The 72,089-nt window shown below is 34.2% G+C and overlaps 2 protein-coding genes and 1 long non-coding RNA gene across 3 annotated transcripts; 1 reads left to right on the top strand and 2 right to left on the bottom strand.

Annotated features, from left to right (window-relative positions):
- Positions 1–28,027: 28,027 nt before the first annotated feature.
- Positions 28,028–30,927, top strand: LOC130053294 (uncharacterized). Its single transcript, XR_008801828.1, has 2 exons — positions 28,028–28,090; positions 30,164–30,927. It is a non-coding gene; the product is annotated as an uncharacterized LOC130053294 (long non-coding RNA).
- Positions 30,928–54,920: 23,993 nt separating this feature from the next.
- Positions 54,921–64,291, bottom strand: LOC125674670 (uncharacterized). The gene is made up of 7 exons (XM_056160787.1): positions 64,236–64,291; positions 63,385–63,485; positions 60,415–60,531; positions 60,095–60,226; positions 59,831–59,956; positions 59,524–59,688; positions 54,921–55,540 (listed from the first exon to the last, which is right to left on the bottom strand). The coding sequence occupies exons 1-7, from the start codon at positions 64,289–64,291 to the stop codon at positions 55,239–55,241; spliced, it is 999 nt and encodes a 332-aa protein (XP_056016762.1). The 3' UTR covers positions 54,921–55,238.
- A 1,815-nt stretch (positions 64,292–66,106) lies between these two features.
- On the bottom strand, positions 66,107–71,422 carry LOC130053476 (multiple epidermal growth factor-like domains protein 10). The gene is made up of 6 exons (XM_056160786.1): positions 71,250–71,422; positions 70,980–71,035; positions 70,669–70,797; positions 70,436–70,567; positions 70,138–70,290; positions 66,107–66,234 (listed from the first exon to the last, which is right to left on the bottom strand). Exons 1-6 carry the CDS (start codon positions 71,342–71,344, stop codon positions 66,107–66,109), a joined length of 693 nt encoding a protein of 230 aa, XP_056016761.1. The 5' UTR covers positions 71,345–71,422.
- Between the last annotated feature and the right edge of the window lie 667 nt (positions 71,423–72,089).

Genomic DNA, 72,089 nt, shown 5'->3' with positions numbered 1-72,089 from the left:
TCCAAAAGCTCAGCGGGATATTTTCCCTATCCCGCCTAATCGTACAAATGCTCAGCGGGATATTTTTCCCTATCCCGACTCAACGTACAATTTCCAAAATACAATGTAGCATCCTTAACATTGTGTTTCATTTTAGTTTTGCATGATGTTACGTAGCTTTCATGCGAAAATTAGCACATATACTGAGTATTGTTAAACGTAAATTTGCATCTTATAATCTTCAAACTCCGACAATTCTAACATCGGGATTCACAATACATCCGTAGGCAAAGCACAAATAATATACTTTACCCATTTGAAATCTTCTACAATTTATTTCCTTTCCAATTGCAGTGTATATTATAAATTGTGAACCACAGAAACGCAAACAAAAATGTGTCAAATATTCTAGTTCTTATAATTTGACAAAGAGGTACCAATACCTTGCCCACGGTTAAATATCATCACAGTGGTATGAATAATTTACCTGCTAATTAATCCTAGATATTAAAGGGATGTACTGACCAACCTTCAATCTGCTCCTTCTAATTTAGAGCTACATATTTAAGTCAGATTGTTGAGATTATACACATCAATCAAAATTCATATTACGCGACTGAAGATACTCTTCCTCGAACATAATGTCCTTTTGTATCGCAACTGGCAAAATAATTTAATCTGGATCATTCTAGTATATAGCTTTCTTGCCGTGTGAGCGCGGAGAAAATTTACTTTATAGTAATTCATTTAGAATACTTAGCTGACTCAAGGTAAATGTCTATGGTCGTTTTGGTAAACGAGGCGTTCTATATTTACTTTATTTACCTGTAATTTTGTATCTCTAAACAGTGATTTATTCAAACTTCATTTGTTTAATGGTAAATATAATTCAACGTACGACTTAATTTATCATGCTAACGGTGAGTGTGACCGGTCGAAAGGGGATGCCTACTCACCTAGGTACCAGATCCCACCTCTGGTATGTCATGGGGTCCGTGTTTGCCCAACAGTCTATTTTTGTATTCCTTATAGGAGTTATGGCAGTGGTCACTGCTCGTTATTTTCAATTTTCCATCATATCTATTTATAAAATCACAATTTCTTACCACTTTTTGGCACTCTTTTGCATGATTACACTGATCTTTACAATAGTTGCAGGATAGCTGACAATCCTTTCAAAAAGAAATATATCAGGATATGGGGCTCACGGCGGGTGTGACCGGTCAACAGGGGATGCTTACTCCTCCTGGGCACCTGATCCCACCTCTGGTGTGTCCAGGGGTCCGTGTTTGCCCAACTATCTATTTTGTATTGCTTGTAGGAGTTATGAGATTGATCACTGTTCATTATATTCACCTTGCATAGACACATTGCTCTACATAATGTATCCCATAATAACCGGACTCACAAACTAGGATTTCAATAGGATTACTTCAAACAATTTCAACAAAAATAAGTGAATACATTGATATTGACCTTGATACGATATATCCCTGTGAGTTCGAAATAAAAGACATCACAGAGTCGTCCACTTCTGCTATATCTTAGATATTTTATTGAAAGTAGACATTAACGGCAAAGTGACAACTCAACTGTATAACAAACCGGATGATTCCAGCTTCTCCATCGTCAACTTCCCATATTTATTTAGTAATATTCAATTATCACCTGCATATGGTGTTTATATCTCTCAATTGAGTCGATACGCAAGAGCGTCTTCTGTGAACAGTCAGTTACTAAATCGAGGCAAGCTACTGACAAACAAGTTGATGGTACAGGGGTTTCAACAGTCTCGATTGAAGTCAGAGTTTCGCAAATTTTATGGTCGTTATAACGACGTAGTACGTTCATACAATCTATCATTGGATCACATGCTGTCTGACGTGTTTCATACCGATTGTTCGGCCGTTCTTGGCACACTGATTCTGATTGCGGATAACTCCGTTTACCTGATCAATGTATAGGGCTCACGGTGGGTGTGACCGGTCGACAGAGGATGCTTACTCCTAGACACCTGATCCCACCTCTGGTGTGTCCAGGGGTCCATGTTTGCCCAACTATTTATTTTGTATTGCTTGTAGAAGTTATGAGATTGATCACTGTTCGTTATCTTCACCGTTCATCAGTGTAGTCTGTATTGCCCTTACCGTATGAGCATGGTGTCAATGTATTTGCTTTACCTTTCTGCATGTCTGAATTCGTAGAGAGAACAGGTGACATTTCTCTTGAAGTCTGATTGACATGGAATTGTTGTGGATCACCCTGTGGATTGTGGAGCAGGTGTTGTTACCCCTTCCATGACAATATCTTCCAGAAATGCCTTAACACAGCATTGTATACTTTATTTATATTTACTTTTAAATGAATGTGTTTAATGTGAGTTGTAAAGTATATTCATTTGCTTGTTACATAGAAGTAGGTACAAATTAGCACAGGTAGGATAACGAAAAAATTGTATTAACTTCACAAAAGTCAAATACATATCCTGACGTACAATCTGAAACGTAAACAAGCAACCGTTTTCAAGATAATCATTGACCATCAATCCAGGTTGTCTCCAAATTCGATATATTCATATAATTACACTTTCTTACAACTGTTGGGGCCTCATTTTGCATGATTACTCTAACCTTTAAAGCAGTTGCAGGATAACAGGCACCCATTCCCATATGTAGTTCTAAGAAAAAATAGTAGTTTAACGCGCATGATATGGCATCCACGTTTAAAGTTCAAGTACCATGATTTTCATACAACTTGAGTCTTATACCCAAAATTGTATGTCATTAATGTATGGATTGATTTCCATGGCAATTTTTACGAAAATCACTCGGCATGATTTACTTGGCGTTATCAAACTTGGGCGATCGAAAATTATGTAGTAACATGATGATGATGGTGTAGATTTATAGTGCAGATTGCCCACTAGGGGCCCTGCTACACTAGATTTGTTGCGGCAAGGTGACGATGGTGGTCGACCCTCTGATCCCCTGGAAACGGGGTGTAGTAACATGAGTTATTGCCCGTAATTCATAACGTCATCTGAGACAACTTACGATTGCATGACAGACCAAATTTACGGTGTTTACATAGAAAAACCCTACATTCATGGTACAATACACTGCTTTGAACTGCAATGTGAAATCGGAACGGATTATGTTTCTCATATCATCTAAGAAGGATCAGTTTCCCATCGGTCCTGTTGTAACATCCGCCATTTTGTCCCAGGTAAAGTGTAAAGTGCTGGTTAATGGGGCAATTCATACACTACAAAGAGAACGGGTGCATTTTGATTTAAAAAACTAATGAAAAGGGATTTGCAAATACCATACCCTCCAGATCCATAACTGAATTTGCTTTCATGGGACATTGTATTCAATGGGTCTAACATTAGATATAGACTTCCATTTTCACATTAAAAAAATCAACCGTTACCTAATTGGAATTGACTTTATTTCTTCTACTAAATAAAAGGCGAAGATAACGAACATTTATCAATCTCATTACCCCCACATGTATAAGGAAAACAAAATATAGAGTTAGACAAACACAGACCCCTCGATATACCAGACGTGGAATCAGGTGCCTAAGAGGAGTAAGAATCCCTTCTCAACCGGCCACATCTTGATCATGTAAATGGAGTCATCTGCAGTTAAAATCAGTGTGTAAAGAATGGCGTGGCAATTGCTATGATAAACGTCAGATATTCGATATATTCATGTGAACTCGAAATGAAAGAAACCAGATAGTGTTCTACTTCTACTTCCTACTTCGATATTGCATTGAAAATAAATATCAATGGTAAATTAACAAGTCAACTTTATCAAACATGGGATGATTTCAACTTTTTCTACGTCAACTTCCCATATCTATGTAGCAATATTCCATTATCACCTGCATACATGTATGGTGTTTATATATCTCAACTCAATTATATCTTGTTCGATTGGTAAAACCTTGTTCTGTGTATGGTCAGTTTCTAAATCGACGGAGGCTACTGACAAACAAGCTGATGGCGCAGGTGTTTCAACAGTCCCATTTAAAGTCAGCATTTCGCAGTTTCTTCTTATAGGAGTTATGAGATTGATTACTGTTCATTACCTTTATTTTCATATTAGGTTGCAGTGGCAGACCAACTTTAAGTGTTTACATCGAAAGGTCATGCAATTACTGTTCAATGCGCGTCTTTCAACTGTAATGTAAAACCAGGACAGAGATTAAGTTTGTTTCCTTTACCAAGAAGCCATACATTTCGGAGAATTTGACCACTGAAACTGAAAGGAGACATATTTTTGACAAGCGACGAAGATCATTGAGCGACATTTAAAGAAGATCAAGTCAATCCTGTTCTACCATCCAGAGTGTAAAGTGATGACTAACAGGACATAATATTATGATACAAAGGGCGAAGTGTATTTCACTTTGAAAAGGATCAATCCAAAAATAGGTCAATACCCTTCCTTAGATCTACCATTCAATGATTTCATGCAACAATGAACTCAATGGGTTTATTATTGCATATTGTATAGCGTTTTTACATAAAAGGTCAACCATTGCCTAGTTCAAAATGTTGTATTTCTTTTATTAAACGAAACATATTTCAAATAATCCATAATCTCTGAGGTCAACTCAGAGAGTAAAACTACTTTCATGAGATTATGAAGGTAATTGGGTTGTAAAATTAGGTGATGTTTGCCTAGTGCTTTTAGAAACAAATTAATCATATAGTTCTATAAAGTGAGAATTACGGATGATAGGCCACATTTCTGTCGACGAGAAGGTACCAAAAAATCATGTTTACTCTCATCGTAAACCAATGGTGATTATAATAATTGATCCATGTAGTTACCAGAAAAGCTATAACTGGTCCTCCTAGATATCTTGTTCTCCTAAACCGACTTCGTGGTGATGTGTTGTTGGATTGCCAAACATTCTTGTGACGAGTAGTCATATGTGGTGGCACAATTTGTACCACATCTTTCCGCTAACGTTTTGTAAAAACGTACTGACTTATTGTTAATTTTTTTCTCAAACTACTTCTATCTTCTGGTTCATCATTCACTTTTGTTCTCCAACTCATCTTCTAGGATTTTAGTATCCATTACAAATTTATCGTGATTTCAGTTCTCAGATTGACTACCAACGATTGATTAAATAAACACTAATAGATAATTCTGAGAACTAATAACATTACGTGTTACCTCGAAAGATGAAAGTGAATATGAAAAGGACCTAAAATAAACTATTAAAACGGAACATAAAACACAAGGGGGAATTACTTTTCATAACTGACGAAAATTACGTCTGTTTTATAACCTATATTTTCCTCATTGAACTCAGTCTTGTTTTATTATAAATAACGGAGGGTAAAAAGAAATTTAAAAATAAGTACATGTATACATCTTTATTTCATGACTAATTCGGCCTGCGTCTATTAAAAATGGTCTGTAAAACGATGTGGCTGAATCACGACCAAATACTCGTGTATAATACACTGATGTCTACTTCAGAATGCTATATAGCATCGTATATAGCATCACAATATAGCATCATATTTGCAAAATCGGCGTTGTGGCTCTTGAACAGGGAACACAGTCTTGAATAGATAACACCATATGTTCATTGTTTTTATATTATCATAAAACAAACTAGTTCTAATTGTAACGGGGACCGTTACAGATGTTCCCCCAAACCTCCCCCAAATAAAATGTGATGTCCTTGTGAATCTATAGCAAAAAATCATTTTATTTTAGCCTTTAATTACATGTAGTACGTTCAATATGGTCATTTCAGTACCAAGAAATGAAAGAAAGCGTTGCACGTGCATTTACGCGCACACGTGTATGATTCCGAATTTTTGTTGATGTCGTTCAACAGGCATTTGTATCATATACCCACAGTATGAATTTCATAACGTTTCCACCAAATATAAGGAAGTTATAGCGATTTTAAAATCGTCCAATCAGAATTCAGCACACGTGCATGCACGTGCTGAGCAGTAATTCTAACCACAGCAATTTGTAAGGAGCACCAAGACACATCTAAAACCCTAATATCAATAGAATTTGATGAAAAACAAAACCGTTATCGTCCTTTAAAAATCGAACATTTGAAAAACGTCGCACGCTCATTCGCGTGCGCGCTGGCATTTTTTGTTACACCAATATATAGATACACATATTGTCTACGTATGCTGTGAATATCATCTCATTCGCTTCATAAATAAGATAGTTACAAACGTTTTAGTACTATCCAATCAAAATGAGGCGCACGTGCATGCGCGTGCAAATTGGTAATTTTGACCATGCAAATCAGTTAAGGGTCTCAATATTTACCTATGATATGAATATGAAGCCATTTCAATGAACAACAAAAAAGCTAGACTGATTCCAAAGTTAGTGTACAAATTTTGTAATGCATTTGCACGTGCATGCGTGCGCGTGCAGACAAAATTACTATCATTTTTCATATCTACAAATGATATACTACCATCGTATTTAGGTTTCATATCGATCCCCTTAATATTCTGATTTTCCAATTTTTGTACCAAAATTGCAGTGCACGTGCGCGCGCGTGCATGCATGTGCAGACAAAATGACTATCACCATGCACATCTACAAATGCTATACTATCATCCTGGAAAGTTTCATATCGATCCCTTTTGTAGTTTCTGAGAACACTACCGGAAAAAAAGTACCGGAGAAAAAGAATAATAACGAGCTATAACTGTGCTGGGATGCCAACACAAATGTCTCCGAACACCTCTCGATGTCAGAAATGGTTTTTGATGCCAGATGTGCACTCAGGATCCTCAAAAACCCTAGAAACTAAGTTTGATTGAAATCCGACGGACTTGATTTTTGGCCGCCATTTTCTTCAATGGCGGTCATTTTGAAACATTTGAAAATAGATTGGAAGGAAATACTGATGCTAGAAATGATCTGTGGACCCTCCAATTACCCTAGAAACCAAATGTTGTAGAGATTTTAACATTTTCAAATATTTTTGTATATGGAGGCCATTTTGAAAATGGCGGCTCAAAAAAAATTTTGATGGTGGGAATGAACTCGGGGTCACCAAATTACTCTAGAAATAAAATTTGGTTGAAATCCGACAACCTTGGTTTTTGGACGTTTTTGGCCGCCATTTTGAAACGGCGGCCATTTTGAAAATTTTGAATGTTGATTGCACCCCTCCTCATGACCCCCTATCAGCTCACAAAGTTTGAAGTGGATCTGTTGAAACACTTTCATAAAATCGAGCGGACAAATTTCTCTGGAAAGAAGAGGAATAAAAAGAAGAAGAAAATAAGAACTAGTTCTAATTGTAACGGGGACCGTTACATATGTTCCCCAAACCTCCCCCAATTAAAAAGTGATGTCCTTGTGAATCTATAGCAAAAAATCATTTTATTTTAGCCTTTAATTACATGTAGTACGTTCAATATGGTCATTTCAGTACCAAAAAATGAAAGAAAGCGTTGCACGCGCATACACGCGCACGCGTGTATGATTCCGAATTTTTGTTGATGTCCTTCAACAGGCATTTGTATCATATACCCACAGTGTGAATGTCCTAACGTTTCCATCAAATATAAGGAAGTTATAGTGATTTTAAAATTGTCCAATCAGAATTCAGCACACGTGCATGCACGTGCTGAGCAGTAATTCTAACCACAGCAATTTGTAAGGAGTACCAAGACACATCTAAACCATTAATATCAATAGAATTTGATGAAAAACAAAAACGTTGTCGTCCTTTAAAAATTGAACTTTTAAAAAACGTTGCACGCGCATGCGCGTGTGCGTTGGCATTTTTTCTTACACCGATATATAGATACACATATTGTCTACGTATGCTGTGAATATCATCTCATTCGCTTTATAAATAAGATAGTTACAAACGTTTTAGTATTATCCAATCAAATTGAAGCGCATTTGTATGCGCGTGTAAATTGGTAATTTTGACCATGCAAATCAGTTAAGGGTCTCAATATCTACCTATGATATGAATTTCAAGCCATTTCAATGAACAACAAAAAAGTTAGACTGATTCCAAAGTTAGTGTACAAATTTTGTAATGCGCGTGCACGCGCCTGCGTGCGCGTGCTGACAAAAAACTATTACTTTTCATATGTACAAATGATATACTATCATCCTATTTAGGTTTTATATCGCTTCCTTAAATATTCTGATTTTCGATTTTTTGTACCAAAATTGCAATGCACGTGCACGCGTGCACATGCACGTGCAGACAAAATGATTATCACCATGCACATCTACAAACGCTATACTATCATCCTGGAAAGTTCCACATCGATCGCTTTTGTAGTTTCTGAGAACACTACCGGACAAAAAAGTACCGGAGAAAAAGAATAATAACTAGATGCGATCTCGTTGTGAGCAACGAGTGGGTATTCCGCCCAATTTTAGATGTGATGAGATAAGAATTTGACTGAGATTTTCGTTCATAAATAATGATACAAATATATTATCTAGACGTACAATTTAGCTTCCGTAATGTTTTACAAATATTGATCATTTAAGTGTTATAATTTAAAGACTATCTGCCCCTCTCGGCCACTAATTAAAGGGGTCAGCCTTTTTCGAGAAAAAAGTTAATAATGTTATTTGCTGCGATACAAATTCGACTGATCAGGCGAGTCATGTCGCCCGGAGGCCTATTTTTTGATATCATTTTAAATATATCTCGCAAAACTGAACAAATTTTGATCTACATGTCTTATCAAAATTTTCTTGAGAAAAAAATTATTGATTGCGACATTTATCAGACTGTAAAGGCGAGTCATAAGGCCCGAGGGCCTTTTTCTTGATATCGTTTGAAAGATCTTGCAAAACTGAACAACTTTTGTTTTACATGTCTTATCAAAAGTTTCTCGAGAAAAAAGCTATTGATTGTGACACTAATCAAACTCTTCAGGCGAGCCATGAGGCCCTTTCGCCTTTTTCATGATGTTTTTCGAAAGATCTTGCAAAACTGAACAACTTTTTTTCTAGATGTCTTATTAAAAGTTTCTTGACAAAAATGTTGTAGATTGCAACAATAACCCAACTGTTCAGGTGAGCCATGAGATCCCCGCAGGCCTATTTCTTAACATCGCTAGTTAACGCTTGCGAAACTGAACAACTTTTGTTCTACATGTCTTATCAAAAGTTTCTCCAGAAAAAAGTTATTGATTGTGAAACTAATCAAACTCTCCAGGCGAGCCATGAAGCCCGTTCGGCTTTTTCATGATGTTGTTCGAAAAATCTTGCAAAACTGAACAACTTTTGTTCTAGATGTCTTATTAAATGTTTTTTGACAAAAATGTTATAGACTGCAACAATAACCCAACTGTTCAGGTGAGCCATGAGACCCGCAGGCCTATTTCTTCAGATCGTTAGTTAACGCTTGCGAAACTGAACAACTTTTGTTCTACATGTCTTGTCAAAAGTTTCTCGCGAAAAAAGTGATTAATGTTATTAATTGTGATACAAATTTGACTGTTCAGGCGAGCCATGATGCCTGGGGACCTATTTTTTGATATCCTTAGATAGATCTTGCAAAATTGAACAACTTTTATTCTACATGTTTTATCAAAAGTTTCGTGAGAAAAAAGTTAATCATTGTAACAGAAATTCAATGGTTCAGGCGAGCCATGAGGCCCATGGGCCCATTTCTTGATATGGCACGAAAGACCTCAATAAACTGTACAACTTTTGTTATATATATCTAAACAAAATATTTACGAGTAAAAAGTTATGATTTATAACGTGGAAAAAAATTGGCCACTTTTCTAAACTCCATTTTCGACCCCTACCGAGCTTCCATACTAGGCACTTCCGGAAATTTTTAAAACCCAGGTGCACAACTACAACATGTCGTCTAACATCACTGAAAATTTCAGCACTCTAGCTTTTATGGTTTTTGAGTTTTTGTCTGGACAAAATGGTCATCTGAAAATCGATAAAAGGGGGATAACTTCCAACCGGAAGTGATTTTTCAAAAATTGAAACGGCGGTACAAACTTCAAATGGCAACGCATCAATCCTGAAAATTTGAAGCAAATCGATCCAGCCATCTCCGAGAAATCTTCTGCACAAAAATCGGTAAGGAGAAAAAAAAAAGAATAATAATAATAACTAGACACGATCTCGTTGCGAGCAACGAGTAGGTCTTCCGTCCGATTTGTTGATGCACTTGGAGTTAAAAAAAAAAAAAAAAAAAAAGACAAATGAGTCCAAATTTAGTTTCCGACTTTAAGACACTTTAGATATAATCAATTTTTCATATCATAAGCTTCTGAAGCAAAGTTGCGGTGAAATTCGTTTGAAATTCGACTCTCCAGGCGAGCCATAAGGCCCACGGGCCTATTTCTTGATGTCATTTGTTAGCCCTCTATAGACTCAACAACTTTAGTTCTATATGTCTATACAAAATATTTACCTGTAAAAAGTTCGACCGATATCGACAAAAAATCGACTCTACAGGCGAGCCATTAGGACCATAGGCCTATTTCTTGATATCAATCGATAGATCTCGATAAACTGAACAACTTTTGTTCAATATTTCCTTACAAAATATTTACCAGTTACAAGTTTTTGAAATCGACTGATATCGACAAAAATCGACTCTACAGGCGAGCCATGAGGCCCACAGACCCATTTTTGGATATTGATCGATAGGTTATGACACATTGAACAACTTTTGTTCAATAATGCTTTTCAAAAAATATGTCGTTTTAAAGATATGAGGCGTCAAATATTGACGATTTTGGCCCTTAAAATCTCTAATTACGTAACATATGACCTACTTTTTGATTTGATAAGATCAAGCTCGTTGTGATGAACATTTCCGCTTCTACAACTTATTATAAAATATTAATAGTTTCTGAGATATTCTCAAAAACATTTGGACCCTTCTGAACCCCTAATTTAAAGGGCCAGCCCGTTTTGCTTGATATCGTAAGAAAGGCCTTGTCATTTTAAACATTTTTTGCTCAACAAGTATTTAGAAATTCTTTACCGTTCTCGAGTTATCTCTACAAGAAATATTTAGGGGCCAAACTGTAGCTCCCTAACGGGGCCACATAGGGAAAAAACGAAATGTACATATTGTTTAGATTATCATTCTGAACAACTTTTGTTCAATAATGCTTTTCAAAATATTTGTCGTTTTCAAGATATGAGGCGTCAATTATTTATGATTTTGGCCCTTAAAATCCCTTATTACGTAACATATGACCTACTTTTTGATTTGATAAGAACAAGCTCGTTTAGATGAACATTTCCGCTTCAATGACTTATTACAAAATATTAATAGTTTCTGAGATATTCTCATAAACCTTTGGACCCTTCTGGGCCCCTAATTTAAAGGGTCAGCCCCTTTTGCTTGATATCGTAAGAAAGGTCATGACATTTCAAACATTTTTTGTTCAACAAGTATTTAGAAATTCTTTACCGTTCTCGAGTTATTTCTAGAAGTAATTTTTAGGGGCCAAACTGTAGCTCCCTAACGGGGCCACATAGGGTAAAAACGAAATATGCATATTGTTCAGATCATCATTCTGAACAACTTTTGTTCTTTATTGCTTTTCAAAATATTTGTCGTTTTCGAGATACAAGGGGTCAAAAATTTATGGTTTTGGCCCTTAAAATCCCTTATTACGTAACATATGACCTAAATTTTTATATGAATAGATTTGGATTGTTGAGATGAACATTTTTTGTTCTTTGACTTATACCAAAATATTAACGATTTTTGAGATATTTGATCTAGACTTTGAGCCCTTCTAGATCCCTAATTTAAGGGGCTAGCCCCTAAATCTTGATATTTTCGAAAAGATCTCGTAAATGTGCACAACTTTTGTTCTACATGTCTTAACAAAATATTTGCAAGAAAAAAGATATTGGAGATCAAATGTCAAAAATCGCCGAAATCGGTGAAAAATTTTGGCATCCATTTTTTCAGGTTCAGGCAAGCCTTTAGGCAAATCGCCTCCGGTAAAATCGAATCCCCCACAAATCTTCTAAAATGTTTACTCTATCTTGTGTAGAAATTTCAAGACTCTAGCTTCAAAACTAACGGAGGAGATGTGTGGACAACAAGGCCCTTCAAAAAGTCACTAAAAGAGAGATAACTCCTGACCGGAAGTGACGTCAAGCACGAAATTTTGCAAGCAAAGTCTCGTCACCAAAAGACATCTTTCCTGAAAATTTCGTGAAAATCGATAGAGAAATGGCTGAGAAAAACGCGTGTACTACCAAGGAAAATAATAATAATAATAATGAAGAAGAAGAACGCGAACAATAATAGTAAGGTCTTCCGCAGGAGACGGAAGACCTTAACTAGATGCGATCTCGTTGCGAGCAACGAGTGGGTCTTCCATCCAATTTTAGATGTGATGAGATAAGAATTTGACTGGGATTTTCGTTCATAAATAATGATACAAATATATTGTCTAGACGTACAATTTAGCTTTGGTAATGTTTTACAAATATTGATCATTTAAATGTTATAAATTAAAGACTCTCTCTACCTCTCGGCAACTAATTAAAGGGGTCAGCTTTTTTTTCGAGAAAAAAGTTAATAATCTTATTTACTGCGATACAGATTCGACTGATCAGGCGAGTCATCCCGCCCGGAGGCCTATTTTTTTTTTTATATCATTCTAGATATATCTCGCAAAACTGAACAAATTTTGTTCTACATGTCCTATGGAAATTTTCTTAAGAAAAAAGTTATTGATTGCGACATTTATCAAACTGTTAAGGCGAGTCATAAGGCCCGTGGGCCTTTTTCTTGATATCGTTTGAAAGATCTTGCAAACCTGAACAACTTTTGGTCTACATGTTTTATCAAAAGTTTCTCCAGAAAAAAGCTATTGATTATGACACTAATCAAACTCTTCAGGCGAGCCATGAGGCCCGTTCGCCTTTTTCATGATGTTGTTTGAAACATCTTGCAAAACTGAACAACTTTTGCTCTAGATGTCTTATTAAAAGTTTCTTGACTAAAATGTTATAGATTACAACAATAACCCAACTTTTCAGGTGAGCCATGAGACCCGCAGGCCTATTTCTTCAGATCGTTAGTAACGCTTGCGAATCTGAACAACTTTTGTTCTACATGTCTTATCAAAAGTTTCTCGAAAAAAAAGTTATTAATGTTATTAATTGTGATACAAATTCGACTGTTCAGGCGAGCCATGACGCCCGCAGGACTATTTTTTGATATCATTAGATAGATCTTGCAAAACTGAACAACTTTTATTCTACATGTTTCATCAAAGTTTCGTGAGGAAAAAGTTAATCATTGTAACAGAAATTCAATGGTTCAGGCGAGCCATGAGGCCCATGGGCCCATTTCTTGATACGGCACGAAAGATCTCAATAAACTGTACAACTTTTGTTATATATGTCTAAAAAAAAGATTTACGAGTATAACGTTATGCGACATTTATCACTGTTAAGGCGAGTCATAAGGCCCGTGGACCTTTTTCTTGATATCGTTTGAAAGATCTTGCAAAACTGAAAAACTTTTGTTCTACATGTCTTATCAAAAGATTCTCGAGAAAAAGGTTAGTAATTGTGACACTGATCAAACTGTTCAGGCGAGCCATGAGACCCGTTGGCCTTTTTCATGATGTTGTTCGAAAGATCTTGCAAAACTGAACAACTTTTGTTCAAGATGTCTTATTAAAAGTTTCTTGACTAAAATGTTATAGATTACAACAATAACCCAACTGTTCAGGTGAGCCATGAGACCCGCAGGCCTATTTATTAACATCGTTAGTTAACCCTTGCGAAACTGAACAACTTTTGTTCTACATGTCTTGTCAAAAGTTTCTCGAGAAAAAAGTTATTAATGTTATTAATTGTGATACAAATTCGACTGTTCAGGCGAGCCATGACGCCCTGAGGCCTAGTTTTTGATATCATTAGATAGATCTTGCAAACCTGAACAACTTTTATCCTACATGTCTTATCAAAAGTTTCGTGAGAAAAAAGTTAATCATTGTAACAGAAATTCAATGGTTCAGGCGAGCCATGAGGCCTATGAGCCCATTTCTTGATATGACACGAAAGATCTCAATAAACTGTACAAGTTTTGTTATATATGTCTAAGCAAAATATTTACGAGTAAATAGTTATGATTTAAAACGTGGAGAAAAATGAGACACTTTTTAAAACTCCATTTTCGACCCCTACCGAGCTTCCATACTAGGCACTTCCGGAAAGTTTGAAAACCCAGGTGCACAACTACAACATGTCGTCTAACATCACTGAAAATTTCAGCACTCTAGCTTTTATGGTTTTTGAGTTTTTGTCTGGACAAAATGGTCATCTGAAAATCGATAAAAGGGGGATAACTTCCAACCGGAAGTGATTTTTCAAAAATTGAAACGGCGGTACAAACTTCAAATGGCAACGCATCAATCCTGAAAATTTGAAGCAAATTGATCCAGCCATCTCCGAGAAATCTTCTGCACAAAAATCGGTAAGGAGAAAAAAAAAGAATAATAATAATAAGAAGAAGAAAAGTGAAAAATCAACAATAGAATCATAGAAGGGTCTTCCGCTGAAGACGGAAGACCCTAATAATAATAAGAAAAGTGAAAAATCAACAATAGAATAATAGAAGGGTCTTCCGCTGAAGACGGAAGACCCTAATAATAACTAGATGCGATCTCGTTGCGAGCAACGAGTGGGTCTTCCGTCCAATTTTAGATGTGATGAGATAAGAATTTGACTGAGATTTTCGTTCATAAATAATGATACAAATATATTGTCTAAACGTACAATTTAGCTTCAGTAATGTATAACAAATATTTTAAATCATTTAAGTGTTATAAATTAAAGACTCTTTGCCCCTCTCGGCCACTAATTAAAGAGGTCAGCCTTTTTTCGAGAAAAAAGTTAATAATGTTACTTACTGCGATACAAATTCGACTGATCAGGCGAGTCATGTCGCCCGGAGTCCTATTTTTTTTATATATATCATTCTAGATATATCTCGCAAAACTGAACAAATTTTGCTCTACATGTCCTATCAAAATTTTCTTGAGAAAAAAGTTATTGATTGCGACATTTATCAGATTGTTAAGGTGAGTCATAAGGCCCTTGGGCCTTTTTCTTGATGACTCATTAAAAGTTTCTTGACTAAAATGTTATAGATTGCAACAATAACCCAACTGTTCAGGTGAGCCATGAGACCCGCAGGCCTATTTCTTAACATCGTTAGTTAATGCTTGCGAAACTGAACAACTTTTGTTCTAAATGTCTTGTCAAAAGTTTGTCGAGAAAAAAGTTATTAATGTTATTAATTGCGATACAAATTCCACTGTTCAGGCGAGCCATGACGCACGGAGGCTTTTTTTTTATATATCATTAGATAGAACTTGCAAAACTGAACAACTTTTATTCTACATGTTTTATCAAAGTTTCGTGAGGAAAAAGTTAATCATTGTAACAGAAATTCAATGGTTCAGGCGAGCCATGAGGCCCATTGGCCCATTTCTAGATACGGCACGAAAGATCTCAATAAACTGTACTACTTTTGTTATATATCTCTAAACAAAATATTTACGAGTATAAAGTTATGCGACATTTATCAGACTGTTAAGGCGAGTCATAAGGCCCGTGGACCTTTTTCTTGATATCGTTTGAAAGATCTTGCAAAACTGAACAACTTTTGTTCCACATGTCTTATCAAAAGATTCTCGAGAAAAAAGTTAGTAATTATGACGCTAACAAACTGTTCAGTCGAGCCATGAGGTCCATTGGCCTTTTCCATGATGTTGTTGGAAAGATCTTGCAAAACTGAACAACTTTTGTTCTAGATGTCTTATTAAAAGTTTCTTGACAAAAATGTTATAGATTGCAACAATAACCCAATTGTTCAGGTGAGCCATGATACCCGCAGGCCTATTTCTTAACATCGTTAGTTAACGCTTGCGAAACTGAACAACTTTTGTTCTACATGTCTTATCAAAAGTTTCTCCAGAAAAAGGTTATTGATTGTGACACTAATCAAACTCTTCAGGCGAGCTATGAGGCCCGTTGGCCTTTTTCATAATGTTGTTCGAAAGATCCTGCAGAACTGAACAACTTTTGTTCTAGATGTCTTATTAAAAGTTTCTTGACAAAAATGTTATAGATTGCAACAATAACCCAACTGTTCAGGTGAGCCATGAGACCCGCAGGCCTATTTCTTAACATCGCTAGTTAACGCTTGCGAAACTGAACAACTTTTGTTCTACATGTCTTGTCAAAAGTTTCTCGAGGAAAAAGTTATTAATGTTATTAATTGCGATACAAATTCCACTGTTCAGGCGAGCCATGACGCCCGGAGGCCTATTTTTAGATATCATTAAATAGAACTTGCAAAATTGAACAACTTTTATTCTACATGTCTTATCAAAAGTTTCGTGAGACAAAAGTTAATCATTGTAACAGAAATTCAATGGTTCAGGCGAGCCATGAGGCCCATGGGCCCATTTCTTGATATGTCACGAAAGATCTCAATAAACTGTGCAAGTTTTGTTATATATGTCTAAACAAAATATTTACGAGTAAAAAGTTATGATTTAAAACGTGGAAAAAAATTGCACACTTTTTAAAACTCCATTTTCGACCCCTACCGAGCTTCCATACTAGGCACTTCCGGAAATTTTTAAAACCCAGGTGCACAACTACAGCATGTCGTCTAACATCACTGAACATTTCAGCACTCTAGCTTTTATGGTTTTTGAGATTTTGTCTGGACAAAAGGGTCATCAGAAAATCGATAAAAGGGGGATAACTCCAACCGGAAGTGATTTTTCAAAAATTGAAACGGCGGTACAAACTTCAAATGGCAACGCATCAATCCTAAAATTTTGAAGCAAATCGATCCAGCCATCTCCGAGAAATCTTCTGCACAAAAATCGGTAAGGAGAAAAAAAAAAGAATAATAATAACTAGATGCGATCTCGTTGCGAGCAACGAGTGGGTCTTCCGTCCAATTTTAGATGTGATGAGATAAGAATTTGACTGAGATTTTCGTTCATAAATAATGATACAAATATATTGTCTAAACGTACAATTTAGCTTCAGTAATGTTTTACAAATATTTTAAATCATTTAAGTGTTATAAATTAAAGACTCTCTGCCCCTCTCGGCCACTAATTAAAGAGGTCAGCCTTTTTTCGAGAAAAAAGTTAATAATGTTACTTACTGCGATACAAATTCGACTGATCAGGCGAGTCATGTCGCCCGGAGTCCTATTTTTTTTTATATATCATTCTAGATATATCTCGCAAAACTGAACAAATTTTGCTCTACATGTCCTATCAAAATTTTCTTGAGAAAAAAGTTATTGATTGCGACATTTATCAGATTGTTAAGGTGAGTAATAAGGCCCGTGGGCCTTTTTCTTGATGACTCATTAAAAGTTTCTTGACTAAAATGTTATAGATTGCAACAATAACCCAACTGTTCAGGTGAGCCATGAGACCCGCAGGCCTATTTCTTAACATCGTTAGTTAATGCTTGCGAAACTGAACAACTTTTGTTCTACATGTCTTGTCAAAAGTTTGTCGAGAAAAAAGTTATTAATGTTATTAATTGCGATACAAATTCCACTGTTCAGGCGAGCCATGACGCACGGAGGCTTTTCTTTTTATATCATTAGATAGAACTTGCAAAACTGAACAACTTTTATTCTACATGTTTTATCAAAGTTTCGTGAGGAAAAAGTTAATCATTGTAACAGAAATTCAATGGTTCAGGCGAGCCATGAGGCCCATTGGCCCATTTCTAGATACAGCACGAAAGACCTCAATAAACTGTACAACTTTTGTTATATATCTCTAAACAAAATATTTACGAGTATAAAGTTATGCGACATTTATCAGACTGTTAAGGCGAGTCATAAGGCCCGTGGACCTTTTTCTTGATATCGTTTGAAAGATCTTGCAAAACTGAACAACTTTTGTTCCACATGTCTTATCAAAAGATTCTCGAGAAAAAAGTTAGTAATTGTGACGCTAACAAACTGTTCAGTCGAGCCATGAGGTCCATTGGCCTTTTCCATGATGTTGTTGGAAAGATCTTGCAAAACTGAACAACTTTTGTTCTAGATGTCTTATTAAAAGTTTCTTGACAAAAATGTTATAGATTGCAACAATAACCCAACTGTTCAGGTGAGCCATGAGACCCGCAGGCCTATTTCTTAACATCGTTAGTTAACGCTTGCGAAACTGAACAACTTTTGTTCTACATGTCTTATCAAAAGTTTCTCCAGAAAAAAGTTATTGATTGTGACACTAATCAAACTCTTCAGGCGAGCTATGAGGCCCGTTGGCCTTTTTCATATTGTTGTTGGAAAGATCTAGCAAAACTGAACAACTTTTGTTCTAGATGTCTTATTAAAAGTTTCTTGACAAAAATATTATAGATTGCAACAATAACCCAACTGTTCATGTGAGCTATGAGACCCGCAGGCCTATTTCTTAACATCGTTAGTTAACGCTTGCGAAACTGAACAACTTTTGTTCTACATGTCTTATCAAAAGTTTCTCCAGAAAAAAGTTATTGATTGTGACACTAATCAAACTCTTCAGGCGAGCTATGAGGCCCGTTGGCCTTTTTCATAATGTTGTTCGAAAGATCTTGCAAATCTGAACAACTTTTGTTCTAGATGTCTTATTAAAAGTTTCTTGACAAAAATGTTATAGATTGCAACAATAACCCAACTGTTCAGGTGAGCCATGAGACCCGGAGGCCTATTTCTTAAAATCGCTAGTTAACGCTTGCGAAACTGAACAACTTTTGTTCTACATGTCTTGTCAAAAGTTTCTCGAGGAAAAAGTTATTAATGTTATTAATTGCGATACAAATTCCACTATTCAGGCGAGCCATGACGCCAGGAGGCCTATTTTTAGATATCATTAAATAGAACTTGCAAAACTGAACAACTTTTATTCTACATGTCTTATCAAAAGTTTCTTGAGAAAAAAGTTAATCATTGTAACAGAAATTCAATGGTTCAGGCGAGCCATGAGGCCCATGGGCCCATTTCTTGATATGGCACGAAAGATCTCAATAAACTGTGCAAGGTTTGTTATATATGTCTAAACAAAATATTTACGAGTAAAAAGTTATGATTTAAAACGTGGAAAAAAATTGCACACTTTTTAAAACTCCATTTTCGACCCCTACCGAGCTTCCATACTAGGCACTTCCGGAAATTTTTAAAACCCAGGTGCACAACTACAGCATGTCGTCTAACATCACTGAAATTTTCAGCACTCTAGCTTTTATCGTTTTTGAGTTTTTGTCTGGACAAAAGGGTCATCAGAAAATCGATAAAAGGGGGATAACTTCCAACCGGAAGTGATTTTTCAAAAATTGAAACGGCGGTACAAACTTCAAATGGCAACGCATCAATCCTGAAAATTTGAAGCAAATCGATCCAGCCATCTCCGAGAAATCTTCTGCACAAAAATCGGTAAGGAGAAAAAAAAAGAATAATAATAATAAGAAGAAGAAAAGTGAAAAATCAACAATAGAATAATAGAAGGGTCTTCCGCTGAAGACGGAAGACCCTAATAATAAGAAGAAGAAAAGTGAAAAATCAACAATAGAATAATAGAAGGGTCTTCCACTGAAGACGGAAGACCCTAATAATAACGAGCTATAACTGTGTTGGGATGCCAACACAAATGTCTCCGAACACCTCCCCATGTCAGAAATGGTTTTTGATGCCAGATATGCACTTAGGATCCTCAAAGAACTCTAGAAACTAAATTTGGTTGAAATCCGACGGATTTGATTTTTGGCCGCCATTTTCTTCAATGGCGGCCATTTTGAAACATTTGGAAAATGATTGGAAGGAAATACTGATGCTAGAAATGAATTGTGGACCCTCAATTTACCCCAGAACCCAAACGTTGTACAGATTTTAACACTTTCAAATATTTCGGTATATGGCGGCCATTTTGAAAATGGCGGCTCAAAAAATTTTTTAATGGTGGAAATGGACTTGCGGTTACTAAATTACCCTAGAAATAGAATTTGGTTGAAATCCGACAACCTTGAGTTTTTGACGTTTTTTGGCCGCCATCTTGAAACGGCGGCCATTTTGAAAATTTGAAAAGTTGATTGCACCTCTCCTAATGACCCTCTATCAGCTCACAAAGTTTGAAGTCGATCAGTCGAAGCATGTTCATAAAATCGGTCGGACAAATTTCTCACTAAAGAAGAGGAAAAATAAGAAGAAAAGAATAAGAATAATAAGAAACGGAGCAAAAACAATATGTCTCCGACACTTTGTGTTCGGAGACATAATAATAATAACTAGTTCTAATTGTAACGGAGACCGTTACAGATGTTCCCCAAACCTTCACCAATTAAAAAGTGATGTCCTTGTGAATCTATAGAAAAAAATCATTTTATTTTAGCCTTTAATTACATGTAGTACGTTCAATATGGTCATTTCAGTACTAAGATATGAAAGAAAGCGTTGTACGTGCATACACGCGCACGCGTGTATGATTCCGAATTTTTGTTGATGTCGTTCAACAGGCATTTGTATCATATAACCACAGTATGAATTTCATAACGTTTCCACCAAATATAAGGAAGTTATAGCGATTTTAAAATCGTCCAATCAGAAATCAGCACATGTGCATGCACGTGATGAGCAGTAATTCTAACCACAGCAATTTGTAAGGAGTACCAAGACACATCAAAACCCCTATTATCAATAGAATTTGATGAAAACCAAAAACGTTATCGTCCTTTAAAAATTGAACATTTAAAAAACGTTGCACGCGCATGCGGGTGTGCGTTGGCATTTTTTTGTTACAGCAATATGTCGATGCACATATTGTCTACGTATGCTGTGAATATCATCTCATTCGATTCATAAATAAGATAGTTGCAGACGTTTGAGTATTATCCAATCAAAATGAATCGCACGTGCATGCGCGTGCAAATTGGTAATTTTGACCATGCAAATCAGTTAAAGGACACATCGCATGTTTTTAAACTTTTTAATTTTTTCAGCAAAATTAATTCATTTCATGCCTAAAACTACTTTACATGTGTTTTAAATGAAACACTTTGCGTAGTTTTCGAGTTTGAAAGCGATGAAATTCAAATCTTGCGATATGCATATTTTCTTCGATATTTTACGCGCCATTATCTGTGACGTCATATGCGACCTCGAGCGAGAAGATTTGAAAACAGTTGATAGTCATTTCATAAACAGATTAGATTTAATTGACAAACAATTATCACATTAACAGTTTGTAAATAACACTGCATTAGGGTGTTTTGTGCCGTTTAAGGGTGTACTTGCTGTCAGTAGAGAAGATTTGGACTGTGTTTTTTTTTCAATTTTCGAAGGAAGGTATGAGGGACAAGACGTGAGTATTTTTTGTCGGCACAACGACTTTGCCATAAAAATCCCCAGTAGAATTTGTCCCTGTACGTTTTCAAACAAGCACTTGGACAAATACGTAGATAAACTGCGAGAAAATGGTTCTATCGAAGCTACGCACTGTTACATATAGGCCTACGGCATATGCTTTCCGTTCTGCTCTCGAATTCAATACACACTCGCTCCATCTGACCTTCACCTTGTAACAACATAAAGGCAGAACTTTGCTAGCAATGTCTACCAACTGGTAGTTTTAAAAAAGAAATTTAAAGATAAAAGATAATTGAACTTTCAATTATAAATAATAAAATATAATATTTCCCGACTTTGAATTGAATTATAATGCTTACATTTTTTTTAAGGAACGCGTATGTGTTTACAACAACAGCACGCCGCGCTCCCACTTCCTAAGTAACAACGTATTGATAACCAAAAATAATGATTAGGCCTAATAAAATTGCTTTAATAAAATAATTTAAAAGTATTGTGATTTTCACAATAAGTTTGATTATTATTATTATTATTTCTTTTTCGAAATGCACCCGTGACAGTAGGCCTAGTTGTCAATGATACACAATCGTATCATAATTTAGGCCTATCTAACTTCTCCAAAAATAAATTTAATAATAGTTGCACTGTTTATTTTAGAAAAGCAACACCGCTAATTACAGTTGTTTACAGAAATGGCATTACCAAATTGTGTTTAGACAGTGATCCGATGTAAACATTATTTACTCGCAAATTTATGCAGATTTCATACTCGCTTTTCTCGCTACATTTGGGTCGCTATTTGTATGCACTGGTGGCTAAAAGATATAAGACTCGGGAAATTTGTCAACATCGAAATAAATGTTATCCATGGTAAATAAATTAGGCCCCTAAAACCCGAGTTTTTAAAAATATCTAACACTACTTTTACAACAAGTTGATGGACGAAGGTCGCATATGACGTCACTGTACCACGTGACTACCTATCTAATTAACTAGGCTTTTTGAAATCGGGGCTTAGATTTAAGTCGGTATTGTGGCTAATTATCGCAATACTTCAGCAAACGAACTATTACAATTAATTTCTATAAGCATAAGGAAGACAAAATGCATATAATTCTGTATACTTTGAAAACACGAAATGTGTCCTTTAAGGGTCTCAATATCTACCTACGATATAAATTTCAAGCCATTTCAATGAACAACAAAAAAGTTAGACTGATTCCAAAGTTAGTGTACAAATTTTGTAATGCGCGTGCTGAAAAAATAACTATTATTTTTCATATGCACAAATGATATACTATCATCCTATTTAGGTTTTATATCAATTCCTTTAATATTCTGATTTTCCATTTTTTGTACCAAAATTGCAATGCACGTGCGCATGCGTGCATGCACGTGGAGACAAAATGACTATCACTATGCACATCTACAAACGCTATACTATCATCCTGGAAAGTTTCATACCGATCCCTTTTGTAGTTTCTGAGAACACTACCGGACAAAAAAGTACCGGAGAAAAAGAATAATAATAATAATAATAACTAGTTCTAATTGTAACAGGGACCATTACAGATGTTCCCCAAACCTCCCCCAATTAAAAAGTGATGTCCTTGTGAATCTATAGGAAAAAATCATTTTATTTTAGCCTTTAATTACATGTAGTACGTTCAATATGGTCATTTCAGTACCAAGAAATGAAAGAAAGCGTTGCACGTGCATACACGCGCACGCGTGTATGATTCCGAATTTTTGTTGATGTCGTTCAACAGACATTTGTATCATATACCCACAGTATGAATTTCATAACGTTTCCACCAAATATAAGGAAGTTATAGCGATTTTAAAATCGTCCAATCAGAAATCAGCACACGTGCATGTACGTGCTGAGCAGTAATTCTAACCACAGCAATTTGTAAGGAGTACCAAGATACATCTAAACCCCTAATATGAATAGAATTTGATGAAAAACAAAAACGTTATCGTCCTTTAAAAATTGAACATTTAAAAACCGTTGCACGCGCATGCGCGTGTGCGTTGGCATTTTTTGTTACACCAACATATAGATACACATATTGTCTACATACGCTGTGAATATCATCTCATTCGCTTCATAAATAAGATAGTTACAAACGTTTTAGCATTATCCAATCAAAATGAAGCGCACGTGCATGCGCGTGCAAATTGGTAATTTTGACTATGTAAATCAGTTAAGGGTCTCAATATCTACCTATGATATGAATTTCAAGCCATTTCAATGAACAACAAAAAAGTTAGACTGATTCCAAAGTTAGCGTACAAATTTTGTAATGCGCGTGCACGCGCATGCGTGCGCGTGCTGGCAAAATAACTATTATTTTTCATATGTACAAATGATATACTATCATCCTATTTAGGTTTTATATGGCTTCCTTCAATATTCTGATTTTCCATTTTTTGTACCAAAATTGCAATGCACGTGCGCGCGCGTGCATGCACGTGCAAACAAAATGACTATCACTATGCATATCTACAAACGCTATACTATCATCCTGGAAAGTTTCATATCGATCGCTTTTGTAGTTTCTGAGAACACTACCGGACAAAAAAGTACCGGAGAAAAATAATAATAATAAGAAGAAGAAACAGAGTAAAAACAATATGTTCCCAAACTTTGTTTGGGGAACATAATAAGAAACAGAGTAAAAACAATATGTTCCCAAACTTTGTTTGGGGAACATAATAACAAGCTATAACTGTGTTGGGATGCCAACACAAATATCTCCCCATGACAGAAATGGTTTTGATGCCAGATATGCACTTAGGATCCTCCAAAAACCATAGAAACTAAATTTGGTTGAAATCCAACGCACTTGATTTTTGGCAGCCATTTTCTTCAATGGCGGCCATTTTGAAACATTTGAAAATTGATTGGAGAGAAATACTGATGCTAGAAATGAATTGTGGACCCTTAATTTACCCCAGAACCCAGATGTTGTAGAGATTTTAACACTTTCAAATTTTTCGGCATATGGCGGCCATTTTGAAAATGGCGGCTCAAAAAAAATGTTTGATGGTAGAAATAGACTTAGGGTCACTAAATTACCCTAGAAATAGAATTTGGTTGAAATCCGACAACCTTGAGTTTTTGACGTTTTTGGCCGCCATCTTGAAACGGCGGTCATTTTAAACATTTGAAAAGTTGATTGCACCCCTCCTAATGACCCTCTATCAGCTCACAAAGTTTGAAGTCGATCAGTCGAAGCATGTTCATAAAATCGCGCGGATAAATTTCTCACTAAAGAAGAGGAAAAATAAGAAGAAAATAATAATAAGAAGAAGAAGAATAATAAGAAACGGAGCAAAAACAATATGTCTCCGACACTTTGTGTTCGGAGACATAATAATAATAAGAAACAGAGTAAAAACAATATGTTCTCAAACTTTGTTTAGGGAACATAATAATAATAATAAGAAACAGAGTAAAAAAATATGTTCCCAAACTTTGTTTGGGGAACATAATAAGATAGGTTTTCCATACCTATAAATGTATATATGTTCCGTAAATTGATTATTTTGAATTGAAAGACAACCAACAAGGCACAGTTTACATATACAATTATGAATATAACAAATGTATGCATGAAAAGTCTATCAATTACAAATTAAAGGTAAATACAAATACAGGCGTAACACACCATGTCCTGATACGGTGCATTTTATAACACATTACACAGTTTTTCATGCTCCAGAGTTTTCATCAAAATCCTCTGTTGCGTCCCTACGATTATTTGTTTCTACACGAAGTTGATGAGATACCCAGATGTACATGACTGTTAAGATAAGAAACAGTAGTCCTAGCATCGTAATGCTGATAACCATCCCTATTTCCTTCTCGTGCAACGTTTTCCACATTGATGCAGCGTCACTTTGTATTGACGTCTCTGAAACATTTATGTCATCATGATTAAAATGCAAACCTGTAGATACACGGTTTATTGGTTTGTATTCATTACTGTTTTCAATTTTGCTTGCGAAGTTAAAAATGAAGATAAGAAAACAAAATATTTACTTAATCTGGGAATAAAAACGGAGAATTTATAGCAGAAAAAACGGATATATATTTAATTGCTGTTACAAAATTTAGAAATTCATTTCAAAATTAAGGAGTATCTCCCTCACGCATAGCTCGTATCCTTAAACGAATTTGACTCCACTTTTTGGCACACTGTTTTTCCATATAATAACTCTAATACTTCATTGTTATTTCGGATTTCAAACATTTCGGTTGAGCATCACCGAAGAGACATTATTTGTCGAAATGTTCATCTGGTGCATCAAAATTGGAACCACATAAGTTTTACGCCTTGAAGCCAATGTGAAACTCTTCAAATTATTTTACATAAATTCATAATTCTCTTTGACCATGAAGTGTTCTGACAATATATTGGACGTTTCGTAGGTACGAATTGTGCTCCCTTATTAGCCGAGCTATTCTTATATTATAAAAGTGTCAGACTTTACTCAAAAACTTCTAGCATAAGAAGAAAAACAATTTTGCTGTGTGTAACGTACTTCATAGCAGTATTTATATTTCATTTGATGTATTTTGTTCTGTGAATTTCATCTGTCGATATTCACGTGACACAAGATATGGTGGTCCGTTGGAGTCAGAAATGGCGGTATTGATATTGCAATATCCGGGAGCAGGAACAACGGCATGTCTTACCAGTTGTACTGTGTGTCACTTGTTCTGTAAAAGTCAACACCGCGTCGTGTGTTTCTGTGGTGTCACTGTGTTCCATTTCGTTAAACTAACATCGGCAGGATCCAGAACAGAAATCATCTGATGCCTACGGACGATGGCAGATATTTGAACACGTTTGAATTGATTATTGTTTATATGTTGTTTCCCTTGGGTGGCGGAAAATCCAATGTTTATTGGATTTTGGTGGCCTATTGTTTGTTGCCACCTTATTTTTCATCATAGTGATTATAATTTTCACACTATATCTTAACATGTAACTTTGGGAGATCCTAAACCAAGTCTATGTACAATTTGATAAGAAAGTAGGATCTCCCTAATTGTTTATCTTGATATCTTCTTGTCATTAATAAATGACAGTTTTACAACTACAATAATTACTTGTTTGTTGAGATGAAAAATAACTAGCTGCGGGAAACATGTTTTAACTTCTAGATTTATCATATAGAAGGCATAAAGTGATATTATTGTAAATAATATGTTTTATGCATTTATATGTAACAATACACCGGTACATTATTTTGCTGGCTTTGTGACGTAACAATGCACTAGTACATGTGTGACGTTAGATTATCTCTTGACGTAATAAATTACTGTATGACGTTATCAGTATATTGTTATTATCGTTAGACGTTTCACTTGTATTAAACGAATCATAAGAAAAGATATGAATTGATTATAAAATTAAATGATTGTATTTAAGAAAAGTATTGTGAGTATATGTTTGTAAAAGTTATTTAAAGTCAGTTCCAAAGTCAGAAAGTATTAGCATTAGGGCTTAAATCAATATGAAGGATTGATACAATTTTGAGTCGAGGTTTTTCATTTTTCAACAGTATTTCAATCTTTTTCTTTATGTCTATTGTATATTTTTGTCTTGTAATTAAATGTTTTGTTTATTGAAATTGGGCTTGGTTGTATTATTTGATTAATCTTAAGGATTCAAAACTTTTCATCAGTAGCGGTAATTCGTGAAATATTCAAGGTACCTTCATCTCAAAATATATAGAAGTATTTCTCATCGATTCTTCTATACACAGTGTTCATTTCCATTCATACGTTAATTCGATACAGCCATGTGAACTCGACATATAATACCACAGGGTTTTCACATTGGATGTCTGCCTCCTCGTAGGCACCTGATCCAATTTTGTTATATTCATTTTCATTCAATGTTGGGATGTAGAAATGATTTGATCAATCTCAAAACTACTATGAGGAACAAGAAATTAAAAGTTGCAAAAATACGGATCCCTGGATACACCAAAAGTGGGAACATGTGCATAGGAGTAGTAAGCATTCCCTGTTGACCGGTCACACCCGCTGTGAACCCTAGATCTTGATCAGATAAAGTAGCCAAAATAAGCGTGTAAAGAACAGTCCATCAATTGGTATGAAACACGTCAGGCAGTATTGTCCGTATCAGCAAGGTGTGAATATTCTTTGCATTAATTCATTTTGAATATTAAGCTGATGCGAAGTACATTGTATGTCTCTTTGTGTAAAGGTTTGTTTCCTTTACCTTTAGGACAATCTGAAATATCTGGATTCGTTGACAGAAAAGAGGAAGTATCGCGTGAAGAAAAACTTCTGATAACATCAGCATCATGTCTTAGTGATACAGAAATGATAAGGGTCGTTATGGACTTTGGAGCAGGTGTTGTTGCCACCTCCATGAAAATATTTTCTACACTTGCTGTAACGTATCATTTCATACTTTCTTTTCATTTACTTCCAGATGAATATTGGTTTTTATTTTGTAACTTGTAAAGCATATATGAGTTGCGTCAAGCGAAAAGGGACCTTCGTGACATGCTTAGAATAACGTCACAATCGATCCAAAAAGTAACGTTGTTACAGCCGACAGTTGCCGAAAAAAAAAATCTGAACACGAAAAAAAGAAGAATATTTAGCAGAGAAAATACCAGCAAACACTGTCATGCCATGGATATGCAGGTAATGTATTATATTTAGCTTAATAACACCTAATTAGTCATTTAAATTGTGTTTCACATGTGTCCCCAAAAATTATCCGTTTTCTGCATGGAAGGTAGCATTTGCCTAGTCTGGCTAAATGATTCTACAGTAAGCAGCTTGTGTGTATAGGCCTATAAGTGACATGATGTAAATAATAAATCTGATGTAAACAATGTACAAACCACAGTCGGTGACGATGGAAAGGAAACTAAACGTACTTGCAATATAGGCCTAGTCTTGTGTTGATGTTTACAAACAGACGATGTTATGTGCACAGACGTGATATCACCACTGAACATTGCGTTGATGATGAAAGATGTAGAGCAAGTGTAAGAACGGGAAAACATGCATAAAAATGGATTGACTTATAGAAGTATTGAATAAAAAGTTTATCAATCAAAAGATTTGACCACAGTTAAATCCTCTATCTATTCTTCTTTTTCTAATACATTGTTTCTTATTTTCTCGCCAAGGGGCACAGAGTCAACTTGGTTGTGAGGTAGCGTTCTCGACTGCCATGCGGGCGGTCCGGGTTCAATTCTCTTAGCGACTGCACAATGTTTTTAAATTTTTTTTTTTTTTGGAGTGGCAATTTTTTTTACCAATAATTTCTCTTTTTAAGTTCACTCATTATTTATTTTTCAAAGGTAATACAAACATTATTAGATGTAGTCTTAAGGCCAAAAAATATACATGTATATATATATGCTGGTTTCCACTTTCATCTCAAAATTTTTAAGGGTATGTAGTGGTTTTTTAATTGTTTATTTTATAAGTTGAATAATTTTCTAATGATTTAGCATTCTACTATGCATAAAATAAAGTGATTATTTAGTAATCAAATAAAATTGATATGATATGAATCAATACATTTCTTCATTTTACTGTAAACAAAAACTATTTCTGTGTTTTTGGAATCTGTCTAGTATTAGTGCATAATAAATAACTTGATAAATAAGTCAATAAATATACTCTTGTTGTAGTGATGACATTTGCAAAATCTGTGAGAATGGAAAAAATGTGTTAGGGTCGGCAGAAATTTTTAGGGTAGGTAGGGAAAGTGGAAGCTAACATATATTTTTTTTTGGCCTAAGCATTATTTATAGTATTAATTTTCAGAGGGTGTTACACTATCAAATGAATTATTTTTTCACATAATTTAAACAATGATTTCTTTTCAATTGATTTTACATAAAAATTGCTGTAGTTAAAGCCATTCACATTTAAAAAAATCCAAATCTATATATTTTAAAAGTTATTACTAAATATATGGTGTTGCCAAAAGAAAGCTGATTTTTATAACTATGAAATAGGCCTACTCTAAAATCAACATAAAACAAAAGTAAAAGAATTAGATGAACAAATACACCCATTAGATTGGCAATTTTTTTAACAGTATGGCGCTGTTTTTTTTGTTTGTTTTTTGTTTTTTTTTTTTTTTTTTATTAATAACAATATTTATTCGCCATTCATACCTATCCATTTCAAAGGGTCAAAGACATTACCAGTGTTGATGTGTGATTTCCTATATAATTAATGTTACATGTATATACCTATGGCAGGGAAATTATTCATTATAACATGTTATTTACAGATAGATCATTAAAATTTTGAAAATGAAACGCAATTATTTGTTGCTCCAACATTGAGGACTTAATTTTGATAGATAGCTCTAGCATTATATCAGCTGGCAAATATGCTCCGCCCTGGAAAAGTATTATTTCAATACAATAATTTCATTTTGTGTGAAATTTGATCAAAGAAAATATAAAATATTTCTAATGCAAAAGATTCAAAGGTCCATTCGTAGCATGAACAACATATATGATACATTGTACTGGCATATTAATACAGGATTTTACATTGTTTGGCGATTTTGAACAACAAATTATGACACGTACTAAAAAAAATCTAGAGTAGATATACTGCTTCTTTATATGCTTTATCTTTTACTGTGCGCACTATTTTTTAAAAACAAAACTTTGATATAAAAATTAATAGATCATACAAATCGAATCTATACCTAATTACATGCTTTTATACCAACTTTAGACAACTTGATTGACGAATTCCTAACTCGTCATAAATCAATTCCTGAATCTGCACCATTGATGAGGAGAATAGTGATTTGGACATAAGACATTCAATCGACAGAGCTCACAATGAGGATCTCGGGAAGAAAATAAGGAAATTTGGAGAAACCTTTGCACAGAAAACAGCGATGAAAACAGCGTGCAATGGATATAATGTCATGTAGAGTTTGAAAGAAAAAGTATTTAAAAAATCTTGCACATGTGGAGAGAACTGTCTAGGTCATGACAATTCAAAAGAAGTACAAAATTCCATCTTGACTACCAATGAATTATCAAAAGATAGAGATATGATTATTATTGGTAAACTTTCAGAGTTTTGGCAGCAGTATACAGTCCCCCCCCCCCACGGTTTTTGCAGGACCACAATGGAAACTAGCTATATGCTAATTTGTGTCATCCTGGATAAATAAAGGCTATTATTACAGTGTGAAGTCTTTTTCGGGTCATAGATGTTGTGGAAAGTCCAACATCTTCATCATAATTATACACTAATGATACAGACGAATATTCTTGTATTTCTTTAAAACTATAGTTTGAGTTTTCTTTTATTTGAGCAATCAAAATTTTAGTAAAATCTCAACCTTAAGTCGAAGTTTCGACATAATATGGAAGTTTTCTTCGAGAAATCCAGGTGAAATTTCATGAAAGTGGTATGACTGAAAGACATTTACCATTACCTTGAATTCTGCTTCTGAATCATGGCCGTCAAAGGCATACGAAAAATACAACTTACAAGACCTCAGATTTTCATCTCCAGGTTTGCATGGCGGATTATCTACATGTAAATTTCAATATATTTGATGTGATAGTTCCATATAGGGTAGATTTAAGTTTCCATATCCATGGTTTACTCGTAATATTTGTACAACTGTCGTTTTGGAATACTTCATAGATCAATCTATACACAGTGAAGCTGTTTGTTAAGAGTGATACATAAGATACAGAGAGAGAATTCAGTCTGCTGAAGCCCACCATCAGACTAGAGGATTTGACAACAGGAACTTAATGCCTGACATTCCTCCCCGCGGATTGCCTTTGTAGCGATGCTACCTGTTCCGCATGGTCCGTGACCCAAACAAGGAGACCACTTGTCCAAATGTTGAAGAGTCATGATGGTGAAATTCTGTTGTTGATGATTTACGATATTCATTTCTCTTGTCCATAATTGATCACTATTTCAGAAATCAACTTAGCATTGTTTATATAGTCATTAAAATGATCACCATTGGTATAGTCTTTGATTACATTTGATAAAATTAATGTGCATTGAATATTTAAGTCTTTGTTTTCTTTACAATGATATTCCAACGATATTGACGTTATATAACGTTATCAAATGATTTATGACGTTATCTCAGGATCAAAGCATGCATTTCAAATCAGTATTAATATGGGTTAGGTGTAACGTTCAAGGTAAACTTTGGTATCAAAATAATCAGGAAGATGTGTGCTTTCAGAAAATAATTAAAACCCATTTTTGAAAATTTTGTCCCGAAGGTCCCTTTTCGCTTGACGCAACTCATATGTATTTCAATGATAAGCACATCTATCGTAGAACCATTTGTATTGATAAAACTTCAGACCTTGGCATCCCTTTAGAGGATAACACATCTCCTGTTCACACAAACATGTATCCTGACATTCCCTACCAAAATCTGAATACGGACATTTTACGTCACAAAAGACACCTGTATATCTTGGTCCACATCATTATGGAAGATTTCTAGATGTTCCTAAGTTCAATTCTTAATCATATACGTGTACATTTCTATAATTAAACATTCTTACCGCCTTTGGGTCATCCTTTTTCATGATTACACTGATCTTCAGAGCAGTTGCAGAATAACTGGCATTGCTCTCCAAAGGAGGGGAATGGACATGGCTCTGTACAATTTCCCCCATAATACCCTACCTCACAGACTACAATTTTAGGGAGAAGAAATTTTAAAAATCATCACAAAGATTATTATATACATATCTATGTTTGGATTTTTCAACTATTATTGTATTTTGTTATCATCAAAATTAATTTGAAATATCATTGCACATGTACTGACATGTGTTTTTAATAGTATACATGTAGATAGTGATAATTTTATTTACATATCAATGTACATACGGAAACATTTTTCAGTATATCTATCCCATTTGTACCCACTGCAACATTTGAAAGGTCTACAAAGATAGATAAAGTGGATGTGATATAATATATATAGTCGTAGAGTCCTCTTTGCACTCAAGAATGTCTTAGCAATAGAACATTTACATACAATCATGTATTACTGATGTAAATAGTCCCCATCATCATATATACTCCTTTAATTTATAAACATGTTTAATATTGTAATAAGAATTAATTCGGGTCCATTATGGAAACGTAAGTTCTTAACCAATAAAACATAACGAACAGTGATCAATCTCATAACTCCTATAAGCAATACAAAATAGATAGTTGGGCAAACACGGACCCCTGGACACACCAGAGGTGGGATCAGGTGCCAAGGAGGAGTAAGCATCCCCTGTCGACCGGTCAAATAGATAGTTGGGCATATATTACAGACGTAAATAATCCTGAACAAATTATATCCTCCTTTACTTCACTCACAAATTGTTTTTTTATAATTATATAGTGTTGATGATTATTCCTGGTGATCATGCAAATGTAATTTCTTACCCACCACACGACGAACCATTTCCGCCGACCAGCTGTAGGGAAAACGTAATGAACAAAGACACCATTAGTATCTCCCTTATCCAAATCACCATCCTCGGTTATCAGTTTCTGGTGATCAACGGCAATGCTGTAATTAACGCCTCATGTTTGTGACACAAGGAAGCGGAAATACATAAATTGTTAATGTTGGTTGTACCTTCATATTTCCCTAATTCACAATGATACATATTAAAATTAGAACATTAGAAATATCTAATACATGCCTATTTAGTTTTGAATGGTAATAGCTAGTTTAATGATAAAGCATCGGGATTTAAATGTCCAAATACATGTATATAAACCGCTTATCTTACTACACATTGAAATGACAAACACCAACATGTGCAATATATTTTAATACATCTGAAATGAATAAAAAACGGATTACATGTAAAAAAAAAAAAAAAAAAAAAAAAAATCTATGTTAGTTCTATTGTATAGGTTTATATTGGAAAACATAATCAGTTGAGCAGAATGATACTAGAATTACCCCCACGTACAAAATTATAAATGAAAAGGCTAGTACGTATGAAAAATATTGTCCGCAACTTTCACATATACATCTGTGGTATGTAGTATATTTATATTTACTAAATGCAGCATACCAATTAGCTCATACTGCTATAATGCACAAAAGGAAGATAACTCTGTATAGCACAATAAAACACATACAATGTGAATCTCAATTTGCTACATAAGCAGCATATAACTATGTTATCCAGAATTTCATGGTATCAAAATATATTAAGAAATAATTGAAAATTTTATATGCCGAATGAAAAGGTCAATATATCAAATAGCTATCTCATAAATCCTATAAACATTACATAAAATTCTACCTACGTGACATGTTGCTGTTCAGCAGATTTAGAATTTCCTCATTAGACTGTACATATGTGTGGATGAATAAAACTGCTATCCTCACAATTGTGTTTGCACTTTTCAAAACAAAGGTCCGATAAAACAAACTGTCAATCGAATAATTGTAATAACGCAACATTACTGTTGGATTTTATATTGATACATTGGGTTAAACGCTGTCTGATGATGATCCCACCTCGAGGATATCCTGGGGCCCGTGATTGTCAAACTATTAAGTCTGTATTATTTATAGGAATTATGAGACTGACCACTGTTCGCTATTTTCACCTTTATAGGAATTAAGAGATTTTTCACTTTTCATTATCTTTACCTTTCCAGGAGTTATGACCTTGCTTACTGTTCGTTATCTTCATCTTTATAAAAGTTTTGAGATTGAAATATGTTTGTTATTTTCATCTTTATAGGAATCATTAGATTGATCATTGTTTGTTATTTTCACTTTTTCTTACACGATGGATGTACATAGAACAAAATGTACACAGGTTAATGTGCCTCATGTGAATTTCACGTGAAAGTGATTCACGTGAAATTCACGTTAATATGTCCACATGAATTTCACGTGAAATTCAAGTTAAACTATTCACATGAAAGTAAATAATATGAACGGTGATTCACGTGATTGATGTGAAATTCACACGAACAATTGTACACGAATTTCACGTGAAAAGCTATTCACGTTAAAAAATTCACAAGAAAAGCTATTAAAGTGAAATATTCACACTTCTTAATATGTTCAAGCGGGAAAAAATAAAATGAAGGTAAAATATAAAACCATATGGAGATTAGGCAATTTAAGTTAGAGTAAATTTATAAAATGTTGGCAAACGACCAATAAAGTAAATCTTGCTCACGCCTCCCTCTCCTCGTTTATTTGCGAAATTATCAACTTGTATTGTAGTTCTGTACGCAGTATGATTACATGTACTTTCCACACCTGTTTTCTCTCATTTCCCATTATTTTTTCTCTTAAGAATTAAAAAATGAATTAAATCTCCCATCATCATAGATATTGATTAAAGCACATTTTCCAACTACTTGAAGAATCACTATATTGATAGAGTTAAAACATGCAACTTCAAACACACGAAATTTTCTAACCGTGGAAAATTACTCTATTACAGTAAAATCAGAAAGAACTATGAATTAAAATTAATAAGACCATTTGAAATGTCCAATTGTGAGAGTAGTACGTTTTAAATAGCTAAGAATATTTGCCTACCCTTATGAAATTCAAACTGGTACACATTCAAAACCATGTATTCCAAAAGCTTGTTGTTTTGATCAGTTATGTAAAACTACTGAAGATGAGTTACATTTTTATATCGCTGCTTAATGATGTTGGTAACAGGCTACTTGTCGGGGTGTACTTGGGCTGTTTACATACATATGATTTGAGGGCAGTATTGTGCAGGTGGGAAAAAATGTCATGGTATTGTTTTCCGCTGTCGGTAGACGAGGCGCTGGTAACGTCATTTCAGATTTCCGTAATTTGGCATCAATTTTAATTACCCCCCCCCCTTATATACATCGATAGTAATTACCGGTGTGATACCTTGGAAGCTGGTGTATGCATAAAGTTAGACCTACTGGAAATTGCTGATACACGCATGTAGAAATGAAAATTTTCTATCAGCCGTATTCACCATCCCGAATTTGAAGATCGTGAATCAAAAGAAAAACACAGATTTCTAGCATCCGAAAGAAAGTGAAAAAGATAAATAATCCTGAACATCAATGTTCATGTATATTTAGATAACTTTTTAAAAAATATATAAAGCTTTTTCACTACAGTCAGATTCCTGTAACATTTACAAGACTGTGGTGTCACACTCGAGTAAGCCGTCTGACGCGTCTAACGTATAAAAGACAGCGAATGTGAAAGTATATAGGAACTCCATAGGTAAGATGAGTATTGTAATCATAAATGTTCAGTGTACCTTCAAGACATAAGGCCTATTACATTTATGCGATCTAATGTTCCTAATGCAACCGCTTATTTCAAACTGGTGATAATTACTTTAGAATAGAATTATTATACATATTATAAGGAATATTATACACGAATAGGCATGACAGGGAAAATACAGAAGTCACTTCGGGGACGTGTCGCAGAATCGCGTAGCTCTACACGGTTTGTTAATCTTTCCTTATTCATCAGAAAACATGGTAATCGTAATTCAGAATGTAAGGTTTATAATTTAATCGATCTATATATTGATTAGGGGTTCTAAGTAACGTTCTAACATTCAAAGAGGCATCATCGAGATCAGGCACGTTGAATGGGGAGATGTGTAACAATGTCCATCGTTTGTTATATATATCATAATGCCAATAAAATATATATTGGTTGCCCCACGCCCTTTAACAATAGTTGTAAATGAGAAGAATGCAAACTTGAAAGCTCTGATAAAATCGTAAACCCACCTCACTTTGAAAAACGATCATAATAATTCATTTGAATAATGAATATTAAACAAGTATAATATTGCTCAGGTAATTTTTAATTTTACGTACAGATTTCAGAATTTGCAAACAAGATCTCTTTCAATGTTTGAATAATTATATGTTTCATAATATGATGCAATATATGTGGAAGCAATTTAAAAAATAATTCAGAAAACATGGCATTTTGGTAATATCAATGTCAATCGTTTCATTTTAAGCAATGTATTTATATAGATTTAATCTAGATAATGAGGAATGTAAAGTCATTTTCAAATCGCCTCTGGACTAGAACATGACAACTTAAAAACATATTACCTGACTTCCTTCTGTACCTGGTCACGTGGTCATCGTACATGTAATAATTATATTCTATTCTGTATGATAATATATAAAAGGTTATGTTTCTTTCAAACACAAATTATTGATAGTTATTGCAACTTTTTTCTTCGTTTCTGCTACATCTACATGCAATTTCATTCAAAGTATGTGTACATAAGGGTTAAGATGACTCCTTTTATATATTGAACAGTCCTTATAATACAAATAAAAATATAAATATTTCTTTTTCAGAATTTAAAAGAAAGAAAAAAAAAACAATGAACACAACCATATAAAAACAAATCCAATCAATTGAATTATCAGCAGATTGTACTCCGTTTTGTGTTCATCTGAACCCGAGATTCAGGGTATCAAAATAGCCATGTATGATTTAGCGTTATAAAGTTTATGTGAAATTCACGTGAATTTTATGTGAAATTCATGTTAAAGATTTCAAATGAAATTTACGTCAATTGTACGTGAATTTCACGTGAAATTCATGTGAATTTCACGTGAATTTATCATGTGAATTCACATTTGATGCTCTTTTAACGTGAATTTCACATATACATTTTCACGTGAAATTCACGTGAGGCACATTGGCCTGTGTACATTACAACGTCCATATTTAATCAATTTTCAAGCGCTTTTCTCAGCAGTACAGTTCCTACAATTTGCAAATGCATTAAATAGAAAATTGAACATGAGAACCACTATCAATGTTGCAGATTTTAGCTAATTGTAATATGCATGGCTATATTCACCGTGGATATCGGTTACTCGATAGTTAATTGATTAGAGATCTGACAAGTAATGGAATTGTGATTTTGATTATTTGAATTTCATTTCCTCACCTTAGTGATATGTGACGAATGACGTTACACGTATAACTTGATTTAAAATTGTAATACACATAAACATTTTAATTTCCTTGACACAATATCCAATGTGTGCCAACAATCATTTGGAACAAGGAAAAACGTTTTTATTTCTACACTATTGCCAATGGTGATCATGCTGCTTGCTGGATGGTGTTTCAGTCCTTGTATACACCTTTTCCTCCATACTCATAAAATAATTCGAAAAATATCGCTAGAAATAAATTTGTAGAAAATCTGTACAGCAAATCGTGAAACTAGCATATTGCCAAATGGAAACCATTCAATATTTACAAAGCGTAAATCATAGTACTCTTTAAGTATTAGATGATGTTTGTCGATGAAAGAAACTGAGAAGCTATGAATGATTGTGTATCTGAATAGCAAGGGTGTTTTCACACAAAATGTTCCATAAACAGGTTTGTGAACTCCTATCATCAGCTCAGTCTTTACGTGATGGTCATAGTATACGGTTACACAGCCTGGTCCTGCAAATTAGTCTTTATTGCCAAGCAAATGTACTTGTATGAACTCAAATACTGATTACTTGTGAATGAATGGATATGCAAGGTGAAGATAACGAACAGTGATCAATCTCATAACTCCTATAAGCAATACAAAATAGATGGTTATAGATATATATTTAAACCATTAATTCAACGTCTGTCTTCTCTTAATCACCATAAGCGAGAGATGAAATGCAAACAGTTTTGTAAAAGTATATATTTCTACATAGATACATGGTTACAATGGTCATATGATGTATCATGTAATCATTCAAATGACTAGCCTTATAACGAACAACAAAGTACTTATTTGTGTAATTTCTCAATAAAGTAGAGCTTCTCTCGTAAACTCTATTTTGTGAAAGAATTAACACATTCATAATTTCCATCTCAAACAATGTCACTTAATATCCTTATGTTATAGACATTGAATTCTTTATTATTTCATCATAGACAACGAAATGTAAAACACGCCTAATATGGCTTGGTCGATAAAACGGCCTATCGATTGATGCGACTAGATCATGACCAATGAAATATTCAAGAAATGAATGTCTAGTTTACTATGCTATCATGGAATGACGGTATCATGTGTGCATAATGGGCGATGAGAATCATGCACATACCGCATCATACACTCATTGAAAGGATTTTTAAAATATGAATGGCTTTAACTACAGCAATTTTGAAGTGTATGTAAAATCAATTAAAAAGAAATCATTGTTTAAATTATGTGAAAAAATAATTCATTTGGTAGAGTAACACCCTCTGAAAATTAATACTATAAATAATGCTTAGCCCCCCCCCCCCAAAAAAAAAAACCAACATATGTTGGCTTCCACTTTCCCTACCTACCCTAAAAATTTCTGCCGACCCTAACACATTTTTTCCATTCTCACAGATTTTGCAAATGTCATCACTACAACAAGAGTATATTTATTGACTTATTTATCAAGTTATTTTTTATACACTAATACTAGACAGATTCCAAAACACTGAAACAGTTTTTGTTTACAGTAAAATGAAGAAATGTATTGATTTATCATATAAATTTTATTTGATTACTAAATAATCACTTTATTTTATGCATAGTAGAATACTAAATCGTTAGAAAATTATTCAACCTATAAAATAAAAAAAATTAAAAAACCAATACATACCTAATGACCCTTAATTGTTTTTAGATGAAAGTGGAAACCAACATATATATATTTTTTTCTTTGGCCTTAAGACTACATCTAATAATGTTTATATTATCTTTGAATAATAAAATAATGAGTGAACCTAAAAAGATAAATTATAGAAAAAAAATTGCACTCCAAAAAACAAATTTTAAAAAAATTACGCAGTCTCTAAGATAATTGAACCCGTCCGCCCCGCATGGCAGTCGAGAACGCTACCTCGCAACCAAGTTGACTTTGTGCCCTCCGACGAGAAAATAAGAGAAAATATATTAGAAAAAGAAGAATAGATAAAGGATTCAACTGTGGTCAAATCTTTTGATTGATAAACTTTATATTCAATAGTTCTATTGATTATGCATGTTTTCCCGTTCTTACACTTGCTCTACATATTTTATCATCAACGCAATGTTCAGTGCCGACATCGCGTCGGTGCACATAATATCGTCTGTTTGTAAACATTAATACAAGACTAGGCCTATTGCAAGTACTTTTAGTTTCCTTTCCATCGTCACCGACTGTGGTTTGTACATTGTTTACATCAGATTCATTATTTGCATCATGTCACTTATAGGCCTATGCACGCAAGCTGCTTACTGTAGACTCCTTGTTACGTAAGAATCATTTAGCCAGACAGGGCAAATGTTACCTTTCATGCAGAAAACGGATAATTTTTGGAGACACATGTGAAACACAATTTAAATGACTAATTAGGTGTTATTAAGCTAAATATAATACATTACCTGTATATCCATGGCATGACAGTGTTTGCTGGTATTTTCTCTGCTAAAAATTCTTCTTTGTTTGCGTTCAGATTTTTTTTCGGCAACTGTCGGCTGTAACAACGTTACTTTTTTGATCGATTGTGACGTTATTCTAAGCATGTCACGAAGGTCCCTTTTCGCTTGACGCAACTTATTTTAATGTGTCAAATATACCAGTTTTTATAATCTGACAAAGAGGCATCAATACCTTGCCCAAGGTCAAATCATATCAGAGTCAGATGAATATTTTACCTGCTACTTAATCCTAGATATTAAAGGGCTGTACTGACCCACCTTCAATTTGGTCCTTCTAATTTAGAGCTACATATTTAAATCAGATTGTTGAGATGATGCACATCAATCAAAATTCATATTACGCGACTGACGATACTCTTCCTCCAAAATAATGATGTCCATTTGTATCGCAAAAGGCAAAATAATTTAATCTGGATGATTGTAGTATATAGCTTCCTTGCCGTGTAAGCGCGGAGAAAATTTACTTAGTAGTAATTCATTTAGAATACTTAGATGACTCAAGGTAAATGTCTATGGTCGTTTTTTGTAAACGAGGCGTTTTATATTTACTTTCTTTACCTGTGTCTGGACATTGGATCATCCTGGATTGTGGAGCATCTGTTGTTACCACGTTCATAGCAATACCTATCAAAATTACTTTCAAATGTCATCGGATGTTCTATCTTTATTTCCCATTTAATGAATGTTCACAATGTAAGTTGTAAAACTTTTATTTCCTGCTGTAGTACATACATCATAAAGTGAATTTGCATTAACCATTTGCAAGAGCACATTTCTCGTTTGTTATTTGCTACATAGCTTGACAGGCAATCTTAAAAGTGCACAACTGAATTTGTTGTACAAAATTCCACGTGGTATCAATTCTAAATTGTACAGCAATTCAAGCACAACTCATTTAACTTCCTGTTGACCTTGAATTTCCAAATCATATCATTATTATATTGTTACGGATTCCTGCATGTATATTTTGTATTCCTAAACAGTGATTTATTCAAACTTCATTGTTTAGTGGTAAATATAATTCAACGTAAGACTTAATTTATCTGGCTCACGGCGAGTGTGACCGGTCAAAAGGGGATGCCTACTTACCTAGGCACCTGATCCCACCTCTGGTATATCCAGGGGTCCGTGTTTGCCCAACAGTCTATTTTGTATATAGCTTATAGGAGTTATTACAATAGTCACTGCTCGTTATTTTCAATTTTCCATCATATCTATTAATAAAATCACACTTTCTTACCACTTTGCATTCTTTTGCATGATTACACTGATCGTTAGAACAGTTGTAGGATAGCTGACAATCCTTTCCAAAGAAAAGATAGACATATGGCTTTACACAATTTATCCCATAATATCCAAGCTCACAAGCTAGGCTTTCAGTGAAGAAAAAACAAAAAAATTACCTCCAACAATTTCGACAAAATAAGTGAATACATTGATATCTTTGGGTTTTTAAACTATCATACTATTTGTTTTCTTTGTATGACATCAAACGCAATATTTCAAGGTATATTCATATCAATGTACATACCTACACATTTTTCTGAATTTATATCCAATTTGTAACCACTGCAACATTTGAAAAGTCTGCAAACATAGATACAATTGATGTGATGCTATGATATATAGTCGTAGAGTCCCCTTTGCACTCAAGAATGTATTAGCAATATAACATTTACGTACATATCTTACTGATGTAAATAGTCCCCATCTTTATTCCATTTACATATCATTTAAGTTTTTTATAATAGACACTGTGATGCAAATGTCATTTCTTACCCAATAGAACATTTACATACCATCACAGACGTAGATAATCCCCATGAAAATATATTCTCCTTTACTCACAACTTGTTTTATATCATATGATATCAATTATTATTCCGGACCATCCTGCAAACGTAATTTCTTACCCACCACACCACGAACCATTTCCGCTGACCAGCTGCAGGGAAAACGTGATGAACACAGAAACCAGCAATCTTCCCCCGATACAAATCATCACCAGTCTCTGCTACTAATGTCTGATGATCAACGTGAATGCTGCATTCAAACGCCTTCTCACGTGTGCAACAGAAGGAAGCGGAAATGTATTTCGCTTAAATTCGAAATATTAGTTGCCCCTTGATAATGTTTCCCATTCACACAGACATATATAATCATTACAACATGTATATAAATGCCATTTAAATTCTAAGAGGTCAATAACTAGTTTAATGCGTGTGATAAAGCGCCAGTTTTTAAGGGAGTAAATAAATAGCCCGTTTAGTTTAGAGAAATGACAAACATCTACATGTACAAACATCTACATGTACAATAGATTTTGCTACAACAGAAATGAATGAATATAGATATGCGTGTAAATATTTAGGGTGCTTGTATTGTGGGGGTGTATATAAGAAAATAACCAGAGACAGAATTATACTAAAATCAACCCCAATACAAAATTGTAAATGAAAAGGCTATTACGTATAACATTTTGACATTTTTCATTAAGTTTCACAAATACATCTGTGGTGTATAGTACATCCATTTATCGTATATACATCATATGAACAAAGCCACACTGCTATCATGCAAAAAGGGAAACTACCTTTGTATTTCACGATAAAACACATTGATGTGCACCACTAATATAGATATATTTTCTTACTTGAAGTGCTATGGTCCGATGTTCATCTATCATTTTTATTAAAGTGCACAAAATTACTTTAATGCAGTTGAATCAGTTTATAAAGTTCTTAATTTTTCCTTCATTACACACTTGAAACATGTATATGTAAAACAAATCAGTAAGAAGATTATTTAAAAAGTAAATTTAGCGGGAACCCATCAATAAATTTGCCTCTAGTTAAGTCATTTAGGCGTCTATATATATAGTCTCAAGCATTGGAGGGGAAATTCAACATGATGTATATAACTCAGACGCAACTGTTTACATTTAGGTTTGAAACAGCGTAAAATAACAAATTACAAAGATATCTAATGTTTTTATATCTCGTAAACTTATACCACAGTAATTAGTATTAAAAATACAAAGCTTTGCACATATAACACCACCAATGATCTTACCTCTGCAAGATCTGTACTAGACATGTGACTCACTTAATTTTGAATAGAAGTTGCCGAGTGTCAGTTGTTTTTTAAACACTGATGTAATGACAATTACGTTTGTTTAAGACAGTTGAAATGATTTATGTCATGCCGTACAGAATCATATATACGTATGTGCAATAATCTAACAGTGCATTTACAAGGTTGATAAAATTTGTCGAAATTTAAGCCATATAACATTATAATAGTATTGTAAGGAATTTCAAAGTACCAAAATATTTAAAGAAATTATCATAAATTTTGATCTTTTGGATGAAAAAGGTGAAGACAACGAATATTTATCTAAAAAACTAATGATTTAGTGCTCGACAAGCACGGACCCCTCGAAACACCCTACGTGGAATCAGGTGTCTTTAAGGAGAAGTAAATATCCCCTGATAACACGTAACATCCACTGTTACTGTATCATAAGTCCTAGGATCCTCCGTTATTTTCACCTTTTTGTTCATATTTTACCAGCCAACTAAGAACTTGACCAATTTGTTCTAAATATCAAAATGTTCCGTTTTTCTATTCTAGAGGAAACAAATTGAAGTAAGATTGTTGAGAAAATGCATATAGAAGAAAACTCATATTTCCGTTCCTCTTTTTTCATATCGAACATGACAAATGAATTTAATTCGCATCCGTGTAGTAAGTATTGTCATCGTTGTATGGACATGATGTCAATTTGCGAGGTATTGTATGTAAATTTGGTAAACTTTTCTAGAGTGTCACGAGATTTAGTGCCGAGCAAAGCGAGGGAATAAATCAAGTGGGGAGAGAAAAATTAAATAACATACTTAGTATATGTTTCACACGAGTACTTAAGGTTGATCGATCATCATGTGATGTCATAGGTTTTTGCAAAATCTTTATTAAATTAAATTTTGCGCATGATAGAAATATATCTTTCAGAGGAATTTCATTTACTGAATAAAATAAAATATTTGGTAAACTTTTGATACTGAAAAAGTGTGTATTTTTCATAGATAATCAATTATTTATAATTTTAAAAATGTTGTCAAGGGCAATAACTCCTATGCTGGAATTTCCTCTACTGCATGTTTATGATACAATGATTTTCCTAATATCCACAATTAATTTTCATATCTCTATGAATTAGGAGTTTTCTTAAACTGTTGACATTTGAAATTTGTCATTTCTGCAAGTTTTTTTTAAAATTGATTTTCATTATTCTGATTAACGAAAATGTGTGATTTTTTTATGCTGATATATACTTCTGTTTTTGTATGTCTGACATATTTAAAAAGGTGGCAACATACACATTTTCTTTGGTTATAGACATTAACGGCAAACTGACAACTCAACTGTATGACAAACGGGATGATTTCAGCTTCTCCATCGTCAACTTTCCACATTTATGTAGCAATATTCCATTATCACCTGCATATGGTGTGTATATATCTCAACTGATTCGATATGCAAGAGCTTGTTCTGCGTCTAGTCAGTTTTCAAATCGAGGTAAGCTACTAACAAACAAGTTGATGGTACAGGGGTTTCAGCAGTCTCGATTGAAGTCAACATTTCGCAAATCCTATGGTCGTTATAACGATCTAGTTCGTCAATACAGCCTCGCATTGGGTCAAATGCTGTCTGACGTGTTTCATACCGATTGTTAAGCCGTTCTTGGCACACTGATTTGACTGCGGATAACTCCGTTTACCTGATCAGGATATGGGGCTCACGGCGGGTGTGACCGGTCAACAGGGGATGCTTACTTCGCCTAGGTACCTGATCCCACCTCTGATGTGTCCAGGGGTCCGTGTTTGCCCAACTATCTATTTTGTATTGCTTGTAGGAGTTATGAGATTGATCATTGCTCGTTATCTTCACCTTGTATTAAACTAGATTGAGTGGAAATTAATACAGTTTTCCACTTTTAACCATTAATATTGATAAGTCATATGAGGATCGATCCACCTTAAACTCTTTGTGATTTCTGTCTAACTTCTCATAACCCTTCTGTATTATTTATCATTTGATCAATATCATCAAGATTTACATTGATTGGTGCAATGTTATACTGCCTGTATTTCATATTTATTACTGTCAAGGCAAGTTTGCCTGTATTAAAGAGCCAGATGATGGTCTACGGTGAGTAGTTTTCAAGTATAATCATGTTGTTTTTTTTCTACACATTCAAAATATATTCATTTATGTTTCAAGACCATATATATGTTGGTAAACTTTTTTCGAGTATCAAAAGATTTGGTGGCGAGCGAAGTGAGGTACCAAATCGAGTAGCGAGAGAAAAGTTTAACAACATACTTAGTATATGTTTCACACGAGAAATGAAAAATCTTCGTGGTCTCTATTTAATTTATCATAACTCTTACGTGTTTCTTTTCCTTTAATCAAGATCATCAGCATTTATCTTGATTGAAGCAATTTTGTATTGGGTGGGTTTGATAATTCGTGCCCTCACGGGGGGTTTACCTGTAATCGACAGCGAGGTGAGTGAGTGAGCACAGTGAATAGTTTTCAAGTATTATTAGGATTTTCGTACACATTCAAAGTATCCTCATCTGTGTTTCAAAAGTGCCTGTCATGTCTTTCTGATGGATTTAAGCTACGAACTTACTAAAACTATTGTTTTAGACATTTTCGAGCATGATAGAAAATACTTCCATGTTTTTCCTAGATATCAACACGATTACCCAACCATGAAGCTTTGACGTGAGGTGTACCAAGTTATTTGGTACACGCAAGCATCTTTTTTCAAGATGTGAAACATGTACTAAGTGTCATGTCTGAATTTAAGTCAAAACTTCCTAATTACAACCTTTTAGATATTACTGAGGATTTGTTTTCGGACATGATAGAAAAGGCGTGCGTTTTTTAGATATTATTTCTGAACATGATCTGTTTGAGTGTGACCAACAGAAACATGTTGATAAAGCAATAGAGAACTGTCCCTGTCAGTTTTCAATTTATTTCAAATAACGAGTTAGCTTTCTGGGTGACGATTTGAGAACGAAACTTGAAGACAAGATAGTGAGTACTCATGTTATGCTATCTTAATGAATTGTTAGTGTTGGGAAATAACAGAGAGAGAGAGAGAGAGAGAGAGAGAGAGAGAGAGAGAGAGAGATAATAAATATCTTTTATTTCACTCTATCAGTACGAGTATATGCAGTTGTCTGCTCTCCTGTTTCCGTTGATTGTCCACTAAATATTTGCTAATGGTTGTGTGTGTGGCTGTTCACTAAATAAGTGAAAACACTATGTTCAGAGCACGCCATCATGACCTTAATTACTATCAATCATTGATAATTATTGGTTTAATGATACCAATACAATGGTAGAGTTACACAGGCAAATGTGCCTCACGTAAATTTCACGTGAAATGCTGTTCACGTGAAATTCACATGAACCTTTCACGTGAAATTCACGTAAATTTCATGTGAATTTCACGTGAAAAGTGATTCACGTGAAATTAACGTTAGTATGTCCACAATAATTTCACGTGAATCACTTTTCACGTGAAATTCACATTAAAATATTCACATGAATTTCACGTGAACAGCAATTCACATGAAATTCACGTTACATTTTTCACATGAATTTCACGTGAAAAGCATTATATCACTTTTCACATTATTTAGTTCCTTGCGAAAATTTTAATGTGATTTGATTTTCGCAAGGAAATAATGTGAACGTTGATTCACGTGAATTTCACGTGAAAAGATTCACACGAATTTCACGCGAAATTTCTTCATGTGAAATTCACACGAACAATTTCCCACGAATTTCACGTGAAAAGCTATTCACGTTAAAAATTTCACAAGAAAAGCGATTAAAGTGAAATATTCACACTTCTTAATATATTCAAGCGAAAAAATAAATAAAATTAAGGTAAAATATAAAACGATATGGAGATTAGGCAATTCAAAAGTTAGAGTACATTTATAAAATGTAGACAAACGACCAATAAAGTAGATCCTGCTCACGCTTCCCTCTCCTCGTTTATTTACGAAATTATTAATTTGCATTGTAGTTCTGTACGCAGTATGATTACATGCACTTTCCAAACCTGATTTCTCTCATTTCCCATTATTTTTTCTCTTAAGAATTAAAATAAAAATTAAATCTCCCATCATCATAGATATTAATGAAAGCATATTTCCAATTACTTGAAGAATCACTATATTGATAGAGTTAGAATATGCAACTTCAAAACCACAAAATTTTCTACACATGGAAAATTACTATTTTACAGTAAAATCAGAAAGAACTATGAATTAAAACTAATAAGACCATTTGAAATTTCCATTTGTAAGAGTAGTACATTTTAAATAGCTAAGAATATTTGCCCACCCTTTAGAAATTAAAACTGGTGGATATTCAAAACCATGCATTCCAAAAGATTGTTGTTTTTGTCAGTTTTGAAAAACTACTGAAGATGAGTTAATTTTTTTTTATCTCGCTGCGTTATGATGTTGGTAACAGGCTACTTGTCGGAGTGCACTTGGGCTGTTTACATACATGTGATTTGAGGATGGTATTGTGCAGGTGGGAAAAAATGCCATGATATTGTTTTCCGCTGTCGGTAGTTTGGCATCAATTTTAATTAATCTTATTAGATACATCGAGAATAATTACCGGTGTGATACCTTGGAAGCTGGTGTATGCATAAAGTTAGACTTATTGGAAATTGCTGATACACGCATGTAGAAATGAAAATGTTCTATCAGCCGAATTTGTAGATCGTCAATCAAAAGGAAAACACAGATTTCTAACACTCAGATGAAAGCGAAAAACATGAACAATCCTTAACAATACTGTCCATGTATATTTAGATAACTTTTAAAAAATTATATAAAGCTTTACACTGTAACAGTCAGATTCCGGTAATAGTAACAAGACTATGACGTCACACTCGAGTAAGCCGTCTGACGCGTCTGACGTATGCAAGACAGCGAATGTGAAAGTACATAGAAACTCTACAGGTAAGATGAGATTGAGTATTGTAATATATACATGTTCAGTGTAAATTCAAGCCATTAGGCTTATTAAATTTATGTGATCTAAAGTTCCTAATGCAACCGCTTATTTCAGACTGATGAGAATACTTTAGACTGGGTACGTCAACGACAGCGAAAATACGGAAGTCACTTCGGGGACGTGTCGCAGAATTGCATAACTCTACACGGTTTGTTAATCTTTCCTTATTCATCAGAGAACATGGTAATCGTAATTCAGAACATAATTTTTATAATTTAATCGATATAGATATTAATTAGGGGTGCTAAGAAACGTTCTATATTACCTTCACAGATCAGGCACGTTGAAGGGGGGGGGGGGGGGGTGATGTGTAACAATGTCCATCGATTGTTATATATATCGTAATGCCAATAAAATGTATATATATATTGGTTGCTCCCCCTTTAACAATAGTTTTAAATGAGAAGAATGTAAGCTTGAAAGCTGTATCAATGTCAATCGCTTCATTTTAAGCAATGTATTTATATAGATTTCATCTAGATAATGAGGAATGCAAAGTCATTTTCAAATCGCCTCTGGACTAGAACATGACAATTTGAAAACATATTCCATGACTTCCTTCTGTATCTTGTATAATAATTCTATTCTATTCTGTATGATGATATATAAAAGGTTATTAGACTATATGTTTCTTTCAAACACAAATTATTGATAATTTTGCAACTTTTTTTTCTTCGTTTCTGCTACATCTACATGCAATTTCATTCATAGTACTGTATGTGTACATAAGGCTTAAGATGGCTCCTTCTGTATATTGAACATTCCCTTTAATACATAAATATTTCTTTTTCAGAGATTAAATGAAAGAAAAAAAAGACAATGAAGACAACCATGTAAAAACAAATTCAATCAATTAAATTATCAGCAGCTCGAAAGCAGATTTGTAATCCTTTTTGTGTTCATCTGAACCCGAGATTCAGGGTATCAAAATATCCATGTATGATTTAACGTTATAAAGTTTATGTGAAATTCACGTGAATTTTATGTGAAATTCATGTTATAGATGTGAATTTCGCGTGATTTTTTCGTGTGAATTCACATTTGATGCTCTTTTAACGTGAATTTCACATAGAAATTTTCATGTGAAATTCATGTGAATTTTACGTGAAATTCACGTGAGGCACATTTGCCTGTGTACCCAACCATGAAGCTTGGACTCGGAGTGTAGCAAGTTATATGGTACACGCAAGAATCTTTTGTTCGAGGTGCGAAACATGTACTAATTTCTATTTTCGTTACCTTTCTGCACTAGAGTTGTAGTTAGAACAGATGAAGAGTCCCTTGAAGGAACATTTCTGTTAACATCACCATCATGTCCTAGTGATATAGAAATGGTAAGGGTCATCCTGGACTTTGGGACAGGTGCTGTTACAATTTCCATGACTACACCTTCTAAAATAGGTGTAATACATCAAAGTAAACTTTATCTTTATTTACTGTTTATCTTCTATAATACTGCAAGCTATAAAGCATACATATATATTTTCCTTGTTAAGTACATGTATCATAGGAAACTATCTGTATTGATAAAACTTCACATCTTGGCATCTATTTGCAGGATCACACTTGTATTCTTCACAAAAACATCCATCCTGACATCCCATACCAAAACTTAGATATCGGCATTTCACGTCACAGAAGTCATCTATATACCATGGTCCACAATCTGAATAACTCTGCAACATTCGAGGTTGTCTCTAAATTCAATTTTAATTATATATATATTTCTATAATTAAACTTTCTTACCACCTTTTGGGCATCCTTTTTCATGATTACACTGATCTTCAGAGCAGTTGCAGATTGATTGGCATTCTTTTCCAAAGGAGGGGAAGGGGCATCGCTCTGCACAATTTACCCCATGATACCCATCCTCACAGACTACAATTTTACGGGGAAAGAAATTTTCAAAATTCTCACAAAGATTTTTGTATACAATTATAAATTTGGATTTTTAAACTATCATTGCATTTTATCATCAAAAGTATTTCAAAATATAATTTTATGTACTGATATGTTTTTTTTCTTCTAAAATAGTATACATGTAGATAGTGATGATTTCATTTGTATATCAATGTACATACGGAGACATTTTTCAGTATTTCTATCCCATCTGTAATCACTGCAACATTTGTAAAGTCTGCAAACATAGATAAAATTGATGTGATGGTATGATATATAGTCGTAAAGTCCTCTTTGCACTCAAGGATGTCTTAGCAATATAACATTTAGGTATATATCTTACTGATGTAAATAGTCCCCATCATCATATACACTCCTTTACTTTATAAACATGTTTAATATTGTAATACAAATGTTTATTCGCGACCATTTATGATTATGTAAAGGTCATTTCTTACATAATAGAACATTACATGCAAACATATATTACAGATGTAAATAATCCAGATCAAAATATATACTCCTTAACTTTACTCACAAATTGTTTTTATATTCTATAATGTTGGTGATTATTTCAAACAATCATGCAAATGTCATTTCTTACCCACCACACGACGAACCATTTCCGCCGACCAGCCTCAGGGAAAACGTAATTAACACTGACACCAACAGTGTCCCTGCGATAGACATCATCACCATCCTCGGCTATCAGTTTCTGATGATCAACAGCAATGTTGCAATTTAACTTCTCACGTTTGCGACACAAGGAAGCGAAAATACATAAATTCTCAATGTTGGTTTACCCTTATATTTCCCTAATTCACAATGATACAAATCATAAGTGCAATGTTCAAAATATCTAATATATGCCTGTTTAGTTATCAGTGGGTACTAGCTAGTTTAGTGATAAAGCATCAGAATTTAAGTGTCTAAATAAAATCGACCTCTTATCTTACTACACATTGAAATGACAAACCTCTCCATGACCAATAAATTTTAATGCAACTGAAATAAATAAATAACGAAATACATATATTTATATTACAAATCGCATTGTCCTCTATGAACCAACCAATTTCAACGCGCGACACAATCCGTTCACATTGACTATGAACGGATTATGAACTACCTTAAAGCATGCGACTGAGAGAGCATAATGATTTTTAAAAAAAAATAGAACAACTGTTACAAATATCTCACAAGTCACACCTTTGGATTAAGATTGTAAACTTACGTAGATTATCAACCCAATCTTGCGGTCTCCTACCTCCAAAATACAGTGCACCTTGCAATGTTGATAAAAGTCAGGGTGAGACGAAATGTGACGTCATGTCTATGTGTTGACGTACGTCACAATAACTACTGTGACAGATGCTAGAAGTTCGTTTTATGCAACAAAAAAGAAGCAATGTAAAGAAACGGTGTTTTAGTAAATGAATATACATATAAGAAATAAACATCACGTTTGAGCTGTTCATGCGCGATTCACAGAATTTGCCTCAAATCCACAGGCACTCGACGTTTTAAATATTGATAATAAACAAATGTCTTTCTGTAAACATAATATTCACAAGGTATATCACGCCGCCATATTGGTTTTCTGTTTTACCAGCTACATCGCTTGAAAATTTCGGCGAAAAGCTCGATATAATATGATTATTAAACCCCTACCGTTTAGAAGCAACTCTGTCAAGGTCTTACCTCTCGCATCGTCATGGTGAACTGGAAACAAAGTCCATTTATCGGCTATAATCAACCGTCAAATATCGTCAGCAAGCATCACTTGATTGTCAGATGGAGCACGTGGATCTCTTGTGTAAAAGATAATAATCGGGAACACTTTAATTGCCCTTTGCTGAATATATATATTAAACAATTTTGTTGTCTCATCAGGGAATTCGATTTATAACTGTCAAATACTTTCACATAATACTTAGTTCATTGATATTCAATTAGACATGTAAATAATTTCACAGCACTCATTCTGTAGAATTAATCACGTTAATTTTCCATAAGTACTAATCTTCTCCATTATTTGTGCACGAAGTCGAACACCTTAAATTTTAGTGTAAATTACTCATTAAAAGAATAAAGATAGAAATTTCTGGAAAACTAAAAAATATTCTGTTCATCAAGGAAAATGATGCATGTATGGTAAAGCTTTGGAGAAACATATATCGATCGTTTACCGACAGTTTAGTTTTACTATAAAGTCAATAATGAATCCCATCTTAACATGCAAGGTGAAGATAATGAACAGTGATCAATCTCATAACTCCTATAAACAATAAAAATAAATAGTACAAATAAATAGTTGGGCAAACACGGACCCCTTGACACACCAGAATTAGGATCAGGTGCCTAGGAGGAGAAAGCATCCCCTGTTGACCGGTCACACCCGCCGTGAGCCCCATATCCTGATCAGGAGTCATCCGCAGTCAAACCCAATGTGCCAAGTACGGCTTAACAATCAGTATGAAACACGTCAGAGAGCATTTGACCCAATGATAGGTTGTATTGACGAACTAGATTCTTATAACGACCATATAATTTGCGAAATGTTGACTTCAATCGAGACTGTTGAAACCCCTGTACCATCAACTTGTTTGTTAGTAGCTTACCTCGATTTGAAAACTGACTAGACGCAGAACAAGCTCTTGCATATCGAATCAGTTGAGATATATAAACACCATATGCAGGTGATAATGGAATATTGCTACATAGATATGGGAAGTTGATGATGGAGAAGCTGAAATCATCCCGTTTGTCATACAGTTGAGTTGTCAGTTTGCCGTTAATGTCTACTTTCAATAAAATATCTAAGTATGGAGCAGAAGTGAACGACTCTGTGGTGTCCTTTATTTCGAGCTCACAGGGATATATCAAATCGACATATAAATGAAGGTTATTATTGTTAATAGAGAAAACGTCATCGATGTATCGAAATGTCGAATTGAAGGCCACAGCGAGAGATTTTTTCTTCTCACGTATACGTAAACATACAATTCTCTCTACGAGTAAAATAGATAAAGGTATACAATTAGAATTGACAATATTTGTTTGTTTTTTAAGGACCTGATCTTCTGTTATTCCACAAGTACGCAGAGGACTATCGATGATGTTACAATGGAATAAATATTTGTTTAAATTGCATCAAAGTGTTGTATGATCATTTACAACAGTTGCTACACAAGATCTTCATTATTATAAATTTACATTTAGGTAAATGCAATTAAGAATTTCTTGTTTTGTAATTTCAGCAGGAAATATATCTTTATGATGGTTTGGCTGAAAATCTTGTCAACTTTAAACATTGTTTTTATGCTGTTTTTGTTTGCCTAATTTGAAACTGACCCCAAACTGTGCCTAAATAAAGACATTATTTCGATGCTTGTGAAGTTCATCCTTTAACTAATTTACTACAATAAGATGATATTCTTCTAATTAATTTTGCATATTCGTTTTAAGTTTTATCTCCTCCCTATAATCTGTTGGTTGAATATTGTTCAAGGAGGTACTCTATATTGCCATAATGGCTGACTTCCTTTTAAAACATGGATGAAAATATAGATATCAGCAATATTTGGATATTTGTTTCAAAATGCATGGTCTAGACGAGTAGCCAAGTAAGACTAGCATGTCGACTGCTGAACTGTGGAATGCGAGATCGAATTCAGCAGGGGTTTCAAAATTGTTTCAGATTTGTTTCAATTAATACTGTATTTTTAATTAATAGAGTAAATTTGAAAGTTTTTACTTTCAAAATATTGTACATATCCTCCACTTTCCATCCATATCAAATTTCTCTGCTGCAGAATACTCCTTAATATCCCACTCGAAATTGTTTCACTCATATGGAGACGTCACCATTGCCGGTGAAAGGCTGCGCCGCTTACATCCTTTGAGGAGGGAGGGATCTTTGTCATCCCATACTTGCTGTGACACGGGGCTTCGGTGTTTTGCGGTCTCGTCCGATGGACCGCCATAGTAACCTCTTACGACAAGCAAGGGGTAATCAGCACATATTCTAACACGGATTTCCACAGGACCGTATACTCCGATCAAATCTACTTTAGATAGCTTTTTGAGAACTCAAACATTCTATTAGTTGAGAATTCGTCATAGAAAAATCCAAGATTTCAGAGAATTATTGCATAACGCGTGATATGAAAATATTTTAAGCACATGAACAATTTCCAGATATTGTTTGAGAACTTGATAATTTGATTTCAAGATTACATGGCTTCGAAATATTTAAATCTAAGAATAACCAATGATTTAAAATGTAAGATTATAGATGAGAGAAAATAGAATAAAGATTTACAGAAAGTCAGGAATATACCCCTCTGAAATACAGTATGCTTTGATTGAGTCATCCATACATGTAGTTACCAGCTTTCACTGGTTCTCCTAGATTCCTTATTATCCTAAAGCGATTTCTTGGTGATATGCTGTTTTGTTGCAAACAATCCATGTGACGAATATTAATATTTTGTGGCACAATTTGTAAAAGAACCTCCCGCTAGCGTCATGAAAAGACATACTGGGTTGTTAGTTATTTTTCTCAACCCACTTCTATCTTCTAGTTCATCATTCACTTTTGTTCTCCAACTCACTTTCTAGGATTTGGTATCCATTACAAATTTACCGTGATGTAAGTCCCTGATCAGTTTAACTACAAACGATTGATTAAATAAACACTGCTAGACTCTGAGAACTAATACAATAACGTGTTACGTCGAATTATTAAACTTAGTATGAATAAAATCTAACATACATTCACCTGAAAAGAAGATCTTTAAGATATTTAAAGTTAGATATTTAAACGGAACACAAAACACAAAGCGGAATTCCATTTTAAAACTGAAGAAAATCACGTCTGCTTTATAACCTATTTTTCGACATCGAACTTTTGTTCTATTATACATAACGAAGGGTAAAAAGAAATTTCAAAATAGATATACATCTTTATTTCCGGACTAATACGGCCTGGGTCTATAAAACAGTCTGTAGAACGATGTGGTTAGATCCCGACCAAATATATAGGACATTGATATCTTCTTCAGAATGCTATGATAAAGATATAGCATCATATTTGCAAAATGGGTGGTGCAGATCTTAAACAGATAATACCATTTGTTCATTGTTTTATATTACTAAATAGACAGGTTTCCCTCATCTATAAATGTATCATATACTACGTAGTTTGATTATTTCAAATTGAAAGACAACCAGCAAGTCACAGTTTACAAATAACATTTTACATAATGAAGCATGAAAACTCTACGTATTACAAAGGATAAGTAAATACGAATACAGGCTTTACACACCATGTCTTGATGCAGTGTACTTCATAACAGTGCATTTTATAACACATTACCCGGGTTTTGTATACTGCAGAGTTCTCATACAAATCTTCAGTTGTTTTCCTACGATTATTTCTTTCTACACGAATGCGATGAGATACCCAGATGTACATAGCTGTTAAGACAATAAACAGTAGTCCTAGCGTCGTAATGCTGATAACCATCCCTATTTCCTTCTCGTTCAACGTTTTCCACATTGCTGCAGCGTCACTTTGAAGTGGCGTTTCTAAAACATTTATGCCATCATGATTAAAATGCAAACCTGTAAATACACGGTGTATTGTTTTATATTCACTACTGGTTTTAATTTTATATGCAAAGTTAAAAATGAATATACAAAAACGAAATAGTTACTTAATCTTGGAATAAAATCAGAGAATTTATAGAACCCTGAAGTGAATGTAAAACTCTTGAAATTCTTTCATGTAAATTCTTAATTTTCGTTGATCATGAAGTCTTCCGACAATCTGTTGAAAGTCTCATAGATACGAGTTGTACTCCCACATTAGCTGAGCTATTTTTGTATACTCAGAGACAGAAGTTATTCAAAAGCTTCTAGTATCAGAACAAAACGTGTAACGTACTTGATAGTAGCTGGTTATGTTTTAAATTTTCCCGTATTTGTATTTGCTGACACCACCTGTTTGTTCACTCGCTCAGCTGACGTTTCCAGGTATTGGTTTAAATACTTCCCTTGAGTCCGTGAAGTCAGAGTGAGTGGACGCATTAGATCGGTGTTTCCGATTTTCAGCAGTTGGAATTCTCCACAGTTTGCTTTATATTCTAAGACCAATTCCAATGCATTTACATTTCATTTTATGCATTTTGTTTTGAAAATTGTGTTTATCATAACAATATATCAGTACGGGATATTCATGAACAAGTGTTCGTTATGTGAACTTACGCTATCATGTTAGGTTGAAAGTTATATCTTGGTTGTTATTTTTTCACTCTTATGTCAATCATCATAGGGGATAAGGTTTTTTCTTACAACACTACTAACAGTACGAGACCAAGTACGGAGACTAGTTCATCAGTCGATATTCACGTGGTGCAAAATATGGTAGCTCGTTCGAGCCAGAAATGACGATGTTGGCATGCAAGGTGAATATAACGAACAGTGATCAATCTCATAATTCCTATAAGCAATATAAATTAGATAGTTGGGCACACACGGACCTCTGGACACAGCAGAGGTGGGAACAGGTGCCTAGGAGGAGTAATCATCCCCTGTTGACCGGTCACACCCGCCACGAGCCCTATATACTGATCAGGTAAACGGAGTTATCCGCAGTCAAAATCAGTTTGCCAAGAACGGCTTAACACGTCAGACAGCATTTGACCCAATCTAAAGATGTAAATATTCGGGAGGAGAAACAACGTTATGTCTTACATGTTGTACTGTGTGTCACCTGTTCTGTAAAAGTCTACATAGTGTAGTTTGTTTACATGGTGTCACTGTGTTACATTTCGTAAAATTAATATCGTCAGGATCCAGAACAGAAATCATCTGATGCTCACGGAAGATGGCAGATATTTGAACACGTTTGAATTGATTATCAAATTAAGTGATTGTATTTAAGAAAAGTATAGTGAATTATGTAATTCAAAACCGATTCCAAAACTAGAACTTATTAGCTTAAATCATTCTGAGGGATTGACACAATTTTGAATCGAGGTTTATTATTTTTCGACAGTATTTCATTGTTTTCTTGATGTCTATTGTATATTTTTGTCTTGTAATTAAATGTTATCCTTACTGAGCATGGAATTGTGTTCTTTGAGTAATCCTAGCGATTCAGAACTTTTTATGAGTATTGGTAATTATAATACCATACTTAATGGCATCCTCATCTCATAATATCGATTTCTCATCGATTCTTCTATTCACAGCGTTCATTTTCATTCATACATAAATTCGTTGAATTGTCAAATCGTTGATCACTGTTCGTTATCTTCACGTTTCATCCATTTGAACTCGAAATATTATACCACAAAGTTTTTCACATGGGATGTCTGCACCTGGCGGTCGTTTCACTAAACGACCGTAGATCATAAACGTAGACTTAAATGTAAACGTAACACGTACAACCTTTACACTAAAAGTTACGACTTGCTATATACGATCAGTATTGATCGTAATCCTACGAATGGTCTAGGGTCAATCGTAAGTGCTCCTACATGCACGTAAATGAGCAATACGGCCGCCAAGCTTGCCCTGTCTGAGATCATTTTGTGGTAGTATTTACCTGACTAAGTTTGTTTATGTTTTGTAGGAATTAAACAAACAGTCCGAGCCAGAATCATAAATCAATTAGAGCTATCCTTCTTTGTTATGCACAACCACAGACATGCCAGTCTCACAGTGGTTAAGCACGTTTTGGGCTCGGATTCTGTGATACCATAAGTATAGTTAATTTATATTTATTGTATCACATAGTTCGGGCTCAAAACGTACTTAACCCTTGTGACCAGCCTGCCGAGATAAACGTAAAGGCAATTAATTCAAATTTTAAAAAGTGAGGAGAGGAGGGTAGTCAACATATCTAACTTTGCATGTAATAATAACAACAAAAAAGTTGTTAGAAAAGTAATAGGGGGAGGATGGGGGAGATATTGCTACATGTGTCTGCATCATCGTTAATCTACACGTATATTTAACATTAGGCAGAGTAATTATCATAGACATGTTCATAAAGTATGTTTCTCTAGTAACAGAACTTGACGTTGCGATTCGTCATACTCGCCTATTTTTTTCCGTTGGATCAATATCTTTGATGCAACTGACTAACTGCATAATAGATATACATTCGCATGATTACATTACAGATTTTAAAGAAAATATGATAATAACTGATTTGGTAATAGGAGAAAGTTCAAAATCCCAATTTTGCACGTGGAACGGTTCTGTAGATTTACAAACTAGGCGTATATGCATACACAGCAAAAGGATGGGTCATTATCGGACCCTTGGGGTTCCTATCCCTTGTTATCAAGTGCAATATCAATAATGATTTTAATAAATGATCTGGATTATTTATCATCACATAAAGCCGGAAATATATGCTTACATGCCTAAACGGAAAAAAATATAAAAATTATACAAACACATGGGAAAAATAAATTTCAAGTCATTTAAGGTACAAATTGAGTCCATGATATGTTTGAAATTTATACAAATATGCTAATAGATATGTCATTAGTGTTATAGCATATTTTACAACAATGGTTAAACGAATGCATGTATATATCCATGGTTTGAAATGTGTTAGATGCAGGATAAACTTTCCTATACTTGAGTACAATATCATTTTTCGTTGTATTATCATTTTTTTTTTTGATCAATATCATTTCATTTTCTTATTTATTGTTTTAATCCCTTGAATATAGTTTACTTGTTGGTGTGATCTCGACTCACTTGAGCAGATCGATACTAGGCATTTAAAATTCTAAAATGTAGATCTTTTATGTTATTTCTTACATCATTTTCCCTGAATTTTAGGTTACATGAAAGTCAATTAAAATCATCCAATCGACGATAACGATATGTTTAAAACCATGACGAAATAATGAATGTATTTCTTTCATGGTAGGATTAATTTTAGATCTACTTCCATAGAGAAAAGAGTTGTAAAAGTGAGACATGAATCGCAATCGTAAGTGTTAAGACTACGATAAATTCTTGAAACGGTCGTATACATGCCCGTCAAAGTTTTTATGGGATGTCTAGGGATTTGTATTTGCTCTACATTTAATTCCATATTATTTATGAGATTTATTACATCGATCACAATTTCTTCTATTCAATTTTCAATCTGTGTGGGGATGTAGAAATACTTTGATCACTCTCAAAACGTCTATGAAGAATACAAACGTAAACGTTGGAAGAACACCAACCCGTGGACATACCAGAGGTGTGATCAGGTGTCTAAGAGGAGTAAGCACCTCTATCGACCGGTCACACCCGCTGTGAGCCCTAAATTTTAATCAGATAAAATAGCAATCCGTACAATCCGTAGTCAAAATGAGTGTGTAAAGAACGCAAGAAGAAATTGGTATGAAACACGTCAGACAGCATTTTTCTTGTCAGCATTGTGTTAGCATTGTGTAAATTTTCTTTACATTAATTCATTTTGAATATTAAGCTGATGCAAAGTATGTTTTATATCTATTTGTGTAAAGGAGGAATTGCGGTTTTGTTTTCTTTACCTTTAGTCATATCTGGAGTGGTAGATAGAACGGATGAAGTGTCTCGTGAAGGAACTTTTCTGTTCACATCAGCATCATGTCCTAGTGATAGGGAAATATTATGGGTCATCCTGGACTTTGGAGTAGGTGTTGTTACCACTTCCATGAAATTACCTTCTAAACTTCCTGTAACACATCATTTCATACTTTGTTTTTATCTACTTGCAAATGAATATTTGTATTTATTTTGTAACTTGTAAAGTACATCTATTTCCTTGTTAAGTGCATGCATCATAGAGAGAAAATTTGTATTGATAAAACTTCACACCTTGGCATCCATTTACAGGATCACACCTCTCCTGTTCACACAAACATTTATCCTGACAGACCGTACCAAAACTTGGATACCGACATTTCAAGTCACAAAACTCACCAAAATAGCCTGGTTTACAATCTGAAATGTAAACAATCAACATTTTTCTAGATAATCATTATGTAAGATCCCTAGGTGTCCCCAAGTTCAATTCTTAATCATATACTATAAACTATCATATACTATCATATACTATAATCTATAATTAAACTTTCTTACCACCTTTTGGGCATCCTTTTCTAAGATTACACTGATCTTTAGAGCAGTTACAGTATAGCTGGCATCCCTTCCCAAAGTAGGGAAAGTCGCATTTCCGTGCACAATCTATCCCAAGATACCCTGGCTCACAAGCTACAATTTCAGGGGGAAGGAAATCAAACAATTCTGACAAAAACGTTTGTTTTTATTGATATGTTTGGGTTTTTAAACTATCATATTATTTCTTTATCCTCAAATCAAAAATTCCAACATAGAGTATTGATAGTTTCTTTTAAATAGTATAGATGCTGATATTTTCATTTACAAATGCAGGTACATACGGACACATTTTTCAGCATTACTATCCCATCTGTAACCACTGCAACACTTGAAAAATCTATAAACATAGATAAAATAGATGTGATGGTATGATACATAGTTGTAGAGTCCTCTTTGCACTCAAAAATATCTTAGCAATAGAATATTTACATACAATCATGTATTACTAATGTAGAAAGTCCCCATCAATGTATGCACTCCTTTACTTTATTCGCATCTTGTTTAATGTTGTATAATATAATTGTTATTCAAGACCATCATGCAAACATCATTTCTTACCCATCACACAATAAACCATTCCCACCGACCAGTTCCGGGGAATACGGAATGAAGACTGACACCAACAGTATCCCCGCGATGCCAACCATCACCATATTCAGCTATTAATGCTGTAATTTCTTTCTCACATTTGCGACACAAGGAAACAGAAACTATTTTGCATAACATTTAAATGTTGGTTGTTCCTTCAATGGCACATATTTTCAATACAAAATTAAAAATATCTATTTAAATGCCGGTTCAGTTTTAAGAGGACAATAGCTAGTTTACGGATAAATCATCAAGTGTTAAGGGTACATATGAGATAGCCCGCCTCTTTCTCTAAACGTTTAATGACAAAAATCTACATATGAAATATAATTTTATATAACTGAAATAAATAAACAGAACAATTAAATATTTCTATTGTGAGAGTATATATATTGGATAATTTGTATAATCAGTGAATCAGAATTCTTCCAGAATCATCCCGTATGCAAATTCATAAATGAAAAGGCCAGTACGTTTACTAGTTTGGTATTTTCCTCAACTTTCACAAATTTATCAATTGTATTTAGTATATTTACATATTTACATCTATCATATACAGCATATCAACACATACATACTGTTATAACATAAAGGGAAGATATGTATTTCACAATAAAACACAGTGTGCGTCACAAATGTAGATACATTTTCTGCGTTAGAAGTACTTGGTAGTTTTATAAGGATGTCCATGGTACCAAAATATGATATAAGATAAGATAATTATAGATTTTGATCTTTCCGATCGTATGCAAAGACGAGGACAACAATTAATTCTTAATCTTATAAACCAATATAAATTTAGTGCTCGATAAGAACGGTTCCTCGGAAACACCAGAGGTTGAATCATGTGCCTCTGAGGAGTAGTAAGCATCATCGGATTATTCTTAACAACCACTATGAGTCAGTATGTCATCAACGTTATGTTCCTTCCTTACTTTCACCTGATCATTAATGTGAGGTGAATATCCCATAAGCCAACCAATAACGTACCCAATGTCTTCTGAATATTAAAAAAGCTGCACCGACTAATCTACAGTTTAGTTCTTTATTCTACAGCACCAAATTTAAACAAGATTGTTTATAAGATGCAAATAGAAGAAATATTTGCGACGGACTGTCTTTTCTCGAGCAAAATAATGTTTTTATATAAAACAAGGCAGATTAACTTAATCAGCATCATCGTAGACGGTATTGCCCTTGCCGTATGAGCACGGTGTTAATGTACGACGTATTGTATGTTTGTTTGTTTTACCTTTCTGCATATCTGGATTCATAAATAAAACAGGTGAAGTGTCTCTTGAAGGAAATCTTCCGTTGACATCTGCATCATGTCGCATTGATACGGAACTGTTATGGACCACTCTGGATTGTGGAGCAGGTTTTGTTATCCCTTCCATGACAATATCTTCCAGAAATGTCTTAACACAGCATTGTAAACTTTATCTCTATTCACTTTTAAATGAATGGGTTTGTTTTATTTCGCAAGTTGGAAGTCATATCCATTAGCTTGTTAAATATATAAAAAGTGACGATAACAAACTTGATCTCATAACTCCTATAAGCAATACAAAATAGAGAGTTGGGTAAACACGGACCCCTGAATATACCAGAAGTGAAACCAGGTGCCTAGGAGGAGTAAGCATCCCCTATTGACCAGTCACACCCACATTGAACCCCATATCTTGATTAGGTAAACGGAGCTACCCGTAGTCAAAATTAGTGTACCAAGAACCGCCTAACAATCGGTATGAAACACGTCAGATAGCATTTTACCCAATGATATGTTGTATTGGCAAATTACATCGTTATAACGAACATAGAATTTGCGAAATGCTGACTTTAAACGACACTGTTCAGACAATACGTAGGTTCAAATTAGTGCGTGTATGATAGAGAAAAAAATTGTATTAACTTCACTAGTCAAATACATAACCTGGCTTACAATCTAAAACGTAAATAAGTAACTGTTTTCAAGATAATCAGTGAGCATCATTGCAGGTTGTCTCTAAATTCGATATATTGATATGATTACACTTTCTTACAACTTTTGGGTCATCCTTTTCCATGGTTACCCTAATCTTTAGAGCAATTGCAGAATAACTTGCATCCCTTCCCATAGGAGGGGAATGGACATTGCTGTGTACACTGTGTACACTGTAACCCATTTTATTCCATATCACAGACTACATGTTAAGGGAAAAAGGAGAGTTTGCTTTTTACCTCAAACAATTCCGAGAAAATTGTAGCATGTATTGACGGGTTTTGGGATTTGAACTATCATACTTTTTATGTATCATATCAAATTCAAAATATCATCGTGCATAGACTGATAATGTAGTTTTGATATCAACATACATACGTATCAAATATTGCTATCCCATTTGTAACCACTACCAGTGCAACATTTGAAAGATCTGCAAACGTAGATAAAATGGACGTGATACTATGATGTATAGTTATAGAGTCCTATTGACAGTCAAGAATGTCTTAGTAATAGAACATTTAATTACATATATTGCTAAATATCATTAAATATTGTATCCATCCGTATATACAACCCTTTACTCATATATAATTTAATATTACATAATATAAATGATTAGCCAAGACCATTATACAAACTTCATTTCCTACCCACCACAAGGAGAATCATTCCCACCGACCAGCTGCAGGGAAAACGTGATGAACTCTGACACCAACAGTCTCCCTCTTATCCAAATCACCACCATCTTCGGCTATCAGTTTCTGATGACCAACGTTAATGCTGTAATCAAACTCCTTCTCACATATCCAATGCAAGGAACCGAAAACTTATTTTACATCAATTATAAAAGTTAAGTGTGCTTAAATAATTTCGCTCATTGATAATGATATATCATTATTACAACATTACAAATATATATGTATATACACACTTTTGTAGCTCTAAGAGAGAAATAGCAATCGTTACTACTCGGCCATTTCCGCGAACGAAAAATAACCTCGTAAACAGATAGAAAAAATATTTCTTAAATTGTTCGGCAGAAGTTAGGGCCCATATGGTGCACAGAAATATGGAGGGCCAGCTAGAATTTGCTATGCAAAAATTAAGTATATTTATATAAGGCTTTTTTAAAACTGTTTGTAACTGTTCTTTACATGTACATTCGTTTGCCCAGTTCTGGATTATTGCCAGTTCCGAATCACTTTGTAATTATCATTAAAAATATCTAATTAATGAAATTACTTTTACTTAGAAAAGTAAATCACATTCAAAATGATTACTGAGGGATACAAAACTATTGTAATTTTTATCCAACCCAGGTTTATTACTTGTCACTCTTCTTTGATATGTTAGGGCTTCGACATATTTGTCACTTACACGCTTGGGGAGAAATGGAGGCGGGGGGGGTGTCTGTAGCTAAAAAATAACCAAGTGGTCTGCACAAAAAATAAATGCATTTAATATATCTTTCAGCAAATGCATCAATAATATTTCTTCAGTGAATGCATTATTGTGGTTGAGATGCCTTACCAAAGAGACACCATCTGTTTATCAAATTCCGGATCAGTTGAGTCAACTACTGTCATGGTCGACTTGTTGAACTTAGTTTTCAACTTTGAGCAATATCTCAGTTCACATTAAATGCACTGTTCGATTTATAGAAGTAGTGTCAGATATAATACGCACATTTTTTTCATAAACACAGTAAACTATTTTTTTTCTGATTACCAAAATGGATACCCCCCTTCCCCCGCAAATACATTTTAAAATGAGAACATCGGGACAGTAAATATACTATGTATTGCATCTAAATTTACATATTGAAATTGATATTTAAAAAGTATAGGCCTACTGTAGTCAATTCAATTTTAAGCATATCAATATACATGTATGACTAATATTTTTTCTTTCCAACTCCGCCAACTCCACAAGAAAATGCCGAAGGATTGTTATCCCGGGTATATATAACGTTAGATCATAACCTTACTCAGTGAAAAAATAATTATTTAAAAATATTAATTAAGGGAATTTTGAATGCCGCAGTTTTGGCTATGTCTATGCCTAAATATGAAGCTTTGAATATTGTTCAATATATATAACGTCAATAATGTAAAGATTAATTTAAACTAGTGTTTGATTTGATTTTTATTTCTACAAAAACTAGGTAAATATTAAGCGAAATAAACATACACACGTACTGATTTAAAGTTTTGGACCGATTGAAAGTCGAAATGGGTCAGTAAAAGTTCGAATCGCCCTGCAGTTGTTTCAAACATTCCCGTGATTCGGAACTGGCAGTGTGATTCGAAACTGACTCATGAACACGGTTATGGTAAATACAAAGGCTGGTGATATTTACCATGGTTTTCAAATAATTTTTGTTATTTTTCATTTTAGTAACTTCTGATCTCAAAAGACGATTAAAACCTACAGTATCTTCGTGAATTGTACCGCTATCAATCGTTAATGAAAATTTGATCCGGAACTAGGCAAACTACTGTACTTTTCCAACCTTTCCGATACTGACTGTCTCTTGTGTACGTTCAACTTTTCCACAGAAGAAATTAATTGGTTTAAAACAGTGTTTCGCTTTAACTGCGAATGTGGGGTTTCGAGGTTTCAGCCGATCTCTTACTCGATTTATGGATCGGTGATTCAGAATTCACAATACTAGTCAAATTATTATTTTTAATATCAGACACTTTATGAAGCAATTTTTAGCAAAATTCACATACTACATAGTCATGAAGTTAGTAAATTAAAGTTCAGTGGCGGATCTAGCGGGGGGGGGGGGGGTTACGAGGGTTGCAACCCAACCCCCCTTTGGATTCCCTAAAAATAAAGAGAGAGAGAGAGAGAGAGAGAGAGAGAGAGAGAGAGAGAGAGAGAGAGAGAGAGAGAATGACTATAGAGTTATTAAGATCCTAGGCGATGGAAATTTTTTATGCAATTGTGCGTCAACATTTCTATCAGGTGATTATAATTCAAATTATCTTTGATATAGTTTGTATCTGTAATATTTCATTTTATTTTTTCTAATTGAATTACTATGAGTAAATCGGAATGGATTTAAAAACAGGATTCGTTTTAAAATCAAGATGGACAGATCTACGTCTGATAATTATACAATAACATTAATCCAAATTGAATTTAGAAATACAATTTGATAGCATTCCTGTTAAGTTGTCGTTTAACTATGTTAACGTACGTTATAACAACTGTCTTTTCAGTGGCGGATTTAAGGGGGTGCAACCGCCCCCTCCCCCCCCCCTAAAATTTTCAAATTTAAGGTAAATCGTGGTATCATGTTCAGACAATTGTACTAAACGATAAAAGAAGCAATACTTTCTCCCACTCCTGGAGAAATGAATGACAAAATCTTTTTGATTTCTTGAATTACTTCAATGGGAGTACATGACTGTTAAGATAAGAAACAATAGTCCTAGCGTCGTAATGCTGATAACCATACCTTTTTTCTTCTCGTTGAAATTGTACCACATTGATGCAGCGTCACTTTGAATTGACATTTCTAAAACAAGTATGTCGTCATGATTATAATGCAAACCTGTAGATACGAGGTGTATTGTGTTATATTCAATAATGGTTTTAAGGAAATATGGAGATACGAAACCGAAATATGCGTTTAATCTGGGAATAAAAACAGAAAATTTAAAGTGCACTGGAGTGAATGTAAATCTCTTGACATTATTTTATGTAAATTCATATTGGTTTTTTGTCATCTAGTCTTCCGAAAGTCTGTTGGACATTCCATTGCCACGAACTTTGTTACTGTATTTACAATCACGAGTGACATATTTTATCTAAAACCTTCTACCATAAGACGAAATAACTCTTGCTGTGGCTCCCATCTCAATATTTAGATGTATCTACGTTTTTATTCACAATATTTATATAATTCATGTGTTGATTCGACATATACATGTGAACTCGAAATGAAAGATACCACAGAGTCTTAAACATCTGCTTCATATTGGATATTTTACTGAACATTTTACTGAAGCTTCTCTATCGTCAAATTCCTATATTTATGTAGCAATATTCCATGATCACCTGTATATCAACATTATGTTTCAGAATTAATTTGATACACCAGATCATGTTCTGCGTATGATGAGTTTGCAAATTCCATGTTAGTTATAATAATGTAATTTCAAAATACCACCCCAGTTGTTAGGTTTGTAAGACATGTTTCATACCAATTGTTATGCCGTTCTTTACATACTGATTTTAACTACGGAGTACTACGTTTACAATATTGGGTTAGAGGACTGAAGCCAGGTGTGACCGATCAACAGCGAATGCTTATTCCTGCTAAGCACCTGAACCCTCCTCTTGTTTTTCCAGGGGTCCCTCTTTGCCCTACTTTTAATATTGCATTTTTATAGAATTTGTAAGAATGATCACTATTCGTTATTTTCAATATTCATTCTATAAAGACTAATAGATAGCTGCGGGAATACCCCAAATATGTCTGTCTTTTTGTGTGTATCGTTTAAACTAAGAAGAATTAATTTTAAGACTTAGTGATATGATTTGCGGCTATATTTATTCTCGTATCGCCGGTCGTAACTCTTCTTTCAGTTATATTTGTAAGTGAACCCAACGAGGGTGCCCCTAATAATTTTTTTTCTGACGCAGAATTGAAGGTTGGTTAACGCTAAAGAGTATCAATTCCATCCCTTTCAAGAGCATTATTTCAAACTAAATAAGTCTCTTATTCAAGATTCCTTTACACAGCGACTTTATTGCGTATGATATTTTATGACAACTCAGATAAGATTTGTAAATTGTTTATACGGAGTATAGTGCTAGATAAATTCAAATCTAATTCATCAAACCATTTCTATAAATAACAAGTGTATTAGAATGTAGTCTTAACTTTGACACATTGATATTTGTAGGAATAAACTATAGCTAATACATACACGTACTATACAACTACTGAAATTTTAATGTCAGTTCAGGGATTCCGACATTCATAATAGCAATCACTTGAACACTTTAATGTGATCCATGAATATCCAAGTGAATGGCATGATGACAGCAATTTACAATCAGTTTTAATATTACCCAATATAAGTTTAATGCCGACTTCTCCGCATCGTTCAAATTGTTGTGACGATCGTGTTCCATTCGTGTGTCTCAGTTTAACAGCAAAGTAAAAGTGCCGTTCACCTATTAAATCGTCATAACATTTCAATAATCCCATATCAAAATAGTATGCGTGCCTTTTCAGAAATATAGACTATCACCTTAAACGCCGACTCACGGTCCGCCATAATTTTGGTGCGCTATCCCACGTGATTTTTTTTTATTTCAATAACCTTTGTACATAAATACGATCAGGCCTCGACGGGGGAGTTCGTAGCTCCTTGTTCTATCTTGTTGGTAGATAATGTGGTAATTTGGAGCTGTGATGCGGTATATTTGATCGTTCACATAGAAAAGTGTTTGAAAAGTTCCCGGATTAACAAATGGTTATTATCGAAGTGAAGGTAGAACCGAAAGACGCCATAGGGACATTTTGATAGCAAGAATTCTGTAAAACAACTAGTCCAAATAAAAAAAAAATGGCATCAAGTTTAATACTAATTCGAAGAAAGTTTATTTTCCAGGGAGCAAATAAAAAAAAAAAATTTCCAAGTGCAGAAAAAATGATTGGGTTGGGGCAAATTTCACGGGTCGGTCGGAGTATATCAAACAAATCAATTGTTATTTTAAGCCTAACGAACAGTGATCAATCTCATAACTGCTATAAGGAAAAGGGAATAAGGTCTGTAAATCTTGTTTGGTTCAATTTCTCTTTTACCTCTTCCGGGTACAACAACGTTTGGAACATACACAGTCGTAACAACGACTCAGCGCTAATATGTAATTTGGTGTGTTGTTTTTCAATCGGCTACACACACAACACTGGGAAAACCCTGCTTTGTAGTTTATGTAGATTCCTAGTAGATGTTATGTAAGCGATGGATACAAAGGCGTAGGTACAAAATCAGAGCAATGAGTAATGTCACATTTTAAAACACGTGTGGATACTGACAACATATATTGGACATGTTGTATAGTTATTTCAGAGGGGGAGTACACCTTCAAAAATGATGACAGACGAACTAAGAAAAAGACAGAATAAGAAGAATCGACTACGAATTTCCTACATAAGGGGTGTCATTAATTCTCCCTTATCCATGTTAAGTTTTAATTGAACTTTTTATTATATAATTCCTTTCTGTCAAAAAAGGGGAAGGGCACTATCCCCGTATAAATATACAAGAAAACACTCTTTCTAGAAAAAGTGGAAGGGGTTGACACACCTGATATTACTTGCCTGTATATAAGTCAGCTGCTACATGATTAAAGTTTGTATTGTGTTTCAAGTGACCTCGTATATTATTTTAAATGTATAATCATGTAAACGTTATACATGGCCTTAATAAGAATGATAGTCAAACTCATATTCTGCGCTGATTTTAAAACTACAATTTCATTGTGTAGTAAGCCATTTTAAGTCTATGAAAACAGCAGCTTGCAGTATACTACTTTTTTATATACAATATGTTACGAAACCTACTTCAAACGTACACGGGGACTATCTTCAAACATCTAACCTGAATACTGGAGCTTACAAAACGATATCTGGTTGTTCATCTTTGTTAACAGGCATAGTTCGATACCTAGTCTAAAGTTAATACAACTGTGAGTTTTCATTGGTGGACCCAAAAACTTTTAATCAATTTTATCATTTTGGGAAGTCCATTAAATTATCTGATATTGAAAACATCTAATACTTCATTTAATTCAAAGACATGTGAGTGTAAATATACTTCTCATATTTTCTAATCTCTACAATCTCAGTCAATGAAAAGTCTGGCCAGGACATTTTTCCTATCTTACGTCTTAAATTATTTTAAAATTCTTTAGGACTTTAATTTTGCATAGATAATTGAACATTGGAAACAGAAACAAAAACATGACAAAGACGTCAGTGCTTCCATTTTAACAGAGCGACAACAATGTCCTGCTAAAGACAAAAGCTTATTAATGTGAGGTTAATGATTTACAAACCAACTTAAATGTAGCCTATATCTTCTAAACATTAAAAGGCTGTATTGTCATTTATTTGTTTCTTCTATTTTAGAGCGACAAATTCAAGTAAGATTGTTTGAGTGCCCAAGAGGAGTAATCATCCCCTGCCGACTGCTCATACCCTCCGTGAGTCCTATATCTTGACCAGGTAAACGGATTAATCCGTAGTCAAAATGAGTGTGTGCAGAACGGCATAACATGTCATACAGCATCTCTGAGTAAGCACGGTGTAAATTTCCCTTGCTGTAATTTAGATTGAATACTAGGCTGATCTGAAGTAAAATCTATGCCAATATGTGTGAATGGGGCATTCTCTTTTCGTTACCTTTTGGCATGTCTGGAGTGGTAGATAGAACGGATGAAGTGTCTCGTGAAGAAAAACGTCTGTCAACATCAGCATCATGTCTTAGTGATACGTAAATTTCAAGGGTCATCCTGGACGTTGGAGCAGGTGTTGTTACAACTGCCATGGTAATACCTTCTAAAATGCATCACATAATTGTATAATTTATGATTATTGACTTTTAAAGGATTTTTTCTTTCATTTTGTAAGTTGTAAAGTATAAATTTCTTTATTAAGCACAATATCATACAGAAATATGTGCAATAATAAAACTGTAGACCTTGGCATCCATTTGCTGGATCACACATCTCCTGTTCACACAAACATTTATCCTGACAATCCATACCAAAACCTGGATACCGGCATTTCACGTCACACAATTCACCTAAATAGCCTGGTCCACAATCTGAAACTTAAAGAAGTGACTGTTTCCAAGATAATGAACATCATTGCAGGTTGTCTCTAAGTTCATGTTTTAATGATATATATTTCTGTAATTAAACGTTTTACTACTTTTTTGACATCCTTTTGCATGGTTACACTGATGTTTAGAACAGTTGCAGGATAACTGGCATTCATTCCCAAAGGAGGGGAAGGGACATTGCTCTGGGCAATGCATCCCAAAATATCCAAGCGCACAGGCTACAAGTTAGCAAAAGGGAAATGTGAACTATTTACCTGAAACAACTCCGACAAAGATTATGGAATGCATTGACACTTTTGATCATGTTACCGGTATTTGATTTTTTTTTTGTATGACATCAACAATCAATTTATCCTAGTATATGTACTAATAATATCTTTTAAAGTACCCATGTACATACAAACACATTTTTCAGCATTCTCAATCCATTTGGAACCATTGCAGCATTTGAAAAATCTGCAATCATAGATAGACTAGATGTATTACTTTGCTATATGGTCGAGGAGTTCTCTTTCCTCTCAAGAATGTCTTAGCAATAAAACATTTACATAAAATAGTATCTTACGGAAGTAAAAATCCTTTTCATCCTATGCACGCCTTTACTTTACCCACAATTGTTTTTGCATTATAGAATAATTCAAAATGATTATGCGATTATGGCAGTTCTTACCCATCACATGGCAAACCATTCCCACTGACCAGCAGCAGGAAAAACGTGATTAACATAGACACAAACAGTCTTTCTCCGTTACAACTCATCACCATCCTCGGCTATCAGTTCTTAATTACCAATGCTGTGTTGTAATGTAATAGCTTGTAACATGTATGAAACAAGGAAACTGAAACTTAACTTATTCTCCATCAATTGGTTGTGCCTTCATACTTCCCTAACTCGCTCTAATACATATTATATCAGGAAGTCCATGGTACCAAATATTTTAACAAATAATTATAAATTATATTCTTTCAGATCGGTGGACAATGTTAAGATAACGACTAGTTATGAATCTTATAAATCCCATTATAAATGCAAAATTAGCCCTCCACTAGCAGCGGCCCTTGGAAACAGCAGAGTTGGAGTTAAGTGTCTGAGGAGGAGTATGGATCCCCTGATAACTCGTAACAACCATCGGAAGTCAGTATGGCATGAATTATATGCCCCTTTGTTATTTTAAACTGATCATTAATATGAGAAAAATATTTTACCAACCAAAAAACGTAATTGAATCCCACTGAATATCAAATAGTTGTACTGACCGATATTCAATACCATCCTTCTATTTCGGAGCAACACATATAAGCAAAATTGTTTAGAAGATGCATATCAAAGAAATCTGTTGCGATTTATTAATTTTTCTCGAACAACGTTTTTATATCGAACAAGGCAAAACAAATTAATCCGTATAAATATAGAGCGTATTGCCCTAGCCTTATGAGCACAATGTTAATTTACGCGGTATTGTTTTTTGTGTTACCTCTCTGCATCTCTGGAATCGTAGATAGAACAGGT

Source organism: Ostrea edulis, chromosome 3 (genome assembly GCF_947568905.1).
Source record: "Ostrea edulis chromosome 3, xbOstEdul1.1, whole genome shotgun sequence".
NCBI lineage: Eukaryota > Metazoa > Mollusca > Bivalvia > Ostreida > Ostreidae > Ostrea > Ostrea edulis.
Note: the sequence above shows the minus strand (reverse complement) of the source record. Positions and strands in the feature narration are given on the sequence as shown.

Coding starts and splice junctions, on each gene's coding strand:
- LOC125674670 (XM_056160787.1), bottom strand. CDS start 64,291: ATGACAGTAGTTGACTCAACTGATCCGGAATTTGATAAACAGATGGTG. Junction 63,486..64,235: donor AAACAGATGGTGTCTCTTTG/GTAAGGCATCTC, acceptor GTTTGATTACAG/CATTAACGTTGGTCATCAGA. Junction 59,689..59,830: donor TCCTGTAAATGGATGCCAAG/GTGTGAAGTTTT, acceptor GATGTGTTACAG/GAAGTTTAGAAGGTAATTTC.
- LOC130053476 (XM_056160786.1), bottom strand. CDS start 71,344: ATGGTGATGAGTTGTAACGGAGAAAGACTGTTTGTGTCTATGTTAATC. Junction 71,036..71,249: donor AATGGTTTGCCATGTGATGG/GTAAGAACTGCC, acceptor CTATGATTGCAG/ATTTTTCAAATGCTGCAATG. Junction 70,568..70,668: donor TGCAAAAGGATGTCAAAAAA/GTAGTAAAACGT, acceptor CACTTCTTTAAG/TTTCAGATTGTGGACCAGGC.